At 35.6% G+C, this 72,089-nt stretch overlaps 1 protein-coding gene and 1 long non-coding RNA gene across 2 annotated transcripts; one reads left to right on the forward strand and one right to left on the reverse strand.

The window, feature by feature from the left end:
- Positions 1-6,052: 6,052 nt before the first annotated feature.
- On the reverse strand, positions 6,053-12,663 carry LOC127840575 (uncharacterized). Its single transcript, XM_052368984.1, has 4 exons — positions 12,582-12,663; positions 9,345-9,496; positions 7,296-7,361; positions 6,053-6,604 (listed from the first exon to the last, which is right to left on the reverse strand). The coding sequence occupies exons 1-4, from the start codon at positions 12,661-12,663 to the stop codon at positions 6,221-6,223; spliced, it is 684 nt and encodes a 227-aa protein (XP_052224944.1). The 3' UTR covers positions 6,053-6,220.
- A 43,759-nt stretch (positions 12,664-56,422) lies between these two features.
- Positions 56,423-62,241, forward strand: LOC127841436 (uncharacterized). Its single transcript, XR_008030979.1, has 3 exons — positions 56,423-57,833; positions 58,033-58,116; positions 58,282-62,241. It is a non-coding gene; the product is annotated as an uncharacterized LOC127841436 (long non-coding RNA).
- Positions 62,242-72,089: the final 9,848 nt, after the last annotated feature.

Genomic DNA, 72,089 nt, shown 5'->3' on the forward strand with positions numbered 1-72,089 from the left:
TTTATAAATAATTATATCTCATAATGATTAAAATGATACAAAAATAAAGAATAAAAAATTGTTACACAGAAATACTCATGTTAGCAATACAAGGAGGGATATTATGGGAGATTACAGTTGACAAGGGTTATGGCCAGTATTTAAATGGAATTTAAGCTCAAATTCAACCTGTGCATGTTAATTACAGTACAATTATTTTAATTATAATATGATAATGGTTAAATGCTTCATAAGTATTGAATTCTTAAACAATGAACAACTGAGCATATCTCAGTATCTGGATTCAATTTAAGTGCACACAGTGATGGATTCCTTTCCTCCGTTGTTTAACTTTCCCTTATATCCATTAAACCACCCAAGAAAGATGTCAAATTGACACCGGTTACTAATGTTGTGTAATATTCCACACAGAACTGCCAATTGTGTCATCTTGTTTATGGCTATATGGGTGTTGAAATGTGCCTAATCAGTGGATATATCACAAATTTATTATGGCATAGACTGTATGGTACCAGATAAGAGATTAGCCTTCCCAAATTAAATCAACTTTTTATAATAATCATTTATAAGTAGACTTAATTCTCATTCGCAATCACACTTTGTGTAAATTAGTATAAATAATTGTTTGTTTAGTTTGTGTAGTTAAAACCGTTGAAGAATGTGCTTAATAAAAAAGTGCTTCCGTTTTATAAGTAAAGGAAGGTTTTAATTATTAGATCATTTAATATATGATTTAATTTTTAAATTTAGTTTGGATACAAGAGTCGTTTTAAAATAAATATAAAAATTTAATAATTTAATATTAATAAGGTGATTAAGGAATATTAAATTTATGAATTTAATTTTATACAGGTGCTTGTTGATCTATTTATAATATAGGAAGGTAATTTAATAAGGTGTAATACCACACAATACCTGGTAATACGACAAAAATTTGTCTTAATAACAGGTTGCAGTAGTGTAAGTGGTGTATTGGTTGTTTATTGTCTTTCTGTGTTCATTTGTTGAAATATGACAATGAATGTATAGAAATTAGGCTGATTTTATTACAGTGTTTTTAGTTTATATTGTAACATTCATGTAAAACACATATTAAATCCTATTTTAAAGGTAACTGGCTTTTGGGGACGTCAACTGCACTAGTCTGTTATATCTTATGGAGAAATTGCCATTATTACAATATGCAGTAACAAGTCAATTGAACGGCCTGAATGTTGTCGGGTTGCTGATAGAAAGAAAAAGAATTCACCAATGAAACATAATAAAATGCATGCTTATATGCCTTTTTTATAAATTCCACGAGGCCTTTATATTTTTCATTTAAATTTAGAATAGCAGAAAATAAATATCATATCTCATCTGATATGCTCATTTGTATTTTCAGTTTTGCCAAGCCCAGGAGGGAGCGACTGAGTTATGGGAAGCAAAAGCAGCACAAGTGATCTCGACTTGATGAATCATCCCCAACAGCACTTGAAGATGATACTTCTCTCAACACCGCATTGTATGAAGACAAAACAACTCATTGTGGTTTGTCATCGTCAACAACAGAACCAAACTCGGCTGCCGTTGGAGTCTGTCAAGTTAAGATCACTGTGCCTATCAGGGTTGAGTGTTACATACTTAACGAAGTGATCCAAAGCCATATATTGTCAATACGCACGCAAGGGACCTGGAAATGCTCTGTTTACATTCATATCAAAGTAATGGCAAAACATATTTAAGTATGAAAGTATGTGTAAATGAAGCAGGACACACTAATGTGTATGTTTGTTCATTGTTAGGAAGTTTCTCAGGACCATTTTTTGTGGGAACAAATTTCTAGTGATTATCTTTTTGCCAATTAGCTCACCTGAGCACAATGTGCTAATGGTGAGCTTTTGTGATCAATCTTTGTCCGTCGTTCGCAGTATGTTGTGCGGCGTCAACATTTGCCTTGTTAACACTAGAGGCCACATTAGTTGCCCAATCTTTATGGAATTTGGTCAGAACATTTGTCCCAATGATATATTGGACAAGTTAAAAAATGGTTCGGTGTATTGTCCGTCATCATGAAACCTGGTCAGAATTTGCGTCCCAATGATATATTGGGTAAGATCAAAATTGGTTCCGGTTGGTTGAAAAACATTGGCACCAGGGGGTGGGGCATTTTTCCTTATATGTCTATACTTGGCTATAGAAAAATCTTTTTAACACTGAAGAGGCCGCATTTATTGTCTCGTCTTCATGACACTTGGTCAAACAATGTGTCCCAATGATATCTCGGACAAGTTTGAAAATGGTTTCAGATGTTTTAAAAACATGGCCAGGGTGCGGGGCATTTTTCCTTATACGCCTATTGTAAAACATGTCAACACTTTTAGTCACATTTATAGTCCAATCATCATGATGATTTTTTTAATGTAATTAGGATTTTTCTTCAGCAACATTAATACCCTGCCTCATACGATAATGGCTCTCATGCTAACATGTTTGTTGCCTGCATAACTGCAGAATATTAGCAGTTTTCTTCCAATATGTTATTTGTAATAACAACAACTTGCTTAATATGTGTTATGTTTGATAAAGTGCTTAATTTTTTTATGCCAGGTGTATTGATATTTGTTCATGAAATATGAAGTTTTGATAAAATATCATTAAACTGTAAAAACTATGATCATGCATCCTTTTATTGCACAGACTAAAATTGTTACTACAGAGGTTTATGAAGAGACTGTATCACATAAATGGTTGCATAGGCTCCTCTGTAGAAGCCGGGCCACATTTCATTTACTTTTTCATAAAGTACATAAGAGGATATACTTTTCAAGTTTAGATGATGCTTTTTTTACAACATACGGAATCCATGTGTTCTTTTCATTAACTTTTGCCTTCTGGGCACTCATACACAACTGACTGAGTAATGTCCTGAACACATTCACTATCTTAATGATCATCATAATCGGTATACCAATCCAGATTTAAATCCTCGTCATCCCAAGACACCAAATCCGTCTTAGACATGGTGAAGAGACACAGACAAGTGACTAAATAACTGGTTATGCTTAATAATTGATATAAATGATTAATATGCAGTATACGTGTCTGAAGATTTCTATACATATACTCTAGCTGGTAATGTTATAATTGGTAAAACCGTGCATTGAATTTAGCGGTAATTAAAGAGAACAATGAGCACAAACAGTCGATTAGAGCAGACCAAGAATAGATGCTCTCCATAAGAAGAAAAATATGTTCAGCGCGTTATTCAAATTGTACTACAGGTAAATAGCATTCGGATTTATCAAATTTAAACACTGCAATTAAAATGAAAATGAAAAATCTATTAAAAATTAAAACAACCAATTATTAGATGTTTGTCGTAAGATTCTGATCGCTTCTTAATTTGGATTTATCGTATTTCAAAGGCCATCTTTATATACCGGTAATCATTACGGTGTAATCTTTTTGTTCAAACTGGAGCCGAATGAAATCGCTAAATACAACAATGCGGCATGTGATTTATTTTAAATGACACATTATAATTGTGTGAAAATACCGCATACATTCTCATTTTAAAAATACATAACAGTTTATATTTTTCAAATTACAAAAACTGGAACGCGAAAGCGTGTTTCAGAAATTGTGATAAGCGTGTTAACTACCGTGGCAATCGAGAAACAGTTGTGCGCTTATCTCGCCGAAACCCGCGACGTGCGAGAGTTTGCCGATATTTGGCGAGCTGCTTATCTCTGTTATCTACGTCTCTGTCGGAATGTATTACATGTGGACAGTACGATTGCGTGGGTGAGACTAATACAATTCAATACTCGTCTGGTATTTAGTCTATCTGCCTATATATAGAGTGATTAACACAACGATCCGATTATGGTTTATTTGACTTAATTAATGGTTTGCTGTAATCAACAAAAGGAATATTCATTGTGTTTATTAATCATCCGCTTTACAATTGACTCTACATTCGATAGGATACCGGTTGATTAAGGTTAACTGGTTTACCTGTTTTTAGTTGAATGGAAAACTGTCCTGGTGCGAAATTTACAATTATGCTGTTCGAATCTCCGTTTGCCCAACATGTACATGTACCGAGGCCTCACTTCATTCACACAGTATGCATTATGATTTTAGTGCCACTCGATTCTTGTTCACTTAGGTTCCATATCATCTGCTGACAAGAACGCTTTGATCAACCATAGTCCATTAATATATATAAGTTATTCAACATAGGTGTCAAAATATGTGCCTAAATTGGGTATACAGTCGAAACCCAATGGCTCGAACTCGCTCGGCTCGACTTTCCGGTTGGCTCGAATTCTCTTTGAAGCATGAAAAACTGAATTGCTATAATTTTATATACATATACATTTCTGACGTTTGGCTCGAACTCGCGAGGGTCGAATTATCGGATTGCTCGAACTGTATTCTCAGTCCCGGTGACAATTTTTACAAACTCTTTTTTGTTTTGCTCGAACTCGCTTCGAGTCGCATATAGCGGTTTCTCGAATAGGTTGCTTGATTAGGGCCACGCTATAATTGATGACAAAGCTGTTGCAAATTAATAATCGAAATTATCTTTTAAGATCGATTAAAAAGGTCATTTACTTATTCGTAAAGTGAGTCGCAAAAAGAGGGGAGATGATAATTATACCGTATCTTCAGATAAAGTAGACAACACCGCACCAACTCAACTATCATAGACAACCGTAAAGTAAGCAATGGGAGCGATACATTAAATGCGGATATGTCTAGCTCATAACATCTTCTAAGTAAACTGGATGCAATTGAAACATGCGTATATCGACGAAAATCCATCTACACCACACAAAATGACATTATGTCTTTCTTTAGAAAACCAAAGAATACATAACTAGTGATGTGTAATATATATGTGATGTGAATGTGGAGCCTATTTCTGTGATATATTTTATTATTTTAGTGCCGTTTCTTACTTGTACCCGGAAATGTGCTTCGTAGAAACGAGGTTATACAATATGCATTTATTTATAGTGTAATATTTGTTTGATGAATGTTTAACCTTAATTTTTTTTAATAAAAATATTAAATAAATAATTGCTTATTAATTCATAAATAGAAAGTAATACGGAGTTTAGGCAGTATAAATGCATATCTACTAAATGTCCACATCCGCATATCGAATTACATTTCAATGAGTACACGTACAAGTATATTGTTTGAACAATTGTGTGCGTATTTTGACAATCGTACTAAACCGTCCAAATGCTTACAATGTTAAGTTGATTACAAATAACGAATTGATACTATTTAAGTGTGTTACTTCACGCATGAAAATGTTTACACTGTTTAAGAGTTTGGTGGAGGTTACGTATTAAATTTTGGCTTCAGTGTACAACATTCAAACCGTCTGACGACTTCTGTTACAGTTACACTATTAAAGCTCCTTGAATAGCACTGTAAGAGGGAATGTCGTACCGTTCATGAATTTTATAATACATCATAATTGGGTGAACCAGGAGTCCGTGCATTTTGAAATTAAATTAAATCATAAGATGGGTAATATCTGTTTCGTCCTGTTATGACGTCATTATTGTAAGTATAAAGTGTAACGCTGACAGTCTTCATCAGACTTATTAGTTACGGATTTTCTTGGAGTTCAAATTCTGTCGTGGTTTGCCTATCTGTTTTCGTTTTTATATAATACAATAATGTCTCAAATTAGTGTGTGTTTTAATTATGAATTATTTTTTCAAGCATATGCTTTTCTAAAGAACGTTTAATATATTGTATGGTTTAATAAAAATCAGATATAGACCTTATATTTACGTTTATGTATAAAACACATATTGGCAAAAAAGCTTTATTTTCAAGTTTTGCTGTAAATAATGTATACGTATACTTTGTAAAAACAACATCGCCTACAATTACATAAACAAATTTACAGTTTGACTTAAACCAATGTAAAAGCTAATTAATAGAAACGTTATACATGCTTTCACGCATACAATCATGTATTAAAAACATTCATACGCATATTCAGTAAAAGGAATTAAAAATGGCATTCGTAAATGACAATGGAAGTTCCACGTGTTTCAATGGATAATCACATGTGTGCACTCTGTTTGTCGTCATTGCAAATAACTTTTACACACACATTTTTGGTCAATTATACTTTGTGTTACATTTGTAGATAAATAGGTTTACATTTTCAGTATCTGCCTGCCTTCGTCTCACTCAAAACAGTCTATTCTTCTTGATCTATCTCCAGCAAAGAATTCAAACCAACAACGGATTGACTGAATATTTCGATATATTTTTCCACGTTGTTGGCCAAAATGTTGATGTAACCGACGTTGATACGTAGCAACGCCGGGTCGAAGCTTAGTTCCACACTCGCGTTACAAATGACACCGCTCGCGGCAGCCTGTCTCGGATCTTGAACCGTTATTTCACCGGACCGTAACACATACCCTATGGAGCAAACGATTCTTCGAAGTTCTTTAGAGAGCATGCGTAGAAGATTGGTGATGTTTGATTGGTCGATAGCGTAGTAGGAAAAGTCAAGGATGAGTTTTGTTTCGAGAAGGAGTTGTGTCGCATTCGCGTAGATAGCGATCAATTCTTCATTCTGTGAATATAAATGGCATGTTTTTGTTTTATTCTTTTAAGTATTGTTCATTATATTTTAAGAAAGATATTTAAAGCATTGTGTGGTGACCTAATTTGTTATTTCAATCTGTTGAATGCATGATTTTTAATACTGAAATTAAACTCACAACGTCATACAAAGTCTAGATTACACACTCCAGGCATTTTATTATATATTCATGTTGGACACTGCAATCAAAATATGTGTGAACACATGTTCAAACTGACAATTAACATTTTACTTTATTTCCCACCATGTAGCTTAAAAATAATATGCCGATATTCGAAACACAATCTTAAGATCATACAAACAACATATACACATTAATTTGAAACATCCCATTTACCAATTTTATAAGAAAAGTTCTGGGCAAACGGCATGTAATGCATGTGCTTAATATATTATCCCAAATAAGCATCTCCATTATACACGGGATAATATGGGACGACAACTTCCGCTATTATTTAATTTTTGTTTAAAGGAAGTCTCTTGTTAGCGAAAACCAATTTTCGGCGTAAAAGTATCGTCCCGGATTCGCCTGTGCGGACTGCTACTCGCATGCCCAAAACCTGTAATGCCAGAGCGAGGCTCATCGATCGAAACCCTCCCCAACCCCCAACATTATGTTTATATGTTTTCTGTTTCTTGTTTATATTGCTAATCTACTCACCGTTGATTGCCCCGTAGGTCGACTGGGTGATGTTGACTTTACTATTGGTTCATTGAAGGAATGGACCTGTAATGTTAAAAAGTTGGTTTTTACGTGTAATTGCGTTTGTTTATGACTGTTTTATTGCATTCTCTTACCTGTTTTTGAGAAACCTTTGTAGTGCATCTAAAAATATATGTTTTACCTGCGCTTAATAAAACAACTTGGTACATTTGAAATAAGTTTTTTAAAACATCGTCGTTAAGGTCATGTAACGAATAAAAGATTCATTTTGTTCATGAAATGTTGACATACATTACAAAATAAGAACACACAAGCTCTTTTAGACAATAGCATTCTCCTTTAATAGGTCCTTAAGCTATCAAGCTCGTAAAATGGCATTCATTCATTCATTCATTCATTCATTCAAGTGTAAATGTATTTATTTATTTATTTATTTATTTATTCATTCATTCATTCATTTATTTATCTATTTATTTATTTATTTATTTATTTTTTTATTTATTTATTTGTTTATTAATTAATTAATTTATTTATTTATGTATTTATTTATTTATTTAAAGGTAGCCCTTTATGTAACGCCATTATCAATTTAATTGTCTTTAAATATAAACCATTTAAGGTTTATGATAGAAGTGACCTTTCAGTTCATGTACACACGATTTTATTGCAAACACCTCATTTGTCCATACTTTAAACAACACAATGATGAGGAAAAATATAAACGAGAACATTAAAAAAGACAATATACCAAATGAGTTTCGTCATGCTAAAATGGTTCGTATGCCATATACGGCCAGCAATCGTGCATTTTGGTCAGGAGCTTCACTTGAAAATCACGCAATGATTCGTGGTCTTATAAGTGTTCTTACTAGCGGACAGGGTCCCCTTTTCATGTTAATAAGAGTATGAACACATGCATTTTTTTCGTAATAAAATCGTGCGTACATGACTTGTGCACATGATTAAATTTTCAGATGTAATACGAACAGTATTTTGATGTTGATTTGTTTCCTTTCTGATGGAAGTTCTGCTTAACTTGTTGGTTTATTGTTGTTTTATCAAGTTTTATCGGTGTGATTTTGACTTCCATAACTGTCTATGAAAATTTACTCAGATCGTGCATAGTCATAACAACATGTTCAATATAAATCTCCTAAGATATTAAGCAAGGTATTTGGACAATCTTCTACAAAACTATATCTATATTGGTAACTAATAACCAGGCTATTTAGTTAGTATCAGTATCAATATCAGTTTCCCTATACGCTCAACCGAGCCCTTTAGTCTTCCTCCTTGATTAAAACCTAAAGTTTTTTTTTCTTTACATTTGTCATTCACTCTATATCATAAGACATTTTATCAGTTACATGTTCTCCTGACCATGTTTAATATCACAACAAGGTAGTGTTTCAACAGACCTTTCCAGTTTGGGTCAGTATTTTTCTGAAATAGCTTTTCCTTTAGCTTCGAGAACTTAAACTCGTTTTAAACCGTTAGACATGTGGTACCCTTGAGTAATGTATTGATAAAAACATAATTGACTATGACCATTGTGGGAAACACATATACACCACAATAAAGCCAAAAGTCGCCTTTACTAAATCGTCGTGTTGGATATGTGACTTTTATAGCAAGCTCTAGCTCTGCCATTTATTATCTTTTAAAATATATAATAAGCCTCGCTCTGGAAAAATCGACATGCATGCATCAGTGTAAAGTGTTGTCCACACAGGCTAATCTGGGATGTTTCTTTCCGCTTTTATAGAATTTTCGTTTAAAGAAAGTTTTTTTCTAAACACAAATCCAGTCAAAAATTGTCGTCCCTAATAAGCATGTGCGGACTGCACAGGCTAATATAAGTCGACAATTTAAGCACATGTATTAAACGCCGTTTTCCCAGAGCGAAGCTTGGATTTTTTGCACAAAAATTAGTATGTATTTCAGATCGACTTACTGTAACCATGACAAGTATGAATAAGTTTCAAGATCGCAGACATATTGTTAAATAACTTAAAATTGCTAAAGTAGCAAAATAAATACACGTACTAATATGTGTGCAATCTCATCAAGAATACGGTTACACTCCATGAGTCTTCTCCTCAGTGTCAGTAACCTGCAGGCTTGAAATCGTTGCATGACATGCTCGGGCTGACTGCACGTGGCGCAAGTATCCAGGGTTAGTGCAGAACTGCTGCCACCTGGAAAAAAAGATTTCAAGTAAAAACTGAGCTACAAATTGCACAATACATAAACAATACATAAACATAACTTTATTATTTATAGATATCTATCTAAATATGGGCGAACTTAAGTTTTGAGAGAACTCATTATTTGAAATCTTATAAACTGATAAATATCAACGCATATTACTTACATGCGGTCATATACAAATACTATAGACACTGCTTATTAAGGCCGACGATTATTTATATTGACTGTGTATGAAGTTCTACTTAATTTTAATATAAGTTTGGAAGTTACGAATCTATGCGGTATATATATTCTTTTTTTAATGCCGATGGTTTAAACAAAATTAAAGGATCACAAAAATGCAATGATAAAAACGATATTTTTAACTTACACACACACAACAGTAAAACAATATTCATAACAGCAATATTCATTTTGATGTCGAATCAAATATCTGCGAACATATAACTGTTAATTATTGATATTATTTTAATTAATGAAGCGTATTTATTACCTCATTTTTGGTTTATCCAGAAAGTTATGAATCGGTTAATGTGTTGGTGATTCCAATGTGAGAACTTTGATTTTCGCTTCTTTACTCTAATCCGGTCTACGATTAACTTAGTACAGAAAACCATTTCAACGTAAGCAGCAGATATCCAATCGGATTTAAAGACAAATGCGGCACAAGTCCATGATCAATTAATGACCGCATTGTACATTCATTATATTGATTCAATCCTAACAATATCCGAGGTCGAGTAACCCATAATCTCATGATCTCATCAATGTGTTAATTACGCTACTGATAGATTAAATACCACAATTAAATACCTCCCACCCGCTTAATTGTTATTTCCTCATTAAATAAATTCCGAAAAGGCGATATATTAGGTATCGCATGACAGATAGTTTGAGTTTACTACCGAGTTGACTATAGATAACTGAAAATGAATCAAAAATGTTGCTAAAAATGATAACAGTACCTGTAAAATATTGGTAAATGACACGAAACTAATATCATCCACTCGCCGTCCGAAACAAATAATAAAATATTACAAATGAGGTATCATCCTATTATCACGTATATGTAGCATACTAGTACGTGGCAAAAAATCTGATTACATATATTTTTTGTTATAATAATTGTTCATCTAAAGCCACCATTTTTCACCTTTCGGTTTAATAACCGCCGACGGTTAAAAAAAAGGTTATGGAATAAAATAGAAATACATCAAATACAATTGGAGAAAATCGTGTTTTTCCTCTTCTGCCAATTTACCGACAATAATAAAAATTAATTGTCGGAGCAAATATCTATAGGAATAGTCAAAATTTCGAACCGGTTTAACCAAATAACCAAATTTGGTCGTAAAAATGCTTTCGTATTGACTGTATCTACGTGTTTTGCAAGGGTTTCGCACACAAAATCCTTCCTATGGCATGTATTTACGATATTTGCACTTGTCCTTAATTATCTTTACTTGTACTTCCATGAGAGGGTAAACGTTTTTGTTTTTGAACTTCTAAAAACACATTCATAGTCAATAATGGCCTGATTTTGCTTTTTAAAATTAAAATGGTCATTTTATTGGATTATTAGGCGATTATAGGAGTTTCAAATTATTTATTAACTGATTTATAGGGTTGGATTAATGTATACAGCTACGTTCTATTTGGTTGATCTTTATTTTGCGGTGAATAGGAAACCTTTGTTCTGTGTGAGCATGCACGGTATTGTATGTTTTATAATGTAATTCGCTGTAACGTTGTTATTCAATTCTCAAACTGTGTTGTTTATTTCCGGTTGTTACATAATTGCATACAAAAACCTACCTAACTGATTACAGTGGTGTTTGTTTGGCAAAGGTCGAATAGCCTATAAAAAGTGTTTCGATGGACCCTAAAGCTTGAATAAGTTGTCTGATGACCTTTATCAGAGTTATTGCAACCCAATCTGATTATTTTAAAAAGTTATATATAATAGTTATGTTTAGCAAAAATATTTTTTAAGTGTACTTTAGATTAAAATGTATGTATTTAAGAATGCGAATATTTCTATAAACGATCATTGTTTTGATAATGAAGAAATTCCAAATCAGTGTGTATTTTAAAATCAGATATGTTTTTCTTTACAATGCGACATGAAAGATCTATCTTTGTAGCTGAGCAATATACATTTCATAATCTGCTAACTAAATATATTAAGGAAACTCTCTTTTTTTCTTTTTGAACACATCCAATGTTAATACAAAAATCTATGCCGATATAGAAGCACAAACAATCTCATTTTGGGCAACGCATATTGATTATTTATTTAAATTTTTATTGCCTTCTTCTACAGCTTACCCCCATTAATATTATCGTTAATCAAAGATTAACTAATGAATAGCTTGCACATTTTAAAATAAACTTAATACACGGTATTGTTGTTCATTATAAAGTAGTATGAATCCACCAATGTTTTCCATTGAAAAGCACCAGGATATGACTCCAGTTTGATCAGTTATAGTGTAGATGGTTGTGTTGTTTATACAAAAGGCATGAGTAGTGTTCTGTACAGCAAAGGTCTGATTTGTGTTCTCTATAGTAAAGTCCTGACTAGTACTATGTATAACAAAGATCTGATTTGTGTTCTATACATGTGTAGTAAAGGCCTGACTAGTGGTCTGTACAGAAAAGGTCTGATTTGTGTTCACTATAGTAAATGCCTGACTAGTGCTCTGTATAGCAAAGGTCTTATTTGTGTTCTCTATAGTAAAGGCACGACAATTGCTTTGTATAGCAAAGGTCTGATATGTGTTCTATATAGTAAAGGCCTGACTACTGCTGTATACAGCAAAGTTCTGACTTGTGTTCTCAATAGTAAAGGCCTGACTAGTGCTCTGTACAGCAAAGGTCTGATTTGTGTTCTCTATAGTGTAGGCCTAACTAGTGTTCTCTACAGCAAAGGTCTTATTTGTGTTCCCTATACTAAAGGCCTTACTAGTGTTCTCAACAGCGAAGTTTGATTTTTGTTCCCTATAGTAGAGGCCTGGCTATTGTTCTCTACAGAAAAGGTGTAATTTGTGTTCTCTACAGTAAAGGGCTGACTAGTGCTCTGTACAGCGAAGGTCTGATTTGTGTTCTCTATAGTAAAGGCCTGCATAGTGTTGTCTATACAAGTAAAGGCCATGGTCCGAGCACAAGCGGCTGGTAAAAAGAGTGCATCTGCTTTGGTTGTCTCGGAAATTTTATTAATAGATATTGCTTTTTTATTAAAGCTGCCTTTTCACAGATTTGTGCATGTATTGAAGTTTGTCATTAAATGCTTTATATTGATAAATGTTAACATTGGGTCAAAAAATCTCCAGTAAAAAAACAAGAATACAATTACAGAATTTAAAAAAAATGTAACCCTCAACGGGGCTCGAACCTCGAGCAAAAGTCATCCGCTCTATCCACTAGACCATCCGCTTTTACAATACAGCTTTGGTATTTTTTACTTTATAAATGCAATCCTCGTAATATCAAAAAAAACCACGACACCAACATAATTCTCCAAATTATTCAATCGTTTCGCGCTGCAACGCTTTATAATTTTCAGGTTTTTAAATCGTCAAAAGATGCACATAATGAATATTTTACAGCATGGTGAATGTTCAGTATTACCGTTGCCTCAAAAATATCATAACTTCAATGAAAATTTACGAATCTGAAACAATATTTTTTAATTTTGTCAATTTACCAAAGCGTGAAAAGGCCCCTTTAAGCTATACATCCGTTCTTTTTTCAGAGCGCTACAAGTCATGGCAGTTTCTGCGTCGTCTTACTTCAGTAATAACGTGATTGTTTGAGTATGTATGTTTTTTTGTTAACAAGTGTAGGTGAGCTATGTAAATTAAAGACTATTCATTAATTACATTTTTGGTAACAAAAATAACTAATATATCAACATTTACATGGGACATTTAAGGACTTTTCCCAGCAGGATTCTTGGTTTATTAGACACAGTATTTCAAACGTCTAGCCACGATCTCATCCGAATTTCAAATATAAAAAAACGCTGAATAGTTGATAAATAACTTCAGTTTAATAAAAATAATTTAATAAAATTAATCGGAATAGCCACGCATTAAACTTGTTATATAATCATAATAATTTGTGTATGCCTGTCTAAACCTAAATCATAATGTGATGTACAAACGGCCTTTTTGGTAAAAATGTATGAGAAAAATAGTAGGACGGATAATATAGAATTTAGAACACGGTACAGGAAATTGAAGATAATCTAAACATGAACATGTGCGACGTATAATTATCATATTATTCATACACATACATATTTTTTTGTATCTTTCAATTATTTGAATAATTTAAAACATACATCAAAATATCTGGCTATTTTTAGAAGCCTATTTATAAGCATGCTTCGTACCAACTAATAAGAACTTGTCGAGAGTTACACCCAATGTGAAAACATGGGGAATCCCTCAAAAACTTTGCCAACTTTGACTTCATTCCACTTAAACTAGTTTAAGATATTAAAATGCAAACTATCTGAAAATGACGACGTCTCGCAAACGTTAGGCAACTTATAAAAGTTGTGTCAAACAAGGTGTTAAATGAAAAGCGTTTACAGAACACTTGTTTTTGACTGGATCAGTTGTTTTCTGCAAAAATGTGAGAAATCACAAAACTCACAAAAATTGTAGAATTAAAATAGCTACTTTAAATACCCAGTGGAACAGATCTTTTAATTCAAAATAATAATTTAGAAACACATGCAACACAAAACGCGACTTCTTCTACAACTAGATCGAATTTAAGAAAGGTCTTGACCCGTTGTTAAATGATGACATTTGGCAGGTTCTGGGAGGATTCAACATTGATTAAGGGCTGATGCAAATCATCCCTGATCTTTCTGGAAAAGCTAGAAGCGCAGTACTTCTAAAAAACAGAAGTGTGACTTCTTCATTACGGCAGTAAGTGCCCGTCAGGAATGTCTGCTCCATCCCCGTCCTGTATAACTTTTCCTTGAGAAGATAATGCAAGATATTCAAGACCACCACACTAATATCTCCATCGGGAAGAAGACCCATATCCAGCTTGAGATTTGACATTGACCTCGTGGGTGGCACAATAAGTGAACTCGAAGATCTCACTAGCAAACCCTATGAAACAGGAGGAGCATACGAGATAGCACCATGAATGATTCTGGAAGAAGTGACCAACTTTAAATGCTGGGGTGCAACCCTTTCTAAGGACGATTAAAATTGCCGCTGAGGTCCGAATAAGAATTGCCTTGGCGACCGCAGCGATGGCCAGACTGATCAGATTGTGGACAGGCAGCAAAACAGCTTCCCCACCAATTACAGGCTCTACAAGTCCCTTGTAATCTCCATCCTAATGTACGGCCAAAAGACCTGGACGCTTAGCGTGAACACAGACCGTAGGGTACAGGCCTTTGAATACAAGTGTCTCCGAAGATTGCTCCGCATCTCTTACTTGGAGCAAACGACCAACGAGTACGTCATATACACGTGTTTGCCAAACAGAGCCCCCCCCCATGGCGACCGTAAAACGACCACAGCTGGTTTGGCTTGGATACATCATCAGGCGCGACTCTCCGTGCAATACTGTGTACCAATATAAAGAAGTGAAACTCCAGCTGCTGGAGCAGTATTGAATTCTCATTGAAAACAATTAGTTGGTCCTTTATTTTAGGCAAGTGACCGATTGCCCAAACAGTACAAAACAGCACAAAACAGCACAATACAAACCAACATAAACACAAAATATGAATAAAGCTGGGGTCACCAAGACACGCAAGAGGGAGGTAGTCGTCGGGCCGTCAGAGGAAAACATAAATTGACAATGTTAAAGATTTGACTTTTCTCCTAATGAATGAGTTACTAGCAGCAACCCACAAACATCTTACTTGCAGAGGGTATATTAGCCCTCGTTCCTCATTTTCCCCCAACGACCAGACCGTCACAGAAAATGATGAGGATAATAAAAGAAATATTGGACGTCATTGGCGTTATAAATCGTGTCCCCGTGGCCAAATATGGCCGACACAAAAATATGATATTGCATTTTTTTGTTTTTAAACACGTAACTGGTGACTGATTTGATTTGCTTAGATATACATTTGGAGTTTGTATAACTTCTAATATGATGAAGTTGTTGATTTTTTCTGATTTTTAATCTCAATTAGGTGAAAATAATTACAAAACACCTCAATCACAAATTTATGAAATTTCGTCTGATAATTGGTAATATATTTAGTTATTTAGCTTAATGTGTACGAAACGAATAGTTTTGGTTTACTACTTGAATTCAGAGGGCGATCAAAAGCGTTCATTATTCGATATCATTATTTATATCGTTTTGTTTTCTTCTTTGAAAATAAATAGTATAGACAAGCTTGATTTCATTTTGAGCAAACAAAAGTGTTGAAAGCGAGGCAAACATCAAAACAAATATGAATGCATTGTCGTTTGAATTTCAATATGGACCAAAACGACCGACTGGATAGGCTTGACATGTATAAACCTAGTTCTCTAAGTATATGATCATAGGTCGCTACAGTCCAGTGGATATATTGTTTCCATCATGAGATCTGGAAGTTTTAGTTTTTGCCCCTTGTAATTATTTGAAATACATAGAGTATACAGATTTGCATTCTTGTAATTATTTGAAATGCATAGAGTATACAGATTTGTTCAAAGCCGTTTGATGTAAAATAAATGCATTATATTTATATTCAGAACGGAAAAGACACAAAGTCAACATTTCCCAACAGTCATTTTTGAGGATATGGTTAATTACGGAGGTCATCAGAAAATCAGCCATTTGTCGCACTCTCTAAACAGATTAACCACATTCCTTTACCACATCGTGACCTCCGTCGCGCCCATGTTTAATCTTATTGTGTTTATCTTTTAAATAGAATTCCAATATCAGTCATTTAGTTATTATGTCAGAGTCGCTTAATCAGGCATTCAGATTAAATAATCAACCATCTAATATATGTTTTGAAAAACGTATGAGAGGTTAAACCAAATTAGTATCTCTTACAGTGTCTTTAAAAGTTGTGATTGTAAGATGATTACCTTACAAGACGTTAAAAATAGTTCTTTGTGTATTTTTGTTCTTGTTGTAAGAATCTTCACTTCATTTTTGTTACTACATCAACGATTGATTTCTAGATTCTTCATTGTTCTTTTTTAGCCTTGTTTTTTTATATTATACAAAAAAATATTATTTTTATCTCGAATCTTTCTAGTTTCTGTTTTATCCTTTCATCAGGCCCGTATATAACGAATCTTCTTATGGCTCTTTATTCTTCTATCAGCTGCTGATATTTTTAATATACTAAGGTCTGTTAAAGTCTTAAATTAGGCCCATGAATTATCGAATCGCCTTAGGTCTGTTGTTCCCTTACATAAGGCCCTGATTTATCGAATATTCTATTGTCTGTTTAAATAAAACATGAGGCCATGATTTATCGAATCTTCTTAGGGTTTTATATACTTACCTAAGGTTATGATATCTCAACTTTTTAAAGTATTGGGTTTTATCAGGATACGCTTAGGCTCACTTTTTGTATATTGTAATAAAATTTGCAAAATTATTTACCACTAATTACAAAATTAAAAAAAAATCAATATTGTGGAATAAACAACATAAGTACTATATTGTAAAATATCATCAACTTACAAAATTGTAAAACAATAAAATAAATCAACATAATCAATAACAATAAATTAGGCAACTGCAACTAGTTTTTCTATGAACAGTCTTTAACAGGTTCCAAAGTGAAACTTGACAGTGGATCTGCGCAGAACTCGAAAATAGACTGTTGTTCGAATAGACAGTTGAGCTGAGACCACACTCGATGTTGTTTTTTTTATTTGGGGTCCAACACAACGGACAAGCAGTTGTAAAATGTGTTGTGATCGATACTGAAAACTTTAAAAAACATCTTTGTCTTAGGTATGGTCCTCCTCGAGGAATTAAAACTATTTTAACAGACAATTGAGCTGTCGCCCAACATGATAGTTTAACAGTTGTTTAACACGATAATCGAGCAGTATTAAACTCGAAGGAGTAGCAGTGGTTCAAAGCGATGGTTGAATTGTGGTCCTACTAGGTGCTTAATTTGTGGTCTAAACCGTTGTTTGAGCTATAGTTTTACTCGACGGTATAGCCGTTCTCTTACTCGATAATTGAATGGTTGTTCGACACAACGCTTGAGCTATGGTCAAACTCAATGCTTTAGCTATGTACGACTCGATTTGTTTAAGCCATGGTTGAAATTGACGGCTAAGCTGTGATTCCGCATTGCGAAAGACCTATCGCTGAACCAGACGGTGTAGGTTTGGTCTATCTTGTCACGTAGTCATTGAAACATAATAAACGTTCACAATACCATATCAGTGTTCATCGCGATTTATTTCTATTGATTTAATTTTAATACAATGCTATCTAATGTTCGTAAAATAATTTGAACTACAAGATAAATGCAGCGGTCTATCGGCTCCATGACATAATAAATTGTGTGACCGCAATATCCGGCCGTGTGAGTGGGACTGACCTCTCTACTGTAAACCTCTATATTAATATAGATTGGACCACTCAATGGTAAAGTGTGCAATGTTCGAAGGGAACATGTGCAAAACCACGTGTCCAAAGGCATGGACATAATACGACGAATGCAACGGACGTATTTTGACGTTAGCCCACCATTAACATGAGATTATAAAACAATCAATGGGCCGCGTGCAAACCCAAGCCATGACTAATCAGTGAAACAAGAAAGAGCAATTAACTTGGTGCATTCTCCTCGTCTAGTTTCACGTTTACATGTGTGTATGTTTGCATATATATTTAGGAAGATAAAATATTGAACTTGATGCAAACAAATATATATTAATACAATCCTTAGTAATAAACCTTAGGCACTATGTGACAATCTCTATGGTTTAGCTAAGGCTCAAGGTGATTGCTGATCAGTGGTCCAACTCGACGTTTGAGCTGTGGTCAATTACAAGGATTGGGCGGTGGTTCAACACAACTTGGCCGTTTGTTTTGTTTTCGTTTACGACAAGTGGGTCACTGACATGAAATTATCAAGGAACACGTGACATAGCTCGAATAAAATCAGAGCAAGGAAGATACCCAGGCAGAAAAGCTCGTGACCTTTTTATTTAACGAGAAAATAAAATAGAATCTTTTGTAAGATTATCTAAGATATAATGTTTTGAAGGGTTGCATACGATAACACGCACACTTGGTATTGAATCAACGTTATTAGCCTGAGAGTCACCGTCACAGGAACCTTGGTGGCGAAACCTTTCCCCCAAAGGGCAATGTAATAAGGCTGGAATTTTTTTTGAAATTTTCTACCAGTACATTACGGTCGCATGGGTTAAATAATCACAATTATGTTTGGCATTTGATGAATATCTGGCAGCCGGGGAAAATTTGACGCAGTTCGAAGAACAATTAAAAATATTTTTCCTGTCAGGTCACTGGAACAGGTCCACACATAGATAAACTTGTGAAGAGGCCATCAGACATGTAAACCTGTGTTTGGTGGGTCCTTAACGGACAAGTGTGGTTTCCTCCGGGTAGAACTAAAAATGTGTCCCAACGTTCGAGAGTCTAACAAAGTTAATTAGCTTAGAGTGCCGGGACACAATCTGTGTCCTCTTATAAAAATGCAGCCTCTGGCGCTGGAGGGCTTCATTAACTTCGAAATACACACAGTCACAGTAATCGCATATCCGGTTAGCCCGGTGGTTGGTACAGGCGGTACTAATGTAGACGACACGGGTTCAATATCCGAATCCGACGCATGTGAGCTAGATAAGCCATTGCCATATCGGAAACGTGGGCTTTCTTTCGGGTTCTCCGACCCCCCCACCCCCCATCCCCATACCCATACCAACAGCACAATACCACGCCTAAATAGAATATATTTCAATAAAAAAATCAAATACATGGAAGTTAAAGCTATAATTATCTACGCTACATGGGACACACTCTGTGTTCTCACTTTATGCAGCCTCATACGCGGAAGGACATCATAAGCTTTGCAATATCTACACATAAATATAACATTTAAGTTGATATTATGAGGCAACCCTTGTCAATACAAAATATTATATATTTAATAGTTGAACCATTAACTTAAAGATTGAAATCGTTCTTTTCTAGTTTATGTTCAACACGAAATAGTAATTCAAATACAAAACGGACTTATATTGATTTAAACTGGCGTTTCACGGTGTATTTAAAACTACTAATTGACGGAAACAACATATCTATACTGATTTGTTCAATAGTAATACATCGAAAATCTAAGGAATCCTCCGTAAAATAAACTTATGCAAAACATCATCTGCTATTCCCTAGTGTAAATTGTTAACCGCGCTTTTTCTGAAAACAATATTGACCCAATAAATAGACTTATCTGAGTGTAACGATTTTGATTAAACTGGTTTTAAGGAATCGCGAACATTTGACAAAAGTAATTAGCGCATGTGTACTAATTGATTGAATTGCATGTGGCTTAATCTCAGTGTTGGTACCAAGCTGAAACGTGTAGGCAAATGGCTGAATGAACGAAAGCATGTGTCACGTTTCGAGATGGATATGTTACCGCGTTTACATTTCTGAAAACGGTATTGAACCAATAAAGGTACATAGGTTAAACTCGCATATCAGTTGAAAACTATTTTTGATTTAGATTGAGCTAATGGAAACGACATGATATAAAATGGTTTTATAGACACACACACACATTAGACAACAAAAGACATTAGCGTTATGTGTATTCATTATTTTAAGTACATGTACATCTGGTTTTGTGTAGGACACACACATGTTAGCTAACACATACGCGCGTGCACACGTGTAATCTCGGTTTTGGTGTAAAGCTGAGTTTGTAGGCAAAATGGCGGGAGGAACAAACCCGTGTGCGACGTTTCGAGATGGATCTGACATTGTTCTAGACTATTGTTGCTATGTTTGTGAACAGAACGGCATTCAAAGGGAGGCCGCACACTACTGTGAACAGTGTTCGAAGTGTTATTGTGACATTTGCGTACCACTACACGACCAGATATTTAAGATGCACGTATTGATTGGTCGAGAAGAGATGCAGAGATGGCCGGTTTCCAGGGCAACGGTAGATGCCCTCACGCAGTGTCGGGAGCACAACAACGAAACTATTACTGCGTTCTGTGAGGACCATAGTGCATTATGTTGCATCAAATGCTAAACTCTAATACACCGGTAAAAATCATTTTTTTAATATTCAGCAGATTTCGCACGTGCATAAGCGTTTGATACAATTATCCGCCAAAAGCTCTCTTCCTGCTTCTATTAATAATATACGAGTATTGGCATGCCCCTACACCAGGAGATGACGTATTAAACTCGAACCCTCGTCCGGCAGTATTAAGGTTAACGTTTTCATGAAGTCCTACTTCTTGCATTTTATGAAAGGCATTTGCATGAGAATCTTTTTCTTAAGGATAATATAATATAAGATTATAATTTCGGGAAAGCAACTCCAATAAATAAGGTTTGTATTTTATAAGACGTATGCCACATTTAAACTACGACATTAAACAAACTTGAATAGGTGAACAACTAGCTAATATATTAAATAATATAATAACATTAAATACAACTTTCTCATCAAATTCGTATGGGAACAAGCAAAATATAAGTATTTATGTTTCGTGTTTCCCAGGTACAAACCTATGTTTGATTTACACAGTCTATAGTTTCCAATAGCGTGAATACTATCAAGGTTATTTGCTTGAATCTCTTTACTGTTGAGTGGCATTTTATGAAAGCGCGTCAAAGGTTATTGTAATCAGACATTTACTTATTTTACAATTTTTGTTTGCTTTCTTATTAACCACATGTATATGCATTATGTAACAAATATCTTATTTTTGGGCTTTGTTATTTGAGTACCTCAGTCTGAATTACTTAGACATGTTTAAAATTTTGTGTACGTTTTCATCAAAATTTTACATAAAATATTCCTTGTATTTTACTAGAGCATCATATAAGATTGTCCATAACATCTCTCCGTTTTCAGGTAACTGTTTTTATCTACACTCTTTTTAAACGTATATTGCAGACAGTGCAACAAGGTACAAGTGATTTCTGATGCTGTGAAGAATTGGCTGCAAGTTGACCCTCAGACTATATTGCAAGACTTGGCCACACAAATGCAGCGACTAAAGACGTTGAAAACAGGAAGACAGGAAAATCTTATCAACATCGTGCGAAAACATATTAGCACAGTTGAGCGATTTCAGACAAACCATTTACGGAGTTTGAGACAAGCTCGAAAAGAAAACTGTTAAGACCTTAGACTCTTTGAAAATAACCTTCTATAATTCGATCGAAAACGACATTGAAAGTTGCTATAAAGAGGTAACTGAATTAAAATCACTGACATTAATTGTTCAAAGCGTTGAAAAGAAAGGATGAACAGAATGCCAATACTCTTATTTATATAGCAAATGTGAAATGTGTTAGCACACTCGCATTGTCGCGGTCGTTATTGCAACAGATGAGTAAAGTAAAAGAATATCAAATGAAATTTGAAGTTCGGAATGATATTGTGCAATACTTATCTATCCTCGATGGCTTAGGGGAACTTCGAACCTTCAGCCCATATCATAATCTAAGCATTAATGGAGTGTCTGCTAAATATAAACCGACACAAGGTTATATAAGGGGTATAGGCGAGATTACTCCAAACATAACAGTGGTTGCAGACGATAAGAAACGCCTGGTTAAGCTTGAGAGTCAATACACAGCTAGTTTCAAATCGAGTGTTTCCGCATCGGTATTTGACATATGTCATATTAACGTTGACGAGGTTGCTGTTACACTGGACGACGATGAAAACGACGATGAAAATCATATAGTCGAAATTTATAAAAGTAATATAAATACATTTTATAGAACCAAATGCTTGTTTCTTGCACACGAATGTCTTGGTATAGTTTATTACATGAATTTTCTCTTTGTCACATCTGGCATGGCACTTCATCAATACACGCTCGATGGGTCACCTGTAAAAACACAATATGAAGATCGGTCAAAGAAATATTCATGTACAGGTAATTTCAAAAGAATATGTACGTATTTCCTCTTTATAAAGTAGGTTCTTTAACATCACTATTTACACTTTTGGTACAAATGTTTATCTAGCAATTATAATATATTGACGGAGTCGTAAAGAGGAACCCACTCTTGCAAAAAGTGTACTCGTAAAACAATTTATTATAATAAAAAAGACGATATTACAAACGATGCATATGTGTTTGCAAACATAATTGTTAAGTTACTGTATAAGCTCATTTTGAAAAAAGTGTAAAATAATATTTCTTTGCAATTAAGACTTTTGTCGTGATTGTTGCTAGTGATTTCTTTCGAATATCATGTTTTTATTTTCGTTTAAATATTATATTAATTAGCGTTTCCATATTTTATAATCAGTTGTTTGTTAATGAATATTATAGTTTAAAAGGTTGCAGTGGGCACAGGAAGAATATTCGTAACAAACTATTCTGGACACCAGCTAATTGGCCTAAGTATGGATGGGACCTTCCTTGCCAAATTCAGAGACCCCCAACTACAATCACCTTCCGCCGTGCATGTTACAACGACAGGCCAGGTAATTGTGTGTGGAAGTTCATCCAATTCGATTCTACAAATAGATGGCGAGAAACTGGAAAAACTTTCGGAAGTGGCAACGACGCGGAATGGGTTAAACAACCCCTGTTATATGTATTATAGCGAAACAACGAAGACTCTACTTATAGGACAAGATAGCCTTTTAGTTTTTAAACTATAATCAACATGTTGAGAAAATGAATCTCTTGTATATATTTTAAATGTTAATATTTTACCCGACACGTTTGTTGTTCGACCTGCATCGGTTTATATTTAATTCAAGCGGTTATTATTACGTACACTACATTTTCGTACAATTTGTAAATTAAACATGTAGAGGATTTTTGAAACCACGATTCAAAAAATGATGAAAGATGAATACAGAAACTTATTCATCCCCTATTGATATCTTCGTTATGGAACTTTTAGCTTTTATGAGTGAACCATGTAATTCTGAATAACAATGGTACACAACGTTTGCCAAAAACTAAACAACTAGCTTAAGGCTCTTGTTTTTATTATTTAATGCATGAAAATTATTCACAAATATGTTTAACCTTAGTTGTAGGTTCAATTAATCATCAACAAATACTTAATGTAAAGAGGGGCTAGCTCTCAAACCGGTTTTAATTAAACTCCAATGCTTTGAATGTTAAACCCCAGCGCTTTGAATGTTAAACACCTATGCTTTGAATGTTAAACGCCAATTCTTTGAATGAATCGTTACAAGCCAGTGATCCCAGTTTTAATCAGTTTTATATGTGTATGGTTGGTGTTCTGTTACGGTAAAGGAAAAGAAAAAGACATGTTCGCAATATAGAGTTTTAAGGTTTCATTGTGTTTTATGTTTCATATAACAACAGTTGTGATTCGTGCTGTGTGTGAACAGTAGATCTACAAGAATATCATTGTATTCAGTCGTCCGAGGATTGGTGCAGTAGAGCTCATTTGTGTTATGTGAATAAACATATTTAGGAACGTGCTTACACCTAGCTTGTGTGACATTTTTACGTTAATACATTGCTTATCTGATATTTAGTATCATTTATTGATGGACCATTCTCGCACAAATACTTACTACTTTCAAGCCTTAATCATGTTATTTGTACATTCCACTGATTTGAGAAAAAGTATTAGCCGTATATTTTATCTTAACCCATATGTATATAGATTCCACAAGTTATTAGGTTTATGTGACACATAAGTAATTTCTAATGTATGTAAATATATACAAAAAAAAGCTTTTGTTCTAAAATACTATCATAAATGATAATATTCATTTAATTTCATCAACCCCTCAATGAAACTTACGTGTTCTTTCCAACGTTTATGTTAATATGTTTGTGTATTCTTAATTAATTATTTTATTTGATATAATCTAATGTTGTTATACCTATTTATGTGACACAAAATAGTGTGTATATTTCAGTATGAAAAAATACTTTTTATAAAGCCTCAATAAACTGTCTGTCTGCCTGTCAGTCTCTATTGAATACCATCTTAACAGTTCGATCCACAACAGGCGCACGAATTCTTCACTTAATATGTCAACAGAGCGGGTAATCACGTGACAAACAATATGGCGACGAACATGCCAATACAGGTTGTTTTTTTCGCCTCTATATAGCCCTTATTACGTGCATTAATTCATAAAATGTCGCTCACTTTCCAGCCATATAAGCAAGAAAGTGATTAGCGTTTATTTCGTATAATTATTCGGTCTTATCTCGACTTACTCGCTGCGAATTTTCTTAGCGGATCTGTAATTGTGTGACCCGCTAAAATATTTCGCAGCGGTTTCTCCAAATAACACAAGACAACATCAAAAAAAGCATTAGATTGCCTCATGTTCATCATTCCGCATTTAACTATCCAATCAAACTTAGTTCTTTCCGTTGCATGTATATTGCATAAGATGTTGTGAACGATGTGATAATTTAAAAAACAGTGGATGAACTAATTTAGACAAAAAAAATCATACTAGTAAAACTATCAATTTAGAGGGGTTTTACTCCAGTTTCCCCGTATGTAATACACGATGCGGTACTGGTCTTAACCCCTAATATAATTTTCAAAAACTTCAACTGAACTTTTTCTACTACATTGTTATTTCCAAACCCCAAATATTCACAACCGAACAATATAATAAGTTTAATCATCTTGTTAAATATATCAATTTTCATATATATTTGTAAAACAAGATTACTACATGTATTGATAAGACAGTGCATAGCGTTGGTAGCCTGTTCGGCTAGATTCTTTTTTGTCCGTGAAAAAGAACCGCGACTATTGAATAAAAAGCCGAGGTATATTAAATTGTTAACAACTTCAATGGGACTTTCTTTATAGTAAAATACATAATTAGCTTGTCTACCTTTCCTAAAAATAACAATGATTTACTTGTCTGTGTAAACAGTTAGTTTCCATGTGTCACAATATTGAGAATACACATTGACACAATTTTGAAGATCGTTAGCTGACTCTGCTACGATAACAGTGTCGTCAGCGTAAAACAACAAAATAAGTTGAAAAGAAATTACATATCGTTGTCGTTCGACTGAATAAGAAAACTTAATCCGTCTACATATCTACTAGTATCGCAATAAGAATGTAGGTCATTTAAAAAGAATGAAAATAGTATAGGGGATAAATTTTCTCCTTGCTTTACCCCAACTGAACACGAAAAATAGTTTGATACATGATATGGCGTTGTTGTACATATTTGGACAATATTGAAGAACTTTCCACAACTAATGTACTGGCCCAAATTATACCACAATACTGACCTATCGATCGCATAAAATGCAGCCTTAAAATAAATTTACAAAATCATTAATTTATTTATTTTGAGTTCTAAGAATATCTATCAGTGCCCATAAGACAAACATATTGTCGCTGTAGAAAATTGTTTACGGAAACCCGCTGGATGCATGTCAATAAGTTCTTATTTCAAGATGCTTTTTTCTAAACGTATGTTTAAGACTCAGGTGAATAATTTACTCACACAGCTCAATAAAGTGACTGGTCTGTAGTTAGAAGGATCGTTTTCAGAATCTTTTTTTTTTAATTTGCCTTATTGTCCAGTTAGTAGGTACAATTCCACAGTTACATACTAAGTTAAATAATATTACATATACATCTTTCATAATTGGAAATTATGCTTTAATGTGTTCATTCAAAATATGCCGAAACTGATTTTACAATTGTTTTGACATAGAGAATCAATTTTGGAGACTATATGATCTATGTCATTAATTGAATAAGTATCCGCGTTTTCAAAAGCTACGAGATCCCGGTTGTTGAAATCGATATTTAAAGTGCTAATATTTTCAACAAATGCATAATATTTATCATCACCCCACAATTTCACGTTTTCATTATTATTATTATTATTATTATTATTATTATTATTATTATTATTATTATTATAAATATTATTATTAGTAGTAGTAGTATAAGTATTGGAATTAGTATTATTATTTATTTTTTATATTATTATTATTATCATAATCATCATCGCCATCAGTATTGTTATTAGCATTAGAATTATTATTAACATCATCGACATTTGCATCAGCAATAATACAATGCTCTCGAACATCAGCATTTCCACAATCATTTAAACATATACATGTATTGGTAACAGTGACAATATTCCTGTTATGATAATTTGGTAATTGGAACAGCATAGTAACGGGGCTGTACGCATCTGAAAGTAATGGTCAAAAATCCAAAACTTCTGTATTGATTATATGCTTAAATAACGTACGATGACTGGCAAAATAGTCCATGTTGCTTCCGTTTTTAGAAGTTTATTTACCCATACACACAGCCGTTAATCATGCGCGCCACCTATTTTTTGAGATACATTAACCACAGCCACTTTTTTCTTGTGTGCATTTTTGGTGCGGGATGCGGCGCTATATGATATGCCCGGAAAATGTTCTGACGGTTTAATAAGGGGGGTGGGGTTTTAAAAAAGACCCCCCCGCTAATTTTGCCGGGCGTTTTATTTTTCTGACAATAAGGCATTTGATCGCTACATGGATGGACATAAAATTTACATTACAATTTTTTGTATAAATAGCAGATGAATGCTTTACTGAGTCTAAGAACGTTCGTTCGCAAACATGTCGTTGTATCAGAGACTTCAATCGTTTAAAAACATGCCTTCCCATTTCGGCGTGTCAAAGGAAGACCTGGCTAGCCAAGGGTTCATCTACGACACTTGTGTAATCTCCGAAAATATTGAGTGTGTTCGATGCGTGTTTTGCCATGTGCACATTTCCATTTGGAACATGGATAAAGAAGATGTAAAACTGAGGCATCGACAGCTGTGCCCCGTTTGCCCTTTTGTGTTCGATTGGGTCATGAACACAGAAGAAGAAGTGAAACTTAGTCAGCGACGGTTTAGCCGTGCTTGTCCTTTTGACAATGAATCATTCGGTCGGTACTTACAAAATGAGTTTTCTAAGCTATATCAAAAAGCGAACAATGGAATTGCAAAAACAGAAAGCAATAACCAACGATGTTCAACGAAATCGGTTGATATCCTTCAAACCAAAGATAACCAAAATGATGACGAATACGATGATTACAGTGATTTCGATGACCTGCTTACGGCGAAAATTGAAAAGACTTGTACTCGTACCCGCCCCAATTCCTATCAAAAACAAACTGAAAAGCAACGTAAAAAGGCTGAACAAAGGCGTTTGCAAAGGCAACTTTCAAAACGAAGAACAAAAATACGCAATGCAAAGCGAAATCAAAAACAAATATATTGCCAGGACAGAAACGACGAAATCGGTGGCGTCGATGATGAAGAACAAAATCAAATTGAACGTGTACCCTATGTTCAATCGCCATATGAATATTTGATTGATAAAAAGGTGGATGAAGAGGCCCACCATATTTATTTTTCTGATTATGAGGCATTCGATGAGGCATACGATCGATACATGGATGAATATGTATATCAACACATGCTAATCAACGAACCAAAAGATATATACCATCAGTACGTAGCACAAGGATGGATATGAAAATCAACACATGCTAATCAACGACCCAAATTTATTGCATGTTTGTTCTGTTGTAATCGATTGTATGTGTTAATAAAAAACCTTGAAACAATTTTGCGTGTTGTTTGTTATTTGAGTATGTTCTGAACAAATCACGAAAACACAAGCTATGATACAATACGTTTTATTGAGCAATCACAATGTGATACAATATTATTCATGGACATTTTATTGGAATATCTTGTCATCGCATTTGCGCTAAACATTTCAAAAACGTTCTCTGTTTCAAGTATCGCTTGGATAATATCTTCTGACTTCTCCGAACCGTGGAAATCTATTGCGCCACATATCCAGTTTCCACCGTGAGTAAAATTATACATCAAATCGAATCTACACAGGTTCGCTTTCGTAGCAAGAACGTTTAAAGTTTCTTTTGTCACATATTTGATCAGAAACGACCAAACTGAAAAGGTTTTCCTTGAAGTACAAGAGTCCATCAGCGCGTGTTGAATCTTGATTTTGCTTATGTTTATTTTGCTGCAAACGAATTCAACAATTTCATCAAATAGACACATTATCAACTTCGTTGGTTGTAGAGAAGCTTTGAGTCTTGCGTACGTTTCGAATTGATGTGCAAAATGTTCTCTTGTATTTATTTCCACATGCTGGAAATCTGTCCACAGACACATAGGAATGCTATTTGTGGTGTAATCCATGTGAATGACTGGAAGACAAATAACTTCAATTTGTTTGTAGAAAATACTTATATAGGAACTTTCCAAAATGACAATGCATCAAAAACTCGTCATGTATATGTTTGTGCATATAGTTGCCCTGTTTTGTCCCATAGTTTTACAAACAAATGCGTTAGGACGTCCTAAACCAAATTTTTATGAACCGTCTTGTTTCAAGCATGTACAGAATACACCGATTGACGTTACGAATGGTTTATTTTATGTGTTGATAAACGTAACCTATGAGTATTTGTCATTATACGACGATGTCAAAGAAAATTTACAATTTTTCAACAAATGGATGCAAAACCCAGAGTTTAGTTTAGAAGGTCATGAGCAACAATGCAAATCCATAGGTCTATCTAGATGTCCGAACAAGAAAAAAGCGTTTTCAAAACCGGTATACAGTGTAGTTGATGGTTTTGTAGCGGGATCAATGTTTATCACTTACGACTTACCAAGTCTTTTAGTTAGATTGCAAATTGAGCCGAAAACGTACTCTATCAGTGAGTTTGTAGAATCTGTGTTTACTGAGATTTACACACACGCTTGGATACCTTTGTTTCCGTACAATTTTTCATTGACCTATGATGGAAGTGAAATTTGTGCAAATGGGATGCACGGTCATGCCTTCATCAGATTTAATACTGAACTGTGTACAACGTTCGGAACATGGTGCGATGTGAATTTAGAAGGTGCTAGTCCCGAGAAACAGGATCATGCGTTAACACGAATCAAAAATGCGTTATTGAAGAGAAAAATGAATGATTTGTCAGTCGCCAAGTATATCAAAGAATATGATCTAGGTTTGGAAATAATCCCTTCTAAGTCCAAAGAATTGCGAGACACAATTACACAAATAGAGCAAGAAATGAGTGAGATCCGCTTAAAAATCGATGATAAGTTCGACTTTGACTATGATCAATCTGACGAGGATTACTCTGACGAGGATAACTTTGATGAGGATTACTCTGACGATAATTTGGATGAAAAGCAAAGCGCTGAAAATGTTCCAATTATCGATTTTTCTGACTTTTTTTTCAAAAACACTAAAGTTCTGTCAGTAACAAACAAACCTATCGTTGAACCTATCGTAAGCCAAAAAGTTCACGATATTCAAAATGCCAATACTTTCGTTAGCCAAAAATTTTACGATATTCAAACTTCTACCAACAAGCCAAAAAACAAGATAAGTCCAACAGTTAAAAAAAATACTGTTGTTAACCAAACTTCTCACAAAATTCAAAATGCTCTTACCAAGCCAAAACTCACCGTTAGTCTGCCAGTTAAAAACGATAACATTGTTAACCAACAATTTCAAAATATGCAAGATGCTATCAACAAGCATAAAATGGGAATTAAGCACCACAAGCAGACCGTTGCAGAAGTATCTACGTATGGATTGCAAAATTGTTACTGCCTAACATGTAATCGTTCAACTACAATCGGTAAAGTACATAACAATCGTTGCTATTTCATCAACTTGGATTCATCATTCAAGATTTCCTCTAATACGCATTTTTCTCCGTTTCGTGAATACACACTCTTGATTATCAACGAACGTAATCATGCTTTACGTGCGATGCTAAGTCAAATAGTGAAACAAGTGAGTAACGAAGTTATTCTCGCGAAAAAGGCTGCATCATATCGACTTACTGTCTTCAGCACCAAAGATGGCACAACTGTTGATAAGAATTGTATGTCGTTATTCAGAAATACGTATCAAATTGAGAATTGTACCGAGAGCACGAATGCTGTGCTTATAGCGAGAAATGGTCATTTCATTCGCGTACCACAAATACAATTGGCTAATTTCACGTACTGCGATATTGGTGCTGTGAAAGCGGAAAATGGCAAATGTTTTCGGATTGATGCAAATTGTTCGCACTCAAGTATTGCGAGTGTTTACGATTTGGATGATAAGTTAGTTTCATATTTGGTTAGCATTACTCAGAACACTGCACACAATATGAGTGAGGCAAAGTTTCAAATAAAAAATATAGATGACAGTTCTGTCACAAGCGAACACTTCATTGTGTACAACAAAAGGACGAACAGTGGACAAGAATGCACGTATGTCGATATGCGATCAAAGACCATTTCAATCGAAAAATGCAAACACAGTCCCACGATTTGCGAGGTTTTGTTGGGTAAAAGTACATTGAATGACGAACCGGGACTAAGAAAATTAACGTTTTGAGAAACTGTCGCTGTTTGTGTTGGTGGATTCATTGTGCTTGTGATATCTGCTATTTGCTTCATAATTGTACTACACAGCATAGCTCGGCATAACGATACTGTTGTAAACAGTTAACATATATCAAAGCGTTTGTATCCGCTATTGTCATAACTCACAATGGCTTCGTATGACAACATGTATACCATTGAACGCGAGAGCATTGGTAACACTCAAGAATTTTCCATCCACGTTTTTAAATGCATCAGCGTTTTGATCAATGAACAAGAACTGCTCGAAAGCATTTTTGAAACCATACTAGACGATATTGGAGACGAAAACGTGTTCATATTCGACTTGACAATCGAGTTTTGTTTCACAAAAGTTAGTAAAACTCTACATATCAGTCAGCTAAATTCGCAAAACTGTTCGTGTTTTGACATTACTTGTGCTATGCAGGAACACGGAATCAATTTCACGGTACCAGCTGATCTTCACGTCTCAGTAACAAAAAGCGTATAAACACATTTTCAGTCATAATTTCACTATTTCGAGTTGTTGATGGACTACAAAGTTAAACCATGTAACGGTGAGCGCTGCACTCTATGTTCTCAAATAAAGAGTGGAAATAGTTTTCAGTTTAAATGTGGTTTTGTGTATAAGGTGGAAGATGGAGAGAACTTGTCTTGTAAATCAAAAGATGTTATATATGTTCTGAAGTGCAACACTTGCGGCGGTGAGTATATTGGCGAGACCGTTAATCTGAGAAAACGCATTCACACACACAACTCTCATATTCGAACAGAGCAGCATTATTGTCGAGCTACTGATCATTTGATAGAATGTGGGAAACACTTGTGCGATGTAAAAGAACGTTACACTGTATTCGTTTTGGAGACAGAGCGAGACAAGCATGTGCGTAAAGCAAAAGAGGCGTACTACATTCGATTATTCCAACCAATGATGAACAAGTAAGACGTGCATTATTTTTCACGCGTATATATATATAGCTGCAGCTAACAAAATAAGCACACTCGCAATCACTTTCTACGATGGCACAAGCAATGTTGACCTCGAGTTATGTTATGAAAACGAACAACCGAGAACGAATACAGCAGTTTGCGAACACTGTACTGAATCACGGCGTGAAAAGGAATTTGGTGTCTGAAGTCGAGTCAGGTGTCTTCTTGTCGCCTAACGATTATTTGAAGATAGAAGAACTTTCAGAGAAACTAAAACAGATTGATGCCAAACTAGCGCAGTACAAAAGCCTCAAAGTAAGAACGCAGAATCTGATAAAGGGCATCAAGAAAACAAAAAACCTGCAGAACGATGTTGTGAAGACTGTGAGCTCTAACGTTTTCGATCGAATTCCAATTGATGTGATTAACAAAATACTCGGTTCTGGGGAAGACGAAAACATGTTTGCGCTAATAGAGCGAATAAAATCTTCCAATGTTGAGGAAAAACGCAAATATGCCGATATCGACATCTCCGATACAGAAATCTCAGATACGCTAAACGATGATGAAAAGGAAATTATGAACGGTCTGGCTGTTAAAAGAATGCGCAAATCTGGTGAAACGAAAGCTGCAAAGAAACCGAAAAAGGAAAAAACAATACTCAGTGATCTAGAATTGAGCGATGATGACCAATGACTACGTTGTTGCAATATTGTATGATTATGTTGACGTGTGTGTGTTACATTTTTTGTATATGTTGTAAATAAATTGTACCATTGAACTGTACACATGTGTTTCTTTATCAATGGATATCGATGAGGATTTGATTATTGACGAAGACGAACAGTTAGCTCAAAACACCTACTTGTTTTCACCTATGTACTCGAGACATCACAACGAATGTTCGCTATGCATTTTGCAGTACATAACAGAATACGAAGAGCAAATACGCACATTCGAAATCAAGCTAGTAGATATTAACTCGAAACTCGGGTGCGGAATTCAAACGTGTGTCACGATGGTTCTCAATGAGTTCAAAGACGATGAACGCATGTCGCTGTTCACGAAATTGACAACTAGCGAAATAACAAGTCATTTTGACTCAGTGTTTGGTTATCCAATGTGTGGATACAACCGACTGAAAGCTTACAATTTTTTCTCTCTGTTTGACGAAAGTACGGTTAACAATTCCACATACATAAAGTTTATTTACGATACATACAAAACTTCGAGAAACACTTCACTCTGTCCTTACTCGCTTTTAGGCGTTTATGTTTTTCTTGTTATAATTAACACTATAGGATGTGATTCCCAGCTCAAGAAAAAACATGACTTTTTGTGGATGTTTAACTGTCTATGCAATCACAAATTACGGTTTGGAAAATTGAGATAAAAATCTATTTAAGGATAGTTTTTCTATAGAAACGCTAAACCCACACACAACCATGTCAACCATGTCAACCATGTCAACCATAAACGTTAAAGATATTAAACGGGTCACTGACACCGAAGCCACTAATCGCTTGTTCACTAAACTGAAGTACGATATTGGTATTGAAATCTCTTCAAAGCTCATTCAGTCGCTTAAACAAAGCAAAGACAGGGTTGTATTTTATGTGGGCAAAGAACAAAAATCATACCCAGCAGCAATTGTGAAAATGTTCACTAACGTTAAGACAAATCATGTCAAGATTCAGCCGAAGTACAGTGTTCAAGAATTGATGAACGTGTTTGAAATTCTCATGAACCTGTCTGAGTACCAATGTAACGGTCTCACGCTAGATTACTCGGATTGGCAGTCAATCTCTAGTCTGGTAAACATGATCGAACTCGCTGAGCACCTAGGCATGACAGAAGTGGTGATGTTTCTTAAACGCATTCCACAACTTCTTACATTTCACAACAAAACCGCGTATGATAACGAATTGCTCAGAAGAGAAAACGAGTCTAAGGAAAACCTTCAACCGAAGTCTGTCAACGAACTTAGTGAAAACGATGAAAAACGTTCAAGGCCTAGGAAGAGAAGCTTTACAAAGGTGTTCAGTCGTAGTCTGAGTCGAAAGCGCAGAGAAGAAAATGTTATGAACTAAATGTTGTATGTTGTTTGTTGTATGTTGAAAATAAAGAGCAAAAACAGTAAACTTGTGTGTTTGTTTTCTTCATGAAAGAAGATAAAACCCAAAACGTCAATATACTTGCATCTTCTCTATCAACTAAAACATAAAATTCATTTCAAAATTTTATTTCACGATACTATTCGAACAAATACACATACAAGTATACACTCATTGTCATAACTTCTGATCGGTCCAATGAATTGGTGTCCAACCAAACATTTCAGCTCCACACACAGCGCATTTGTTCCCGTTCATATGCATGCGCCAGCAACAGTTTACGCAAAACAAGTGCCAGCATGCTGTTACCACACAGGTTTTCTCGTCATTGCGACAAACTATACAAGTTCGTGAGTCTTTCACCGCTTGCTCTTTCTCCAGCTGTAGTTGAGCCATACGTTTTTTGCAGACTTTGCGATGACAGCAACTATTTGCTTGAAAGCATTTACGAAGTTCTTTCATAACCTGTATGTGTTCTTTTCGTATTTTTCTATAAGAAAACCACCATCGCAAGTCTTGAATACAGCTCACCGCTAGGATTGTAGCAACAATCATGGCTTCTTATTATTGTCAATTTTAGTCTTTTTGTGATCCCAAAAATCGGGGTTTCGTTCTTCAATGATGAATCGAATAAGCAAAATGCCAAGAAATAGAGTCGCGAACATCAACAAATGAAATGAAGCTTACTTTTTATGCTGCGCTTTTATATGCAAATTTTGTAACGATCTATTTCACAAACCGTTTCACTTTGTCTGTAAACGTTGCCACATTGGTCACATTTTAGAACATGGAGAACGTTCAATGCATATGCTTCAATGCTCGTTCGAAAACACCAGAGCAGAAACGTATACAGAAAAGAAAATGGAAAATCAAATCTCAATCTGCTGCGAATAAGTTGTGGGACATCATATCAAAGCATATGAGCATAATATCCACAGAGGAGCCTAGGGTGAAATTGTTTCGCATGTCAAAATCTGAAACATTTGAACCATATGCATTTTTTTCTCCTGACTATGAACCTCAACCCGAGTTCGATTATCAGATCAAAATCACATGCTTTGGACTAACAGTTCATTTGAATGTGTATGTAAGATTGGGTGAAGATGACGACGAGGACGACTTGATGCTTGTTATGGACAGACCAGACGATACAAAACTATATTTCAACATTTTTGACCGCGATGGCGTGGTTGAGAAGAAACACAGTTTTCTAAAAACCAATGGTTCTGATATGTGCAAAGAAATCATCGATATGATTGGTCTCAAAGACATTATCGATGAGTGTGAATTATTCGAAAATTTGGCTTCAAACATATCGTTATCTGTAGAAAGTGAAGTTGAATGTGAAAGCGATAATGAATAAAACAACCAAAAACGTATTTTTCTGTTTTCTACTTTTTATTCAACACACATGCTTACAATACTGTACAAATGCATTCCATTCACCAGCTTGTTTTGCAACCCAGTCATTTAGTCTATACTTTCGAAAAACGTCTTGAATCTTGACCAGGTGGTAGAAGCCTTCAAGGTTGTATTTCGATAGTTCATTCACGACGGCCACAAACAAAACAAATGCAGTCACAAACACATCCCAGCTCAAACCACTGTTCAGCTTTTGTTCAAGCAATTCGGCGAAATAGTCTTCATCGAAACAAGCTATGGTCAGTTCATCCTTTGTTAGAACATGCATCGTTACCGTTCTATTTACAAGCAAAACCACACATTCAACAATGTCACAAAGAGTGTCATTTGAGTCCTCAAACTGCTTGCATTCCAAGTAATTTGCTACCATCGCAGCCACAAACTCACAGCTGAACATTTTTTACGTTATGACAACTACTGACTTTGCGTGAATGGTTTTATACTCGAGTTAGGCGCTTGTTATTTGAACTGTGGTAGTAGTTTGAAAACGTCTAGATTGAAATCCTTGCAACACATACGCAATAACTATAACTATAACCAGAGAAACAACCACAAATGTAAGTGCAATAAATAAGACCCAAAAGCTGTTTATTTTGGAATCATCGTCACTCGGTGAATCAAGTCCCATGCCGGGAATTCTAATCTGACACAGAGTTCGTTTTGTTGTACAATCTTCATACGAAATAGATTTTTCATTCACGTCGATATACAAGCACGTATTGTTCTCATCATATGACACTCGCGAATAGACTATCGCGTAATCGTTTAATTCGAGCGTTTCGTTCAGACTGTCAATTTTGAACATCAAATTTTGAGATATTGCATTCACCTTCGGGTCGTGCGTTCTGTTATTCAGATAGTCAAAAGCGTTTTGCAACTCTTCTTCTGTTTGCAGCACTGCTGGTAAGCACTGGCCATCTTCATTCACCACGAAACAAGTTTTAGGTGATGTGATCGACGCTGCTGCGTTTTCGTCAAATGAACATGTCTTGTACGCACGCGGATTGAAAGGTGACACAGTCACAAACTCTCCTCGATCCGCTTTTAACAGCGCTACGTTAGCCGTTTCGCATGAAATGCCCAAATATTTTCGTTTGAACAAATGAACGCATTGAGCAGGCCTATCTTTGTTGTTGAACAGCGCTATCTTGATAGAACCTTAAATGTTGTTCAAAATAAATTCGTTGCTTACTTGAGTGAAAACCGTTTTTAGATGAATGTTTTTATGTCCAAAAATGACCACATCGTATGCATTATAGTCGGTGCTGTTTACAGTTTTACGTACATTGACGTTCGTTGAAAACTGGTTTCCAACTTTGAACTGTTGCTCAATACTGATAAAGTAGCAAGATCCATCATATATTTTACCAATACTTTTAGTCGGATCACACACACTGCAATAACAGTTTTGTAAACCGTAAGAAGAAACGCTTTGAACTGTTGTGTTTGCGCGGACAACAATGAACAAACACAAAATGATAAACGACCGCATGCTTGGCTTAGAACATCAAGAATGACAAGATCCGTTTGTATAAGAGTGTTTTATATTTATTTTAGTTCCTGTGTTTTTTTTATAACGTTATACACAAATCCTATTAGTCCAAGAACGATTGCAAACACGGCTAGAATGCAAAACACAACTTCGATTATAACAAGGACAGATCCTGTTTCGCTATTTTCGTTAGCCTTTGTGGTTGTTGAGCCATTATTTGTGATATTACCACTCGTTATGTTATGGATTTCACTGTAGTTTTGTCGTGTGCTTGTTTCGTTTGCAACTCTCGATGTGCCAAGATCGCTATTTTCTTCAACCTTTGTGGTTGTTGAACCATTGTTAAGGGCATTGACAACTGATGTGTTAAGGTTTTTACTTAATGTTTTAGTTGTATGTTCGTGTGCAACTCTCAGTGTTGCTTGCGTGTTTTTTTTGTTTACCTTTGTGGTTGTCGAACCATTGTTGGGGATAAAAGCAAGCGTTGAGTTTTCCATTTCGCTGTTTGTGTGTGTGTCAATTTCGTTTGAAACTGTCGATGTAACGAAATTATTATCGCTACTGCGTTTTTCGATGTCTGCAACATGATTAGATATATTGTCTGGTACCAAGAATCGCCATAGAGAATCAGTAGCTAGCATCCTACCTATATTCGGGGTCAAAATCAAAAAGAGTTTGCCTTTGATTTGGAAACAAAACCTGTCCCTGTGATTATCAATGGTCAAATAATTGTCTTTCACGCCCAAATTTTGATTTATGACTTTTCGTATGGCCTCGAGAATATCATATTGCGTTGTGTACATTCTCTCAGGAATATATACAATTTTGCGTAATTTGTCTAGCGCATCATCATAGGAAACGATCGAGAATGCACCATTGCATATACCCAGATCGCGCTCTGGCGATTTCTTGAAGCAGTTATCGTTACAGCTACATAGAGACACAAACAAGACAAATAGTATGAAGCGCAACATAGCTGGTTTTTATTTCATTCATCTAACAAAACACATGTTCTAGCTATATAACAAAAAAATTGCACACAACAGACTACAAAACAAAATCTGCAGGAATGTACAAAACGAGGCCGTTTGTCAGCAATTCCTTCGACACACAAAATGCGACAAAGTTCGGTGGGATGTGAATGTTGGGAATGCATGTTCTAACCGCTTGAGAGAGCATATCTTCGTGTTCTTCGTTTTGACACTGATTGATGAAGTAAACTTTACATGGGTCTTCTTCAGGTAACATTTCGCTAACGGGCATTGGGGCTTCTTGTACCTCTTGTTCTGGGATAAACGTTTCCGCAATTTCTTCTTTCACGATTGACAAATCGACCGGCATACTGATTATCTCATTTTGCTCCGAACATGCCTTCACATCAAAACAAGGCATTTCATTTGTTTTGCAAATTTTGCAAAGCATCTTTTTGGGGAGTCTCGACTGATCCTTTGGATCTTCAACAAATTTGCGTTTGCGATTAGGAATAGCATTGACTAATCTACCTTTTCCCCCATCGATCAGCTCCGTTTCAATGTGAAGACTGTTGATGTGCTTGCGGTACAAAGGATGCATCACAAACAAAACCTCTAACGCCTGACACAAATTTGTATTTGGATATCCATATTTTGGTTGCAGTGAGTATACGTTAGCATTCATCTCTCTCATTTCGATGCCAGTTTGCAACGCTTCGTATATTTCACCACAGCTTCTCACAATTTTCAGACCTATTGTGAGCTCTTTCTGTGTACTGACAAGCTGAAAGTTTTTACTCGGTAGCACTCCTTTTTTCACCAATATTTCCACGATATCATTTTCCGAACAATCGAGTAATGTCATGACTGCTCGAAAGTAGGTGTTCAGCTTCAATCGTATCTGTGTCCTTTCCAAAGATAGGCAAGTGGATTTCACCGAATAGACTTTGCTAAACTCCTCGATTCCGTGCAACTCCAACACTGGTATTATGCATATCGGCAGTCTGTAGTTTAACGTGGGATTCGACTGCATGTATCTACCCTTCTTTATGCGCTCGTTTAGAGTTGCGAAATGTTCTGGTACTAATGTTTTCAATATTTTGAAGTAGCACATATCAATCTTTTCATCGGCAACAGAAAACATCAAGTCAACATATCGTTCAAACGCAGCTAGTGTCGGTTCATCGAGAAACACATGGTCCAGCGTTGGCTTGTAGTTCAAGTAGTCATACGGACTGTTAGTTATCGACGTAAAACGCAGTCCCTCGACATCTGTGAAAGGACATGTAACGCTGAACATGTACTTCTTTTGGTGACCATTCGCATTGAAATTTCTTTTCTCACGAATGAATTTTTCGCACAATGTTTGGACCGACATGTTGTCGCTTCTGTTGTCAGATTGTAAATGAGACACATTCAGTTTTTGTTGCAGTATTTATACAAGTCGTCGTATTACAAATTCCATGATAAAAACCTAAATTGTTGAATTTGAATAACAGAAATGGCTCGTTGCAGCGAAAGGAAAGGCGAAAGCAAATTGAATACACTCATCAAAGCAAACCAACCCGAGTTGCTAGCTACACACATTAATCAAAACTTTGGTTTCGATTCATCGTGTTACATTGTTATCAAAGAAAAACATGTTTTGCCTGTTGATTTCACACAAACAGACCTAGAACAAGTTGTCATTCATATATCAAAATCTGAATTCATACAGTTTGTGAAGCTCAGGTTTAGTGATTCTAAAAGCAATGGGTTTGATTTTCTGCTGTGTGAACAGACCGATTACGAAGATATCTACGGCAATGAGGTTCATCAGTGTCACCTTTATTTTTCAAACACATGTACCAAAGATATGGCAGCTACAAGCTATTACTTGACAAACGCGTTGAGTATGATTGGAGTACTTACATTTTCAAAGCATACACATGACAAACTGGCTTCGTGTCTAATCAAACGTTACGGTCAAACACTCGTACCCAAATGCACTACTGAGTTTTGGAACAAACAACTTGACTCATTTCGCACAAAAAACATTCGTGATAAAATAGATCAGGTCTCACAACAAGATGACTCAACAACACTTCGTGATGAAATTGCGCGTTTGGTGCAAACAAGGTACAACTTTGTTTCTTGTCAATACAATACTGCAAACAAAATTTTCAATATTCTGTACACGAACACAAGTGACAACAACTTTGGGTTAGTGGTTCTCAAACAGTCGCTGAATATAAAATGCGCTACATGACTATTGATTCAAATCATTTTTGATTTAAACACCAAAGCGACAACATGTCTGTACCAGCAAATAAATTTCAAGTTCCACAGACTGAGAATTGGGACTTAGAAATAAGCCAGTCCGAGATGAAAAGTAAGTTGTGTTGATAAGATATTGTGTTTTCATAGCAGTTTTTATTGTAAGCATTGTTCATTTAGTTGTTAACTTTTGCTTTTTCTGTTTCAGAAAATACCAGCATCGGGGTGGTAACTCCAAAAACGAAAACCGAAGACTGGGATGCCGAAATTGCGGTGGCGAAACGTCCGACTTTCAACATCAGCGTGGGCAAAATGACGCAGAGACAAATTAACAGACTAAACCGATGCTGGACCTGTCGCTGCGTGCCTGTCAATTGTACATGTTCAAAGTATTGAATAAAATTGTTGAAACGTTCACAGGTGTTTGTTTGTTTTGTAGAAAAATGTTATATAGCAGTAATTTGACTTAGTACACTTCACACAAAACAATGCTAGCCGTCGAACTCAAAGATTTAGGTTTTTTTCGACACATGTTACGTTTAAACCTCGAACAGTGGAATAAAGCAGTCGAAATGTATATCACGGATCTCTATCCAGATGTGAAGTTTACATTTTCGACACGAGATCAATGTTGGAAAGCGACAGATACGGAAATTGTGTACTATGTCGATATTGAGGTTATTCTGATCAATCCGAAATATGATTTGTGCTGGACACACCAAGATCCCACAAAACGACTTCAAACCATTAATGGGATTTTGTTGAGCTCAAAAGCCAAGAGAACAAAACTCGTAACGTTTGACCAAGAGTATTTTTGAGACAAAAAATGTATAAAGACGTTGAAATAACCAATTGCATGTGTAATATAATATCATATCATATCATGGATGATACCGACGCTTTTTGCACGAATGAAACAAGTATGTTTATGAACAACTATATCGACAGACTGAAAACGTTTGAGCATTGGTCTCCCCAAATACAACCAAACAAATACCAGCTTGCTTCTTGCGGGTTGTACTACTTGGGACAACACGACCGTTGCAAATGTTTTCGTTGTGGCATTGTGTTGTATCATTGGAAATCTACAGACGATGCGTTCTTGGAACACCATAAACATTCACCGAATTGCCAGTTTTTGCGAATGGTGGGTCCAGGAACAAGACTATTGATAGACACATGAGTAGGTTTTGTATGATCGTGTTGTAAATAAATATCATGAACCGTTCAATTCGTTTTGTTCTTATTCTTGTAGTAACATATACTTATTCGTGCAACTACCAAACGCAGAGTTGAAAAACAAGTACTATTGTGTGCACGAATGTTTGATTTCGCTATTGCGTTAGTTATTGATATAACCCAGTGTCGTATGTTTTCTCAAACTATATTATCCAACTCTAATCAAAGCAAATACAAACAACTATGTATATGTAGTTTCAAACGATTTTATTCTGCAACAATCAATATTTCAAACATTCAATCTTTCGCAACAACAACGTACAACAGTTTACATAGTCCACTAGATCAGCCCACATAGTCCGCTCGATCACAGATGCAAAAGCCTCACTCCTCTGTTTTGGCCGTAACCCTGAATTTCGCCACACCATTCGCAGCGATCGTCGATCCGCGTACATGACACACAGCTGAGGGCCTCGCATCTACGGCAAAAGTTCACCATCGAAAAAAAGTTTTTGCACCTATGACACACAATCACTAACGTAGTGTCATACACAGTTGGCAGCATTTCGCCCATGCTCTTAATCCATCTGTTACAAGCTGCTTTGTTGTTTCCAGCTGACGAGGTATTCTGTCTTTCTAACCACGCTCGGTAGCTCCCGCTCTCTTTTACACTTAACATCCACCTCTCGCATGCTTTTCTATCAGTCATTGTGCGTGTTGTTATCTCTGTGTCAAAATACGAAATGATTCAAACACGAGCGATTCGCCTTTTATAGCCTGCCGTTTTTCAGTTCAACGCTCATTCAAGTTGACACAAATATGTGTATCAACAAGCAAACCCCATTGGAAGTCTGTCTTGGTTAGAGTACCTATAGTATAGATACAAAACTCTTTACAAAACGCATCACTGCATATGTTATTCTGTTTCAGTTCAGGTTTTTCTGATCAGTGCCCATAAGGGTATATTTGAGAATTTTGATAAAAATCCCACATTACTGGTTATGGTTGAGAATGATGGAAAAATGTATTTACACAAAAAGTGGAAACTTTTGCTATTTTTGCAGGCATGACATTGTCTGTTTACCAGATTTTATTTGAATGCCCCTTACAGTGTGTGCAAACTAGCAAGCACAACCACAAGCCAATTTTCGGTTCAGATTTGTTTTATTCGTGTCTATAGTAGAGTATATGAGAATTTTTATACATGGCTCTCATAACTGGTCTGATGCAAAAAGAGATTGCCATTCCGAACGCATATTTCAGTGTGTGTGAGCTAGCAAGTACAACCACAAGTCAATTTTTGGTTCAGATTCATATCGTAAGAAGAAAATATGAAAATTTTAAGGACATATAGCCTACATGTACATAACATGTCTGTTGCAAATTGACCCTTACATTCCCTTGTCTACAAAGCATCTTAGTGCATCTGCACTCTTGTTTCAGTTTCAATATTCATGGAGCTTATTATGACCTTGTAGTACCCTGGTATTTAATGAGATTTGACTTTGAGGGGTATTCTGGACATAGTCTGTGTTTCATTTTGTAGAAGAAATAAGCCTGTGTTTATGCCTCCTTTTTGAAAGAGTTCCGCATTTAAGTACACAAAGCCTACATGTACATAACAAGTCTGTTGCAAAATGACCTTTACATTCCATTGTCTACAAAGCATCTAAGTGCATCTGCACTCTTGTTTCAGTTTCAATATTCATGGAGCTTATTATGACCTTGTAGTACCCAAGAACCCAACTGAAAGGAATCTGGTTCTGTTGATTAGAGTTTTCATTTCCAATATTTTTTTACGGTTATCATGACCTCGACATTCATCTGTCTTCTGCACTCTTGCTTCAGATTTTTTATCCATATCAATAAAAGAAAGTATAAACATTTTAGTACTCAGCCTGCATAACAGGTTTGATGCAATTGTTGAGAAAAAAGTATTAAAAGCCCATTTCGAAAGCATGCTTTTCTGTCATCTCATTCATGTCTGGCCACAAAACTCATTGTGTGTGTTTGGTGTGCAGTGATTCAGTCATTCACAAAGCGCATCTAACAGTGTCTGCTTGAGCTAGCAAGCACAACCACAAGCCATGTTTTGGTTCAGATTTGTTTTATTGAGGTCCATAAGAGAATATTTGAACATTTTGATACATGGCTCTCATAACTGGTCTCATTCAAATGCTTAGAAAAAAAGTATATAAATGCTTTTTAGAAAAATATGGTTTTTTGTCAGCACATTCATGTCTGTCCACAAAACTCATTGTGTGTGTTTGTTGTGCAGTGATTCAGTCATTCACAAAGCGCATCTAACAGTGTCTGCTTGAGCTAGCGAGCACAACCACAAGCCATGTTTTGGTTCAGATTTGGTTTATTCATGCATATGGATAAGAATATGAGAATTTTTATACATGGCTCTCATAAGATTTCTGATGCAAATGATGAGAAAAAAAGTATATAAATGCAATTTAGAAAAATATGGTTTTCTGTCAGCACATTCATGTCTGTCCACAAAACTCATTGTGTGTGTTTGTTGTGCAGTGATTCAGTCATTCACTTAGCGCATCTAACAGTGTCTGCTTGAGCTAGCAAGCACAACCACAAGTCAGTTTTTTGTTCAGATTTTGTCTCTTCATGTCTATAAGAGAAGATATGATAATTTTGATACACAGCCTACATAACAGCCTAATGCAAAATGACCTTGACATTCATCTGTCTACAAATACATGTAATCTAAGTGCATCTGCTGTCTTGTTTCAGTGTCAATATTTGAAAGGCATCTTACAGTGTGTGTGAGCTAGCAAGCACAACCACAAGTCAGTTTTTGGTTCAGATTGATATCTATAGAAGAATATTTGACAATTTTAGTACACATCCAACATAGCAGGTATGATGCAAATTATGAGAAAAAAAGTATATACAGGTTATTTTGAAAGCATGGTTTTTTGTCAGCACATTTATGTCTGGCCACAAAACTCATTGTGTGTGTTATGTGTGAAGTGATGTTCAGTTCATATTCTCAGAGTGGTTCAATGAAGAACGCCTTCTTTCGCAGAAGGAAATCTAGGTTCAAGTCCTAGCTCTGATATGATTTGAGAAATCACTGAATGCAATTTACAGTGTCTGCTTGAGCTAGCAAGCACAACCACAAGCCAATTTTTTGTTCAGATTTGTTTTATTTGTCTATATGAATAAGAAGATGAGAATTTTCATACTCGGCTTACATAACTGGTCTGGTACAAAAAGAGATTGCCATTCCGAGCGCATATTACAGTGTGTGTGTGTGACCTTGCAAGCACAACCACAAGCCAATTTTTGTTTTCAGATTTCTTTTTATTCATAGGTATAGTATGATATATGAAAATTTAAGTACTTGGCTTACATAACAACCTTATGCGAAATGACCTTGACATTCAACTGTCTACATGGTATCTAAGTGCATCTGCTGTCTTGTTTCAGTGTCAATATTGGTGAAGGTTATTATGGGTGTGAGCTTGAAAGCCACAAGCCAATTCTTGGTTCAGATTTTTTGTGTATTAATGACTATAGACAAATATATGAAAATTTTAGTATTCAGCCCACATAACAGGTATAATGCAAATGATGAGAAAAAAGTATATAAAAGCAATTTTGGTTCAATGAAGAACGCCTTCTCTCGCAGAAGGAAATCTAGGTTCAAGCCCTAGTTCTGATATGAGTTTGTGTGTGAGCTAGCAAGCACAACCACAAGCCATGTCTTGGTTCAGATGGTTTTTGTTTTAATGACTATAGTAGAGTATATGAGCATTTTAGTACACAGCCTGCATAACAAGTTCAATGCAAAATGACCTTGACATTGCAAAGGAATCTTACATTGTGTGTGAGCTAGCAAGTACAACCACAAGTCAATTTTTGGTTCAGATTTGTTTTATTCGTGTCTATAGTAGAGTATATGAGAATTTGTATACATGGCTGTCATAACTGGTCTGATACAAAAAGAGATTGCCATTCCAAGCACATCTTACATTGTGTGTGAGCTAGCAAGCACAACCACAATCCAAATCTTGGTTCAGATTTCTTGTATTAATATGTATAGTATAATATATGGAAATTTAAGTACACGGCCTACATAACAGCTTGATACAAAATGACCTTGACATTCATCTGTCTACAAATTCATGTGATCTAAGTGCATCTGCTGTCTTGTTTCAGTGTCAATATTTGTGAAGGTAACTATGTGTGTAAGCTAGCAAGCACAACCACAAGTCAGTTCTTGGTTCAGATTTTTTTGTATTAATGACTATAGAAGAATATTTGACAATTTTAGTACACATCTAACATAGCAGGTATGAAGCAAATGATGAGAAAAAAGTATAAAAGGCAATTTCGAAAGCATGTTTATTTGTCAGCACGTTCATGTCTGGCCACAAAACTTATTGTTTGTGTTATGTGCTCAGTGATGATCAGTTTATATAATCAGAGTGGTTCAAGGAAGAACGCCTTCTCTCGCAGAAGGAAATCTAGGTTCAAGTCCTAGCTCTGATATGAGTTCACTGAGAAATCACTGAACGCAATTTACAGTGTGTGTGAGCTAGCAAGCACAACCACAATCCAAATCTTGGTTCAGATTTCTTGTATTAATATGTATAGTATAATATATGGAAATTTAAGTACACGGCCTACATAACAGCTTGATACAAAATGACCTTGACATTCATCTGTCTACAAATTCATGTGATCTAAGTGCATCTGCTGTCTTGTTTCAGTGTCAATATTTGTGAAGGTAACTATGTGTGTAAGCTAGCAAGCACAACCACAAGTCAGTTCTTGGTTCAGATTTTTTTGTATTAATGACTATAGAAGAATATTTGACAATTTTAGTACACATCTAACATAGCAGGTATGAAGCAAATGATGAGAAAAAAGTATAAAAGGCAATTTCGAAAGCATGTTTATTTGTCAGCACGTTCATGTCTGGCCACAAAACTTATTGTTTGTGTTATGTGCTCAGTGATGATCAGTTTATATAATCAGAGTGGTTCAAGGAAGAACGCCTTCTCTCGCAGAAGGAAATCTAGGTTCAAGTCCTAGCTCTGATATGAGTTCACTGAGAAATCACTGAACGCAATTTACAGTGTGTGCGAGTTAGCAAGCACAACCACAATCCAATTCGTGGTTCAGATTCATATCTATAGAAGAAAGTATGAGAATTTAAGTACACGGCCTACATAACAGCTTGATTCAAAATGATCTTGACATTCATCTGTCTACAAATTCATGTAATCTAAGTGCATCTACTGTCTTGTTTCAGTGTCAATGTTTGTGAATGTGTAAGCTAGTAAGCTAGCAAGTACAACCACAAGTCAGTTATTGGTTCAGATTCATATCTATAGAAGAAAGTATGAGAATTTAAGTACACAGCCCTCATAACAGGTCTGATGCAAAATGACCTTGACGTTCCTCTCTCTACAAAGCATCTTAGTGCATCTACACTCTTGTTTCAGTGTCGATGCTTGTGAAGGTTTTGATGACCTTCTTGTTATCAAAAAGCAGAAAGAATCAATATGTTTGTTGATGAGACTTTTCATTTCCAATTTTTTTTAAGGTTAACATGACCTTGAAGTTACAAAGATTGTTGCATAATAACGTTTGTTGATGTGAAGTCAAGTTCGAACAAGTGCTCAAGGTAAACATGACCTTGTAGCTGTATAAGCATATACGGTAACAATTTTTACAAGCATCATGTAAAACAAAACACGTTGTAAGGTTCTATACATTTTATTCATTATATGTATCAACCAATAATGCCATAGCGAGAACCAATTTGACATGTTGCATTCTTATCGTATTGATGTTTGCATTTCAGACAAATCAATTGCCCAGAATTTTTGTTGTAAACGTATTCAAAATACTTTACTATGCAGTTCATACAGCAGAATCCGTGCCCGCACGTCTTGCTTATAATTGTTGGTGGATTGTCTTCATTTTTACAAACTCTGCACGAGTCGATTTCGCCACTGCTCTGTAATTCGCTAGATATACTTTCAATAACTTTCGAAATATGCGTTGTCGCATGTCCAAGGAAAGAGTTTTGGCTTGAATTTTCAATGGTACTTTCTTCAGATTTTAGCATCAGCAATACTTTTTTGAGATTGTTGATTCTTATCTGAGCTTTGCCGTGCGACGATTTTATTAACTGTTGTTTTTTTAAATACTCATCTACAAAGTCAGTCTTCTTATTTTGAGTTGTAATAGCGTCTAGTTTTGCATTTCGTGAGTCTTTATGTCTTTTGATACTTTGATCGTCAAAATTAGCCATAGCTTTGCGTTTATTCGAAGTCTTTGTACTAGTCGAACTTGTTGAGTCGTTGGAACTGTGCTGTGATGACTGAGCCTTGAAATTAGCAGCTGCATCGTTTTCTCGCGATCGATATTCTGTGTTAAATTCTTCGTCACTCATTGTGAGAAGTGAGTACAAAATTGGATTCTTTTGTATGATCTCACTGGATGTTGAATTCAATGGATGAGTTTCATCACCTAACTGAACACCAGTATTTGTAAGTTGTTTGGAGGCCATGTCGCTTTGCTAATCACACGAGAATGATTGAGTTTGTCAAAAGACTGGCTTTTTATCGTAAAATTTTGAGTTATATTATTTGTTTCTTATTTTGCTGCACATTGCGAAAAATGTTGATGCAACAAGATGCTAGATTCCACAATATGATCAAGGTCAACGTGAATATGAAATTGTGACGCTGTATGCAAGTTTCTCGTTCATGCATAGAAATGAGCGTAATGTCAGATATTGTCTGATCAAGTATTTTGATCCATCGCAATTCGATACGACATTGTTCGTAAGCTCAACGTTATTCTACTGTACAATCAAACTATATCTAACCTGCTCGACTAACAACCAACACATCATATGCATTTCAACATTTTATTTACCAACAAACAAACAAGCATATGAAAACAGTCAAAACATTTAACCCATTTGAGTCGGGATACGGTTTCATTCGTATCGCCCTGATATAAGTTTATCAAAAATAAGTATATAAGCAAACACATTTATTTCCTGCTTTTTATTGTACAGCCATGAAACGCAAACGAGAGCATTTTACATTATGGGATGCTGCAAACGTCCACAAACACAAAAGTATGTGGTATTGGTGGGCGTACATAAGACGAAAGGATATGGTTAATCACGAGAAAACTGATTGCGATGTGATTCAATTGTTACAGTCGGCTAGTGTAAAAAAGCAAAAGACACAATCAGATAAATTTCTTACATCATTTTCGGTTGGACTTCGTCCTACTAAACATCAAAAACAAGTCCTTAATGAAATGCTACGCGTGTCTAATTATACGTACAACTGGTGCTTGTGGTTAGTAAACGAAAAAGGATTAAAGCCACACCTATTCGAGCTTCAGAAAGTTGTTTGCAAAACAAATGCCAGCGATGTTGATCCATATTATAGGATGGAAAACGATGACTGGTTTTTCAACAACAAAATGTCAACTATAAAACTTACATCGTGCAAAAACTTTTGTACGTCTTACAAGTCGGCTAAGTCACTAAAATCAAAACTAAAACGACCCATGTCTGTATCGAATATCATTCAGGGATCTTTTTGTGTTCAAAAACTGTTCATACGACGTCTGTCAGATAAAGATGTTTCTATCGATAATACTCAAATGCAGAACCGATACATTTGTATGATGCCGGACAATTTTGAAAAGCGTTCAAATCCTAAAGAACGATTCTTAAATTGGCTAAATCAATAACAAAAATACCTCCTATTGATCACGACGTTAAAATTGTCAAGCGTGCTGATGGCATGTTTATCATGAATATTCCTTGTGATCCTAAGTATACACGAAGAAATGCATCAAATGATACGATAGAGAAACGTGTATGTGGCATTGATCCTGGTGGTAGAACGTTTGCTACAGTATATGACCCTATTGACTGTTGTGTTTTCCAAGTTGGAATTAAAGAAGACAAGCAGTATGTGATTAGTAAACTCCACAATAAAATTGATCATGCCCATATGCATTTGACTAAAGCGCAAAACAAAAAGCAACAACAAGCAGCACGTGAACGAATTGTATCACTAAAGAAAACACATTTAAAACTAAAAACGTTTGTTGACGATATTCACCTTAAGCTTTCTTCACATCTTGTCAAAGAATATGAGTATGTTGCACTGGGTAAAATCAATGTAGCGCAACTGGTAAAGACAGACAGACCAAAACCGCTTTCACCGCGAGCCAAAAGGGATCTGCTATATTGGCAACATTACAGATTTCGCCAAAGGCTAACTCACCGAACTACGAACACAGAATGCATATTGGATGTTCAAAATGAAGCATACACTTCGAAGACGTGTGGAGTGTGTGGAACAATAAACAAAAATCTAGAAAAGAGTGAAACATTTTATTGCGATAACTGCAAATATAACACACACAGAGACGTTAATGGTGCTAGAAATATTTTGCTAAAATCGTTGCGCATGTTTCCATTTGTCAATTCGCAGTAATAATTACTCTGTAACAATTAGGTCGATCCATCCTAAATTCGAAAGTCCATTGCTACGAGACTTTGCGTATGCTTAGTCCAGGGCAATTTTCTGCCGAATGAAATGGGTTAATCCGTGAAAAGCATTCGCACCCAGCCAGTAACGTCAGCTCGACACATAGCGCAGTCTCCATCGAACATCATCAGGCAGCAGTTTTCACAAAAAGTGTGCCCACACCTTGTCAAGGTACTGTTTTTTTGCTCATCGTAGCATATGGTACACGTTTTTAATCCTCGAATAGCCTCATCTTTTTCTTCTTGAAGTTTTGTTCTAAGCGAATCCAAAGCCTGCTCTTTTTCAAATAGGAGCTGCGATATTATCCTATCGGTTTCGAGTTCATGCTGCTCTTTTAGCGCGCGTTCGCGTTTAGACCACTCATCCTCGAAGAAACGCTCTTGATCATTAATCAAATGTTCGCTCGCTTCTCGCTGATAAGATGAAGCCTTTTGAATACACGATACCATTTTCTTGCAGACATCGCGACCTTCCTTTGACATAGCGTAGTCGCTGCTGTTCACAAACGCTGTAACCTGACTTCCAAGTCTGTTCAGTTGATAGCCGAACGACTTTAGATCAATTGACGCCGATTGTTCTGGTCGAGTGTATGGCTTTGTAGCATGTCGCTTTCCCTTGCCAGTCGTTTCGCTACTACCACTAGCAGCGTCTGTGTCCTCGAACTTTGGCAGTCGGTTTGCGTATTTCGGCATGATTTCGAGTCAATGTTCTCTCTTGGAGTCTCAAATCAAGAATGATGACCATACCTGTCCGTGTCGCTTTATATACCCAACGGGCTGGTGCGTTTTCAGTATATAGACAAAGCATAGCGCTTACATACCAAAGTCCTTGATAAAGATGAATAGCAAATTTTTTACGCGTGGTAGATGTCGACACTCATATTTGAGAAAAGCGCTGAGCAAAGTTGCATGTCTGAAAGATTTTGATCAAACGTACGTTAGCGAATTAGGTCAGTACTTCAGAAAGACATTTCCCACATTACGCGATGAATGTCGGTTGTACATAAAGCACGAAGTAACAATTCAGAACAGGCGACCCGATTTCGTTATTCATATACCAAATGTTGCCCTGATACTACTCGAATACAAAACATCGAATGTTACAACAAAAGTACGCAGAGAATATTTAACTCAAGTACTCGATACGTTTCACAAGTTTCGACAAAGCTTATGCACTTGTGAAAATTCAAGCCTTATACGCTTAATGAGTATTTTGCTCATTCGCAATTCTTCATCTCGACAAAACAAAATTGTGTGTGTGAAAAATGAGTCAATACCTAACAGCTGTTATTTGATATGAACTTTTATGAATATTTTTGCGAAATGTACTATGATCAAATTTCAACGCAACAGTGCAGTGGAGTATTTTTCAAATCACAATATCTCGCTAGTACAACTTTTTGCTGTAATAATTTCACAACGCTAAAATTTCCAATCCAATACTTCATCAAATATCTACCAGCATCGCACGAGAAATTACACCCAGTACAGCGAGGTCATCAAGTGCAAATAATATCGAACGTCATTTCACAGTAAAGTACACAGATAGATGAGTATTTGCGAGAAAGTTTAAATGTAAATTTATCAAAAACCACTGCAGATATTGGGATCAAATTTTGACTATGATATTCAACTTAGAGAGCCTTACATCGATTATTCCGAACGTTTTATTCTTTTGTTGATGCTTTTTTGACAAACATACTAGTTTTTGATCGAAAATAAAGCCTTTATGAAGAAATCTTTTTGCCTTTTCGTTTTGCGATACATTGTTCAAAATGTGTACCGTTGAATATGAAGTTTTTGTGTGGATTAAATAATCACACATTGAAACGCCGATTTATCAGCAGAAAACTGAACTCAACTCTGATATTGTTTTTCTACAACGCACTTAAACTCATGACGTGCAGTAGATCTACGTAATTTCGCTTCATGTAAACAACCTTGGTGCAATATCGTACAACGAGGTTTAAGTGCATTTTCTTTGAAACCACTCAAAATATCAATATGAAATTTTCAGTGCATGACACAGATGGCTATATGCTACAATTACGTACTGATTAGTTTGCCCTGAATATATGTTTCTATGTTAAATATCTGTCCGAAATCTTGTGTATGAAGAAAACTTTTTTGCCTTTTCGTTTTCATAAACAAAATATGTACCGCTGAATAGGGAATTGTTTTCTGAAGAATTTGGTGTATATCACTTTGTATGTATGTGAAACATTTCGATTGAACACGAGTTAAACGCAACATTGATCGTTTTCTTTAAATCGACATCGCGCAAAAATTCATTACATGTAGTACGTCATTTCGCTTTATGTAAACAACCTTGAGTAAAATATCGTACACCGAGGTTTAAGTCAAATTTCTCCGGAACTGTTCAAGTCATCACTATCAAATTTAAAGTACAATGCCCAGCTTATTGATAGCTACAACTTTTCTATTGATATTTTTGTTCCAACATACATGCTTATGTGATAAAAATCACTTTGAAAACGTTCGCAACAAGAAAACTTTTTCATTCTATCGCTTTTTGAAACAAAACTGATATCAACATGAAGAGCATGTAATTCCACATATTTTGATATGACATGCTTGTATGTCTATTGTATCGCTTGATCAAGACTAGCCGAAAACCATTTTGCCTGTAATCATGAATTGACTTTTAAAGCACACATGTACTGTAGCTCGAACGTCATTTCTATCCATGAAAACAACTTTGGCTTGGGTGCAATATCTTACAATGAGGTTTAAGTCAATTTTCTTTGAAACCACTCATAATATCCAGATGAAATGTTCACCACAATATTCTATCATATGATAGCTACAATTTTTGTCTCGCCTATATTGTTCTCACACGACTCATTGTGTCAGATATTCAATTTTGCAAAATTCGCTAAGAAGAAAACTTTTTCGTGTTAAGAGCATTTATCTTCATTTTGGTATGATTTTGTAGGAAATTCAATTCCACGCATTTTGATGTATTCCACTTAATCGTATGTCTAAACACAACAGTAAAACAGTCCGATAACGATTTTGTCATAAACGCATTTCTGTCTTTAACTTTAGATTTTTACAACGTCGTCTTTTATCAATGTAAACAAACGAAACAAGATGTTAAGTTACATCGGTTTAACTCAATTTGCTCGAAAACGTCTCATGATATCCTGATGAAATTTTCACCATAATATGTAATCCTATGATAGCTACAATTTTTGTCTCGCCTATATTGTTCTCACACGACTCATTGTGTCAGATATTCAATTTTGCAAAATTCACTAACAAGAAAACTTTTTTGCGTTAAGAGCATTCATCTTTTGTTTGGTATGATTCTGTTGGAAATTCAATTCCACGCATTTTTATATATTACACTTTACCGTATGTTTAGACACAACAAAAATACAGTTCGATAACGATTTCGTACTAAACGCATTTCTGTCTTTAACTTTAGATTTTTTACAACGTCATTCATATGCATGTAAACAAGCGAGGGAAAGGAGTTTAAAATGCATCGGTTTAACTCAATTCTTTCGAGAACGCCTCATGATATTCGGATGAAATTTTCACCACAATATTTAACCGCATGATAGCTACAATTTTTGTTTCGCCTATATTGTTCTAACACGACTTATTGTATCAGATATTCAACTTTGCAAAATTCGCTGACAAGAAAACTTTTTTGTGTAAAGAGCATTTATCGTTATTTTGGTACTAGCTTGTAGGAAATTCGATTCCACGCATTTTTATATATTACACTTTACCGTATGTTTAGACACAACAAAAATACAGTGCGATAACGATTTCGTACTAAACGCATTTCTGTCTTTAACTTTAGATTTTTTACAACGTCATTCATATGCATGTAAACAAGCGAGGGAAAGGAGTTTAAAATGCATCGGTTTAACTCAATTCTTTCGAGAACGCCTCATGATATTCAGATGAAATTTTCACCACAATATTTAACCGCACTGATAGCTACAATTTTTGTTTCACCTATATTGTTCTCACACGACTTATTGTATCAGATATTCAACTTTGCAAAATTCGCTAACAAGAAAACTTTTTTGTGTAATGAGCATTTATCGTTATTTTGGTACTAGCTTGTAGGAAATTCGATTCCACGCATTTTTATATATTACACTTTACCGTATGTTTAGACACAACAAAAATACAGTGCGATAACGATTTCGTACTAAACGCATTTCTGTCTTTAACTTTACATTTTGACTCAACGTCGGTAAACTCTCTGCGAATAGAACAGTGATTTCGTACAAAGTTTAACTTCGCGTTTCTTCCCAACCATTTGACCGATCAACATAACATTTTCGCATTAATATGAAACACGATAATAGCAACAAGTTTTGTGGGGATCATTTTTTGCTAACATATTCGCATTTGGTAGAAATTCTTAGTTTTTCGCATGAAAATCACTTCGCTGACAAGAAAAAAAATTCCCATTTAAGACAAGTATAAAACAATTGATACCATTCGATAAGGAATTCTGTTCTGCACATTTTGATGTATGATACTCCACAATAGGTCTAATTACAAGAATACTGCTGAGAGAAAACGCATTCGTGCTTATAGAAATTTTGAACTTTAAAGTATCGAGTTAAACCGAACGTCGTTAGATAGCGAATAGTTGATAAAACTGTGTTTGTATCGAAGCGGTTTATTTTAACTGTCACAATAACGCGTGAACGCATTTCGATGAAATTTTCACTACCATAACCAGCAATCAGAGAGGAACAATAAGAGTTTAAATATTTTGCAAGTAGATAAGTGGATATATGTCAAAATTTCTGTTTATTGGTAAAACTTGGGTTGATATGAAGAAAAGATTTTCATTTCGCAATATGATACAGTAATATTTGCATCATGCGATGGGGAATTTATTTCTGTGCATTTTGGTGTAACATACTTGATGTTTTTGTAAAACGCTGCAGTTATACGGGCAGAAAACCATATCACAACAAACACACATTTCATGAATCGTAATTTTGACCCTTCGTTGTCAGTGCAAATCGACGACGTCATTTCAATGAAACTCATCTTTCAACTTAAAGGGGTGTTTACATATCGACGATAGAAAATTGTGTTTCTTTGACAGTGGTTTAAGTGCAATATCTATAGAACCAGTTGTCCAAATTCCATAAAATTTTCACCAGATGAACCGAAATTTCGATGCGCTCATACTGATACTATTTGTGTATACAAAATCGAACGCGCGAGTTATGAAATTTTGATTTTAACGCAAATTTTCTCGATATTTCAAATTTTCAAGAACAATTGTACACATGACCATACTATTTGTATATCATTGTGTAGGCGCCAGTGTGCTGAACATTTTGATATATGTGGTTTGATATTTATTTTCTGTATCTTCGTTGTACTAGTACTAATCACAAAACACAGTTGAAAAAATCACAGCGCGATAGTTGCTCTTTAATAAAGTTAGTGCGAAATCATATCGAGCTGCTTTCGTCAGTCGAACGTCATGTAAACATTTGAGTTCTCAGAATTGAAAATAAATATTGAATTGTTCAGGCTATGTAGAAAACTAAATGGGTATACGGGAATATTTTGTGCTGATGTTAAATGTTCAGTAATAAATATTTTGATGGATTACTCACATATTTGATATGATCTAGGATTATTTCAGAATGATAGGTTAGTAAATCTATGTTGGACTAGATTTTTTTATATACACGCATTTTCTAGTTTTTACATTTACTCTAAAAATCTGCGTTGGGTACGCCTCATAACAAGATTTGAGACCTAAAGACCATGGATTTGCTTTAACTCGAAGGAAATACTGGATGGATTGTACGGACTCATGCTTATCAATTTTTATGCCCATTCAAGCTGTGAGTGTGAATATTTCGGCTTGTATGGTCATGAAAAAATATCATCACAAAGTCAATATTTGTAGGATTTTTGCATGTTAAGTATGATTTTTTGATTTCTCATCAAATACACATTCAATCGTAACTCAAATCATGAAGAATAAACATTTTCAATGTGCTTTTCTGTCATTCTTCGTTTGGTCGTTGAAGGGTTCGGACGTGTGTTTCGAAGCTCTCGACGTCGTGACCTCATTATAATTTGAACTGCGCGGGTAAAGAACGCTCAGTTGCGACTTGGACATTGACCAATACGGACGTGTTTTTAAAGCGCTCTGAAAAAAGTTTTGACTTTTAAATTTTTTTACTATGACAGAATCTTAGTTGACTGATGGTCTTTGACAAAGACAGACTTGTTTTTGTGAGCTATGAACAAAATTTGACTTTGAAATATTTTTACGATTAAAAAGTTTCAGTTCACTTTTGAACGTTGACGAAGACGGACGTACTTTCGTGAGCTCTGACTATTGATGAAAAGTTTTGAGTTTTACTGACTTGTACTTTGAGAGTAAAATTGACTTCGCGTTATAGAATAGCGACTTGGTACTCAGGTTGTTGAATGACTGGATGACTGTAGTGTTAGGTTATTGTTATGAGATAACAACTTGACTTTGACTTGAGTTGTGAAATAAAATCATACTCTTGAACGTTTAGTATGGACTGACAACGAACTTTTGTGAGCGTTATATATGAAATGTTTGACTTACATTAATTTTTTTGAACGACTTGACTTCAATTTAAGTTTTGACATCGGACTGATCGGACGTGTTTTTTTAAGCCCTGACTGTTGTGAATAATTAAATTTATGTTGTGGTGTCAAGCGATTGACTGTCAGTAGAGGTTCAGATGTCGAGCTGTGCGGACGTGTTCATCGAGCTGCTGTCTACAAAAAACGTGAGTACAATTTTTTTTCGTTTTACTGTTTACAAGTTGCGTGATGATGTATGATGGTTGTAATGTGTTGGGTAGAAATTACTCAGTGCTGATACAGTGTCGATATGTTGTGATGAGCGATAATAGTGGATGATGGTGGAACAGAATATTCATTGAGCTATTTTGAGGAAGCGAACATATGATGGAAAAATGTTGCAAAAATATTAAATGACAATGTATTGAATCGCTTTTGTTGATATGTATGATATTGATTAAATTGTATTTGCATGCTGTAACATTTCTATTTCATTTCAGGGGGCTGTGGTGAGTATTGTAGTATAAATTTGTTTCAATAAATCATGATGAATGAAAACTGATTTCGATTCGTTTTGTACAGGTTTACTTGTATAGAAGTGTAAGGCGTTGGGTAGAAATTACTCAGTACTGATATAGTGTCGATATGTTGTGATTAGCGATGATGGTGTATGATGGTGGAACAGAATATGAGCTACTTTGGGGAAACGAACATATGATTGAAAAATGATTGCAAACATAGTAGATGAATGATATGATATTGCTTAAATTGTATTTGCATGCTGTAACATTTCTATTCCATTTCAGTGCGCTGTGGTGAGTATTGTAGTATAAATTTGTTTCAATAAACGATGATGAATGAAAACTGATTTCGATTCGTTTTTTGTAATTGTAGGGATTTTCACTCTATAACAACTCTGTCGGTTGGTGTTCATGAGTGTGAGCTTAATACAGCAATGTTTGAGTAGTACAAAAATGTTTTCGCTTTTGTGGTCGCCAGCTGTCCGTGATCTGTAAAGTGAAAATACACAGAGCTATGAAGCATACAAATGTTTCGAAATTTTATCAATGATTGTATACTATGCATGTTTTGATTTAGTTCGTTTCAGATTTGACATGAGATGAAAACCTGACATGATTTGAACAGAGCTGGGAAACGAAAAGGTAAGTCTGTTTCATTCCACTATGAACACTTGTATTTTGACAAAAGAAGAGATAAAGTGAGTTACTTTATCATCATGGTTTCATTTAGTGAACAGAGGTAAACCTAGCTAGCTTTTCGTGTACTCTATTTTGGATGATGAGTATGTCAGTAACTTTAATTGTACGGCTAGTAAAGTATGAACATGAATGCTTTGTTCAGATTTTCAGATGTGTGCTGGCAGTTGAAGTCTGGCAGCCGGAGTGAACAGTCGTGATTTCTGGAGCTCCAACAATATGCTAGAAGGTAAGTAACTATGTTTGTTTTGCATTGCATGTTTTCATATGTTTCAGACTTTCGAGCAGAGATGTCATGCTGACTGGAGTTGAGCACAGGGCAGTGACAAAGTGAAAGGTAAGTACTTTTGACTGAATGTTTGTTCTATGCATGTTTTGTTTTAATTCATTTCAGGAGTGCTTATCCAGTGATGATATGACAGTTGGAGTGAACAGTGGAGCCAAGCAGTCTTGTTTTTGGAGCTACTCAACAAGCCTTGAAGGTAAGTTTAGAATTCCTCAATGTTAGTGAATTATTTAAAAAAAATGCTGTCAGTAAAGTACTGTCAGTTGCTTTTGGACAGTCGAACAGAACAGACGTGGTTGCGAGAGCTCTCATATCTGTTGTGTTAAACTGTTTTTATGATATGTTATGTTTGTTTGTTTGTTTGTTGGTGTTGTACTATTTTTCAGATGCTGTTGGCAGTGATGGGTTTTCAAGCTGACCTGAACAGAAAAGCAATCATATGGTAAGTACAAATAGTTGTTATATGGGATGTTTTGTGCATGCTTTTATGTTTCAGGTGTACTTGCAGTTAGAGACGAAGACGATTCAAGAAGAGGACCATAGGTCAGAAAGTGGATGGAACATACAAAGGGTAAGTTGAACCTGTGTTTTTGTTTGATTTTTACCATGCATACTTTGCTTTGCTCTGTTTCAGATTTCACATGCAGAAATTAAACAGGATTTCAACTGCTGAGACACAATTCATCACAAGTAAGGTAAGTTTTAATTCATTGATTTGAGTTGTACAATGTGTTCTTTACTTTATTTCAGATTCGAGTCACTGGTTTACACATGGAAGAAGATTTCCACGTCGGTTACTCAACTCTACAGAAGCAAGGTAAGTCGATCAAATTTTTGTTTTCATTTGTACTGCTGTAATGTGATAGTAAACTTATGCTATTTTTCATGTGTGTCATGTACAGATGGATAATTCAAGTTTGATCTGTGTTGGTTTATGTTCAAAAACGTTTTACATGTATGTGTGTTTGAAGATGTTTTGTTTCAGTGGATGTCCAGATGGCAAGCAGAACAGACGTGTTTCTTGGAGCTGCCAAACAGTGAGTACAAACGTTTTATATTTTTCAGTTGTTTACTCATAGAAGTCTGTGAAAGATGATAACAAGGGTTGAATTGCACAGTACTTGTGTCTAAAAATGCTGATGTGTGACGGTTTACTGAAAAGGGTAAATGCTAGCCAGTACTAACACTTGAGCAACCGTGGGATGTCGAACTAACTGATGATGTACTATGATGGTGAACACTTACTATGTGTATCGAAATGCTTTTGTTGATATTTATTATAGATGATTTGATATTGGTTAACATTTGTTTGCATGCTGTTAACATTTCTATTTCATTTCAGGGAGCTGTGGTGAGTATTGTAGTATACATTTGTTTCAATAATGTTTGAGTAGTACAAAAATGTCTTTACTTTTGTGATCGCCAGTTGTCTGTGATATGTAACGTAAACAAAAAACACAGCTATGAAGCATACAATTGTTTCGAAATTTTATCAATGATTGTATACTATGCATGTTTTGATTTAGTTCGTTTCAGATATGACATGACATGAAGAGTTGACAGTCGAACAGAGCTGAGCAATGCAGAAAGGTAAGTGTGTTTCATTTTAGTATGAACACTTGTATTTTGTTTTTATATGGTATGTTTTGTGCATGCTATGTTTCAGGTGTACTTGTAGTCAGCGACGAAGACGATTCAAGAAGAGGAACATTGCTGAGAAAGTGAATGGGACTTGCAAACAGGGTAAGTGTTACAATTGTTTGTTTGATTTTTACCATGCATACTTTGCTTTGCTCTGTTTCAGATTTCACATGCAGAAATGGTCTCATAGCAGTGCCAACAGTGAATAAGGATTTCATCTGCTGTGAAACAACTCAACAGAAAGTAGGTAAGCATTGAATGAATGCACTTGAGTTGTACAATTTGATGTGATGCTTTTTTCTGTTTCAGATTCAAGTTTCTGGTGTAGACAGAAAAATGTGTTTGAAGAAGGAATTCTACTACTGTGATTCAACTCTACAGAAGCAAGGTAAGTAGAAACAAAATTTTGGTTTAATTTAACTCATGTGTTTTGCACTGCATGCTATTTTTCAGGTCTCTCATGCAGTGATGCAAAAGAAGAAGATTTCAAGAAAGAATCACTGCTGCAACTCAGGCCTATAACAAGGTAAGTGTTTACTATATTGTATACAAAATGTTTCTCTGTTTTACTCTGTTTGAAGGTTTCAATTGCAGAGATGTTGCAGAGATGTTTTGACAGCTTGTGACAGAAAAGAAATTCAGCAGCTGTGTCTCGACTCTAGCCACGAGGTAAGTCAAAACAAATATACTGGTTTGTATGTTATGTTGTTATGCCCTTCTATGTTTCAGACTTACATTGCTGTGACTGTTCCACAGTGGGTCAAAAAAGAGACGAATACAGGTTTCAAGAAGAAAATTGGCTGTTGAAAACCTGCACAAAATATGAGGTAAGTAAACTATTCTTTTGGTTTGTTTTGTGCTTTGTTATGCTTAACTATTTTTCAGATTGGAATGGTGGGTCGTTACAGAGCAGACTTTTGGACAACTGAGAAGTTGAGAAACAGAGAATGATTCAAGATCAGCTAGGTAAGTCTTGATTATTGTGCATTGCTAAATGTTTTTTTTCATTCCAGTATGGCTGTGGTAAGTACACAAACTTTCTATAATTTAATATTGAACTGTTTTTATGACCTGTATTCTGCATTGTAAAATGTCTGTTTTTCATTTCAGTATCCTGTGGTAAGTACACTAACTTTCTTTAATTTTCATATTGAACTGTTTTGATGACTTGTATACTACTATGCAATGCCTAATGTTTTTTTCATTTCAGTAGCCTGTTGGTAAGTACACTAACTTTCTATAATTTCATAGTGAATTGTTTTGATGACCTGTATTCTGCATTGTAAAATGTGTTTCTTTTTCATTTCAGTATGGCTGTGGTAAGTACAATTGCCTTTCATATTGAACTGTTTTGATGACCTGTATTTTGCATTGTAAAATGTGTTTCTTTTTCATTTCAGTATGGCTGTGGTAAGTACACAAACTTTCTTTAATTTTCATATTGAACTGTTTTGATGACTTGTATTCTACTATGCAATGCTTAATGTATTTTTTTCAGTAGCCTGTTGGTAAGTACAATTGCCTTCTTTAATTTTCATATTGAACTGTTTTGATGATGTGTATACTGCTATGCAATGCTTAATGTTTTTTTCATTTCAGTATGGCTGTGGTAAGTACACATACTTTCTATAATTTCATATTGAACTGTTTTGATGACTTGTATACTGCTATGCAAAATGTCTGTTTTTCATTTCAGTAGCCTGTGGTAAGTACACTAACTTTCTTTAATTTTCATATTGAACTGTTTTGATGACTTGTATTCTGCTATACAAAATGTGCTTTTTTCAATTTCAGGTCAGCAATGGTAAGTATAGTGTGTTTTTTTATGTATAATTTTGTATACATATTGTTTTTTTCATCATAGCATGTCTTTTATATTTATGCTTTGTGTAAGTAAAATGTTCATAAATCATTCTTATCTTCAAACTAAAAATGTATTGTGCTATGCAAAATGTCTGTATGATTTCAGTTGCCAGAGGTGAGTACCATTACAGTTGAAAAGTTAGTTTTGTTTAGTTAAAGTTTTGGTTCACAGTTCTGTTTGTTATTTGGCAAAATTTACATGTATGCATTGAGTCTTGATTTCAGCTCGATTGTGGACTGAAGAAGATTGCCCGCAGAGGGATTGGATACAAAATACAAAGTAAGTACTGAGTTTCTTACTAAAAGTTTTGAGTTGTATTCATTGTGTGTTAATATGCTATGATTGCTATGAACATGACTTTTGTATTTCAGCGAAGACAACATAGGTAAGTAAAATTGTTATCTGTTTCATGTTTACTGTTACAGTTCAATATTGTGTTTATAAATTGTAAGTTGTACAAACACATTCAAAAGTTTCTAATCATGCTTTCGATTTCATTTCAGCTTTACTGCTAGACGAGTGTTCTCTACTACTTGACGAGTCAGCTTTACTACCATGCGAGCAGTGACAACAAGGCGCCTTTGTGGAAACAACACAACAAAAAAGTGAGTATTAGTTGAAATTGTTTTACTGTATGTTATACTTAAATGCAAAATTGTGCACATAAATTGTAAGTTGTACAATTACAATGAAAGTTTCTGATCATGCTTTCTATTTCATTTCAGCTGTACTGCTAGACGAGCAGTGACAGAAAGGCGCCTGAACATGCAACACAAAACAAAAAAGTAAGTATCAGTTAAACAGTTGGTAGAGTTGTGTGTTTTTCTTTAGCAGTTTGTGTTTACTATTTTATTTGATACATGGTATATTACACATGCATGTTTTTATCATTTCAGGCTGTTTACTTTCATCGTTTACTGTTTAACACAATTTGCTTTTCTATTTTCAGTGCCAATTTGCAAACCTTGATGTGGACACCGAGTAGTTAATACATACGTGTGGCGTATAGCTGCGACAAAACCGTGGGTCCATCGCACCGATAACTTGAACATTGGCCCGTGTATGGACATCAGTGCAACTTTGTGAATCCATGTAACTTTGTGAATCCATGTAACATTGCGAATGTGTGTCGATCGAAAAATGTGTACATTCTGCACTGAAACGAACTCGGTGTTGCAAGTGGCAAGTGTTGACAGTGTGTATGTTTATGTTTATGTTTTTACATGAAAAATAAAGGAGATTGTTCTCCTACCTTTTTTTTCCTTGTTTTATTGTGCTGGCCAGCAATATTGATGTATTGATGTATTGATGTATGTGTTTGTGTATTAACGATGTATTAACTATGCATTACCAAAATCAAACAAAACTTTGGCACAAGAGACTCTAAGTATCAAATACCAACAATTTAAGCGCAGACAATCACATGGTGGTACACCAGTCCGAATATACTCATTGCTCTAGCCAGGATTGCAAATTACTTGTGTTGACTAGCAAGGCTCCCTAGTAACGGAGCAGTGTTACTGGCGTTTTTTGGGTCGATAGTGCTTAGGTGAGGTTTTGCTCGAATCGGGAGCGGGTCACTCGCTTGGGCGAGTTAGTTTTCGCTCGTAGTTTCCAATCTGGCTAGATCAATGTAAGGTTGTTTTGACTGCTATTTGGCAAGCAGAAAGACAACAGCGGTTAATTGACTGAGTATGGGCGACCGAGGTATGTAGGTGTCAATAGACCGACTCCACAAGTTGCGAAGCGAACCGATAGCACTTGAGGGGAAACGCCTCGGTTTTCGGTTCTAACATGTGTTATCCATGCAGTCGTTATACTCTGGCAAGGCTCCTCAATCTATCGCGAGGGACACTCATTATTGCCCGCAAGCTTTAGAACCTGACGTGGGTCGATGCGTATGCGAGTCCGAGGACGCGATTGCATTTGATAAGGCTACCAACCAGTTAATGATTGCATGATCTATAAAACCAATTTTAAGTCTACTTGGGCACAAGAGATTCCAAGTACCAAAATACCAACAATTAACAAGCAGACGCTTTTCAAAACTATGACCGCTGAGATTGATAGTCAGATGGAGTCCTGCCCATTTAGCTGTGTAGCGGTCTAGGGCGGGGTTGCAAGTCAATACGAAATGAGGCGCTATAAAGCAACTCGTCCCCGTTATGACCGTCAATACTTTCGACACTATCTGGGAATCCTTTCAACACCACATTGTTGCGCTGTTGGAAGGGTGGTAGGCACGCATGGTGACATGCCTGTGCTTTGCTATGCGACACCATGGTATTTTCGTACGGTGACACGAAATATCTTAATCTGGCTCTCTCAGAAACGCAGGCACGCGTTGACCGAACCTGACCGATGACCGAGCAATAACATTTCTATTAAGTGCTTCAATGCACAAAGTCTGCTAGGGCTGGGGTGGGAAGGCGACTTCTCTTGTACTCAGACAAGAGGAACGGTCACAAGTCCGTGAAAACGCCGAGTGACACCACTAGCTTTCAATCGTACAAAGCAAAAAACTTTCAAACTTTAGTTTGAGGTGAAATGATAAAAAAACTATATAAACAACTAACCGTTATAAGATATTTGCCATATGGACACAAACTATGCTACTCAATGTTGCGTTGAACATTAATTGCGCCTTACGAACTACTCGTGTTGAAACTAACATTGAGTGACTCGTAAACTTAAAGCAGTTACTCGCTTTTGACTGCATACACATTTTGTACAACGGCTCGTTATTGGTATAACTTGTCTTTCAATGAGGAACGTCTATTGAGGTTGTAGAATATACGAATAAAAACACACAACATAAATGACGTTAGGATATTATTTTGACTTTCGATATGAGGTGATATGATGAAAAAAAGTATATACATCGGTCTGAGAGACTTTCATGACATTCTCAGAATTGCTAGCACAATTGATAAAAACCCTAAACGCAGTTTTATGACTTTCAATGTATGGTCATTAACTTTGAAATACTGCAAAGCAATCCCAATTAAAAACCTTACGCTACACTACAGTCTACAACCGTATTTGAAACTCAACAACTCGAATGTTCTCATTTTGAAACGACAGTAAGTTACACAACTGCTTGAATATTTTGAAAAGCAGTATCGCTTCAACGCTATGATTTGGTTGTGAGATGTAATATATAGTATAGTAGCATCAATATTACAGACCTGTAAGCACATTCATACACCTGCTTGAATATTTTGGAAAGCAGTGTCGCTTCAACGCTGCTAAAACGTTTTAGCTTGTCGCTAGCTAGCTTGTATGTTTAATTTGATTGTGAAATGTAGTCGAGATTGGTGTGTAGCAATGTATAGTAAAGGTGTTGATGTTTCAAATCAGTAGGCACAAACACATGCTTTCAACGGGCACATGCGACTAAATTCGTATCACGACAAAACGGGTTAAACATACGCTATAATATATCTCTATGTTAGCACCACAGATGAGGTTGTCGATAGCTTGCGTTGTTGATTTGGTCGTGAGATGTAGTCATGATTGGTATGTATTGTATAGTAGAAGACAATTCTCAGCAGCAGGTGGTCTGCAAACACTACAATGCAATTTTGCAGTTTGATACGAACGTGTTTTGTTCACGTGTAGTTGGTATGAAAATCTGTCGTGTCTGATCAATCTAACATATTTGGTAAAATAACACAGTTGGAAGGCCGTAGCATATCTAAGGTTGTGCTATGTTACAGCTCCACTAATAGTTATTCGTCTTGCAAGATACTGGAACAGATGTCCACGTGTTATTGTATATTATCTGATTTAGGATATTTTTGAGAAATTATGCAACAGAACATTTCTGCAAAATGTGAAAAATATCTATTTGAATGGGATTTCTGAGGTTTAGCCATTGCCGAAAGGCCAATGTTTCTTCATGTATGTGTGACAAAAGCTACTGCTATATTTGCTATTATGCTAGTCCGTATTGCATATCGCAAGGTGGTAAAGCGGCTCTTTTCATTTCGCTGTGAAAAGAACGGTCACAAGCCCGTACAAACGCTGAGTGACACCTCTTGATCATGTAGCTTGTATGAAACGTGTTTATACAACCACAGTAGTTCAAAGCAGAACGCTTTTCCTTCTTCGAGGGAGAAGAAATCTGGGTGCAAGTCCCGGCTTTGGTTATAACACGAATACTACTCGCTGCTCAATAGCAATATTCATACTCTTAGACAGTCAAGTTAATCGCGGGACCAAATGCCCATAGGTTCGATTTTGACTTGCTACATCCATGATAAAAATGAACCAACACATTGACATTGAGTACGTGATTAAAATGTACCAGCAATTTTTCGCTAATCGGTATGTAGTAAAACTATTGACAAATCTACGTTATAACTAGCACAGTTAAAATTTAACGTTTAAGCATTCGCTGATAATAGGCATGCAATAGCAATCCAACGCTGAAATGACTCACACTCCTACGCAATTAATTTGTCCGCGGGACCAAATGCCCATAGGTTCGATTTCGAGTTGCTGCTCGTGTGTTTGTTAACAAAATACCTTGCTACATTGTTTCTCATATGAAACGATGTTTGAAAGCTCTCGAGTGTTTGTTGACAAAATACATTGCTACATTGCATTTCACATGAAACGATATTTGAAAGCTGCTCGTGTTTTGCTGGTTCTGAGTTTTGCATGATGATGATTATGATTATGATGATGAAATATGATGATGATGTTTATGATTATGAATATGATGATGATATATGATTTTTCTCATAGCGCGGGTGAAACTGATTTTCGTAGCATATGATTGCGGTTGTTGACTAGATACCTAGCTTCACTGTATTTTACAAGATACGATATTTGAAAGCGTGATATGTTTTTTGAGCATATATGATTATATATTTGTTGAATTCGGTATTTGATGTTTGATAACGTTACTCCTGAGATAGATTACTTGACATTTTAGATTTGCTAGAAATGGTTTGAAGAAATTGTATACAGTTTTGTGAAAAAAGGGTATATAGAGTACCGTAACATTTCTCTCCCATAACACACAATCATGTCGATCAACACAATACCCACTGACAAGGAAATTGCCAACATATCAGCTTGTATTAGCGAAGGATGGGAATTGTTACCAGTATATCTTAGCATAAATGAACAGATGGATGTCGACGGGTCAAGAGTTTACAAAATATTTCACATTCTCAGATTGTGGAAAAGGCAGAAAAATGAAACCATGAAATTGTTACTTAAAGCTTTGCAAGAAGCTGAATACACAATGGTTGTTGATAGGGAGTTGCTGAGAAAAATGTTTGGCTATGAAAAAGAAGTTCTATCGCTGTAACTAAATTGTTAAACATAAAATTGAACAAAACTCACTTGCGTTCTTTGTTTATTGCTCTAATGTTGCCATGTATCAAAAAATAATATGCCTTGTCTCAATGCAGTTAAGACCACAAATGTGGTCAAACATGTTATTATGGTTTCGAACTTCGAAGCGAAAACATGTCGCATAATCGCAATGATATCTCGTCTGATATGAATGAATTCCTAGCAAAAATTGCCTGTCCTAGTGATGACTTGTCGGCAAGGGCGTCATGTATACCAAGACAGAAAACGATGACTTGTCAAAAAATTAAGATGGAAGGCAAGGAGTTCACGATCGAAGACATTTGTCAGATACTGCGAAACAATGTCGGAATAATACTGGATCCAAGGCCACGAAATAAGCACCAAAACATGTTACATAAAAGAATTAGCTCATTGGAAAGATGGAATGGACGAACTAAGAAAACCATATCAAACATGGATATAGCCCATGCTGGATTTTACTATGAAAAATCTATCGACTGTCTTAGGTGTTTTCACTGTTTAGTGATATTCCATCGCGTGGTACGCGGACAGATATTTGGGAGGAGCACGCTGAAATATTTCCATTTTGTGGGCATGTGCGGCAATGCAAGGGTGACACTTTCATTGAGAGTGTCCTAACACAGTCAAACGAACATGAGTTATGCAGTGCTATACATTTGTTGGAAAAAGAAAACAAATCAGCAACTGAACATTGTTCAACAACTTTGATGAAACATGATAAAGGCGCATCTTTTAACATCGATAATGGCATCAAGAGTCCAATTGATCTCAAAAGTATTGTGGAAGAAAACACGCAAATGTCTAACAACATTCTATGCAAAGTTGCTCGCACTTTGCCGTCTGTGGGCAATGCATAACAGCATTGGAAAATTGTCCACTTTGTAGGTCAACTATAAAAGGAACAATACGGGCACAGCTAGCCTAATGCCGTTTGAAAACAACTAACATTCTTTGTTTGTTTAGTTTTTTTTTGTACGTTGTTTCTCGCGTAGAAACGTATAAAAGACTTCAGATGTTGTCAAATATGTCATTACAGTTCTAACTTCCGAAGCGCAAACATGTCCAATGAAAGCAATAACGTTTCGTCTGAATCAACTATCATGGATGAGAATCAGTTAACATGTGCTGGTAAGTTTTTTTTTCAGTTGTGTTTGTTGTTTGTATTGAAATGTATTTCACATGTGCTGTACTAAACGATTGTTATTGTTTGTTACAGATGTGGAGGTCGATCTGCTGTTTTGGGAAGAACTCGAATCCTACCTTGGCGAGATACACGACGAACAAGAAAAACAAGGTATGCTATGTTAGAAAATTGTATGATTTGTTTTTCAAATGATATCCATACTACATTGCAATAACTGTTTTATTTCTCATTTCAGTGACAGATCATTCTACTGCGATGGACGAAGAAATCGCCAGTTTTCAACTACCATCGCCTTGGGAAGAAGATGTCTTGAGCCAGATAGACGACCTTGATGTTGAAGTGGCGTATGCTCTTGCGCAGCAAGATATTGACAATCAGAATGCGTGTATCATTTTTGAGGAAAAATAAAGTCACAAAACTAGTACATATTTGTTGAGTTGTTTCTTCATGGGTTAATCAGTGTAACATATAGCTTCAACGCAACAACATGTCACAAAACAATGATACAACTATCACTTTAGATATTTGGCTGGAGAAAGAAAAGAAACTCACATGTCAAATTCAAACGTTGCGAAAAGCACTAAAACAAAAGCATCTGTGCGAAATTTGTTTTTGGTCAGAAAAGAGCATTGCTTTGATTCCTTGTGGTCACACATTTTGTGAAGATTGTACAATTCGTATGATGGATAAACAGACGTGTGCTATGTGTCGTGCAGATATTCTCGAATCGATTCGAATCTACTTTTGATTTGATTTGTGAAAAAAAATATATGTTCTTGACCAATGTTAAGGTTATTCAACGAAACGGACAATGCAGGTACAAGATTTCCAAACTGATAAAAACCATTTAAAGTATTTTCAAGAACGACTTAGAACGTTTCAATATTGGCCATCCCAAATTAGACCTGACAAATATGCACTAGCTCACAGCGGGTTTGTATACCTCGGCAAATCTGACAGGGTGAAATGTTTTTGCTGCGGTATCGAATGCCACGAATGGAAAACAGACGACAACGCTTGGCTAGAACATCAAAAACATTCTCCGAATTGCGAATACATAAACATGGTTGGGTTAGCTCCTGCGATCGAAAAGAAACAATTTCACTTCGGTTCTGGTTCGATGACAGGATCTAATCTGTTTGTTAAGCCTTTTTTTGGTCAAACATAAATTGTATACCATGTATCGTTAATAAATTTGTTCTACTCAACATTTGCGTTTGTTTGTAGAAAATCTAAAAAAACCTGACTAGCAAATATATAACAACAATTGTATTGGATTACAGCGTACTTTATTCACACACAAAATCTTCGGTTGAACAGCAAGTAATCAAATATCATATTCATACACTTGTCAATCGTCAATTAACTCGCCAAGTCTATCACAAAAGCAACAGTTAAGCTGAAAACGTTTTCTGTTTCGCCCCTCTGTTTCGTGCGTAGCCCTGGACCTCACCACACCACTGACATACGTCTTCTTTCTTAATACACGCGATGCAGGACATGTTCTTGCAATTTCGGCATATGTTTGTGCAGTTGTTTTTCTCGCCACATGTGTTACATTGCATTTCTATCTCAAAATCAATGACCGTCGGTTGCAGCTTCGATATCGTATCCATCCATTTCTTGCAAGCGACTCTGTCATTTCCACACCTCGTTGTTGTAAGAGTTTCTTGTCGATCAAGCCATTGCTTGAAACTACCGCTCTTCTCTATCATCCACATCCAGCGATAGCACGCTTCTTTGCTTGACATGATTTATTTCGACTTTTGCCAATTTCAATTTTGTGTCAAGATGAATTCTGACAACGATTTATATACGATTCAGCCAACCAATCAAAATCAAGCACATGTAGGCTCTTGGTAGAAAAGCATAACTCGAACTCAAATGGGTCATTCTTCATCAATCTATCGAAGAAAACGCATCTCAAAATACTTTAGAATGTTCGTTGTACCGCAAACTGAGGATTGGGAGAGAGAGTTGTTCCACATTCCAGAGACAGAAAATTGGGACGAGGAAATACGGCAGTACGAAGCAGGTATGTTTGTTGACAATGCTTGTTTACTTATTTGTTTCGTTTCACAAATTTTGAACAATATTTATCAAATGTTTGACTAGTTTTTACGATGTCTTCTTGTCTATTTTCAGAGCAAACCCAAACGGTCTTTCATGCCTTGCCAGACATCGTGTGGACGGACGACTACGTTTACGAGCATATTTGCTGGATATGCGAAGATATGAAATGCATTGGACACTGTTACGTTGAATAGATTTTTGAAACAAAATTGTGTGTTGTTTTTATCTATGGTATATCGTTTTCCAGCAAGCACTCAGTTTGACCATACAAAAGCACACTGGGTTCACTAGTACTTTTCTTTGTACACTTGGTAGCAAACCAAGACAGAAGCGTCATGACAATTGCGCATAGAAAAGATATCAATACGATTATTATAGCCGTATCCATGTTCTATACATAACATTCAACGAAATAGTGCATTGTTATACCAAAAAACGTATATAAGCACTCAGACACACTTATTAGGTCATTTTCAAAATGGAAATCGAAGGAGCAACATTTAACATTAGCAGCTCTCTTGTAATGAAAATATGCTTTGGTGATGATTATTGTGTGCCAACCATAACACTGTGTGGACCTCAACAACTAATATTATCGCTTCAAAAGTGGAAAAAACTTACAGAAGAATCAAAATCCATTCTTCTTGCCATTGAGGGCAAAAGTGAAGAATCCGAGTGGTGCTTGGGTGGCTATTTCTATGTAACAATACTCAACAACATCGTAGATATTCGCAAGCGAAACAAAGTTGGAGAAGACTTTATTGATAGCAACCAAGGACTATTGTTAACTTACAGTGATTTCAGACAATTGATGAAACTCACAAATATTGTTGAACAGTTAGTTCCAGAACTTGTTAACCTGAGGCCGTGTTGGGAAGGTGACGACCACTACAATCAGATTGGAGCTCTGATGTGCCCAGAGTGCAATCCAGACGAGTACCTAGATTGGCTTGAATAGATTTACCATGTTTGCGCTACTTACAGTAACATTTCTTTTTATCAATGAACTTGAGAATCAATTGTATTTGTATCGGCAACGTTCAATGTTGCAAAATGCAGTGGATGATTTGTCGCAAATTGTTGATTCATATGTTAGACAGAATTCGCTGTTTTTTGCTGTTTTGTAGATGTGTAATTTAACCCATTTCATTCGGCAGAAAATTGCCCTGGACTAAGCATACGCAAAGTCTCGTAGCAATGGACTTTCGAATTTAGGATGGATCGACCTAATTGTTACAGAGTAATTATTACTGCGAATTGACAAATGGAAACATGCGCAACGATTTTAGCAAAATATTTCTAGCACCATTAACGTCTCTGTGTGTGTTATATTTGCAGTTATCGCAATAAAATGTTTCACTCTTTTCTAGATTTTTGTTTATTGTTCCACACACGCCACAGGTCTTCGAAGTGTATGCTTCATTTTGAACCTCCAATATACATTCGGTGTTCGTAGCTCGGTTAGTAAGCCTTTGGCGAAATCTGTAATGCTGCCAATATAGCACATCCCTTTTAGCACGTTTTGATAAATGTTTTTTCTTTACAAGTGGTGCAACATTGATTTTACCCAGTGCAACATATTGATACTCTTTGACAAGATGTGAAGAAAGCTTAAGGTGTATATCTTCTACAAACGTTTTTAGTTTCAAATGTGTTTTCTTCAGTGATACAATTCGTTCACGAGCTGCTTGTTGTTGCTTTTTGTTTTGCGCTTTAGTCAAATGCATATGGGCATGATCAATTTTATTGTGGAGTTTACTAATCACATACTGCTTGTCTTCTTTAATTCCAACTTGGAAAACACAACAGTCAATAGGGTCATATACTGTAGCAAACGTTCTA

The sequence above is a fragment of the Dreissena polymorpha genome, chromosome 8 (assembly GCF_020536995.1).
Source record: "Dreissena polymorpha isolate Duluth1 chromosome 8, UMN_Dpol_1.0, whole genome shotgun sequence".
NCBI classification, from domain to species: Eukaryota; Metazoa; Mollusca; class Bivalvia; order Myida; family Dreissenidae; genus Dreissena; species Dreissena polymorpha.

What these genes read in the sequence shown, in the direction of transcription:
- LOC127840575 (XM_052368984.1), bottom strand. Translation starts at nt 12,663, where the DNA reads ATGGCCTTTACTTGTATAGACAACACTATGCAGGCCTTTACTATAGAG. An exon ending in CTTCGCTGTACAGAGCACTA is followed by an intron (nt 9,497 to 12,581) that starts GTCAGCCCTTTA and finishes CTTTTTTTCCAG; the next exon opens with GTGGCAGCAGTTCTGCACTA. An exon ending in GACCTACGGGGCAATCAACG is followed by an intron (nt 6,605 to 7,295) that starts GTGAGTAGATTA and finishes TTATATTCACAG; the next exon opens with AATGAAGAATTGATCGCTAT.